The 72089-nt window shown below is 37.4% G+C and overlaps 4 protein-coding genes across 4 annotated transcripts; 2 read left to right on the top strand and 2 right to left on the bottom strand.

Annotated features, from left to right (window-relative positions):
• The first annotated feature begins 27930 nt into the window (after positions 1-27930).
• LOC113356635 (chitinase-like protein 1) lies at positions 27931-30017 on the top strand. The gene is made up of 3 exons (XM_026599825.1): positions 27931-28089; positions 28179-28692; positions 29279-30017. The coding sequence occupies exons 2-3, from the start codon at positions 28193-28195 to the stop codon at positions 29697-29699; spliced, it is 921 nt and encodes a 306-aa protein (XP_026455610.1). The 5' UTR covers positions 27931-28089; positions 28179-28192; the 3' UTR covers positions 29700-30017.
• A 1695-nt stretch (positions 30018-31712) lies between these two features.
• On the bottom strand, positions 31713-32873 carry LOC113359677 (UPF0496 protein At4g34320-like). Its single transcript, XM_026603270.1, has one exon. The coding sequence runs from the start codon at positions 32871-32873 to the stop codon at positions 31713-31715; it is 1161 nt and encodes a 386-aa protein (XP_026459055.1).
• Positions 32874-34346: 1473 nt separating this feature from the next.
• On the top strand, positions 34347-36501 carry LOC113356632 (UPF0496 protein At3g19330-like). Its single transcript, XM_026599823.1, has 2 exons — positions 34347-35468; positions 36304-36501. Exon 1 carries the CDS (start codon positions 34380-34382, stop codon positions 35460-35462), a length of 1083 nt encoding a protein of 360 aa, XP_026455608.1. The 5' UTR covers positions 34347-34379; the 3' UTR covers positions 35463-35468; positions 36304-36501.
• LOC113356633 (UPF0746 protein DDB_G0281095-like) lies at positions 35777-37881 on the bottom strand. The gene is made up of 4 exons (XM_026599824.1): positions 37553-37881; positions 36620-37193; positions 36387-36496; positions 35777-36246 (listed from the first exon to the last, which is right to left on the bottom strand). Exons 1-4 carry the CDS (start codon positions 37652-37654, stop codon positions 36229-36231), a joined length of 804 nt encoding a protein of 267 aa, XP_026455609.1. The 5' UTR covers positions 37655-37881; the 3' UTR covers positions 35777-36228.
• Between the last annotated feature and the right edge of the window lie 34208 nt (positions 37882-72089).

Genomic DNA, 72089 nt, shown 5'->3' with positions numbered 1-72089 from the left:
AAATAGTTCTTATGCAATTTTATCTTTAAAATCAATTATAATATTTGCCTCAAATAAGTTTTTGAAGTAATAACTGTAATTAAAAAGTATAAAACATCAAAAGTTATTAAAACCCAGCATGCTTCATCAAGTCAATTCACAATTACTCAATAAAAACTATTAATTCAATTTTAATTCGTGCAAATAATCAAATAATAATATTGCAAATAAATATAAAAATTAATATTATACCAATAAATTTTGTACCAATGGCTTCCTCCGTCGTCTCGGCTAATGGGTTTAGCTCCTCATCCCAAAAACACACTCACAAGATAAATTCATGGCTAAAATAGGTGTTTTTATTGATGATTATACGATGAAATAGGAATTAGCAACGCTGTAAAAGTGTTACAGCGTCACTGTTACAAAGGGGTAAGTGCTGAAAATTAAACGATACTTTTCTGTTGCTGTAAAACAACGACACTCGTTTCTGGTTTTAAGACTGATGAAGAACGACTGCCTTAGCAGGTCTGTTCTTCCTCTTCTTCTTCCTCCTCGAACAGCAGCAGCAGCAACAACAATAACTCTTTGTATTCGCTTCTCCTCGGCTCTCCTGGACTCTAAACTCTCTCATAAGGGTTTCTAACCCTTTTTATGACTTGAAACCACTCTTATATATCCCACAGACCCCAAATATCTCGTATAAATTCAAGATTTCTTCTCCGTGCAGTTAAGAGAATATCTCTTTTCAATCCTCCTTGTACGCGTATTATGACCTCTTCTGAGTTATCTAAACTCTCCAAACTCCAACTAATACTTGAACAAGACCAGGTACATCCATATCCTGGCGTCAAAGTCCTCCATAAATCTCTCAAAAATCTTCTAAACTTGAAACAGAACACGTCTCTCTGTTGAGACTTTGAAACCCTCTCTCGGCCATTCCAGCCCAATTGGTTGGGTCCAATCGATTGTAACAGACCTGTTGAGTCTTGTAGAGTCCATACGTACCAAATACAGCCATTGAATCTCCTAAAATCACGTAGAAATTCGATCTCCAAATCTGCTCCTCGCTGCATGCATTTTCCCGCCAAAAATGCATTTTTGAAAACGTGAAGAAATGTGACCTTCCCCTATCCAGTCCCGGTCTCCCTTTAGCAGATGCCTGGAAATGGGTCACCCCTTAGTAATTAGGTTACCCCTTATCCAAAGTGAGAGTCCATATAGTAAAATTATCCCACGAGCGCAAAAACCACTTTTTTAGCCAATTTCGCCGCAAAAGCTTATTTCTCCAGAAATACCTACAGGGACATAAAAAGCCATAATAAGTACAAAAATGGGTACCAACACAATATACAATTGGGCTATATTAGACACATAAATGCGTCTATCAAATACCCCCAAACTTATTATTTGCTAGTCCCGAGCAAATCAAAACTACAAAATAAAATCCTAACTCACTGTCGCAGGCATCGTCGATTGCATTTAGCGTATGCAATAAGCCTTTAAACCCCTAGATGGCCCTAGTGGACGAGTTATAGTCTCGGGAGGGCTTACCAGAGATATACCCACAAAACCTGTACTCCAGACCTTAGCTATCTACGCAGAACCTTGGAAGGCACTAAAGAATCTCCTTGGTTGGCATACTTATTGACTACAGGAAGAAGTACCCTGATGCGAAATTCCAATTGTTGTACACGAGTTTGCACTCAAGCATACTAAAATTCATATAAAGTGACAGAGCTCTACTCATATAGTTGCACTATGGACATCATATTCGGAGTCAAAACTAATCACATGGATAGATCAAGAAGATGGATATAGAAAAACATGTATGGTTTTGATGTTTACTAAGTGAACGGCGTTTCCCATATCTGTCTGAAGGCCTCCGCCAAAATGAACCTATCTTAATGGATTGAGATACTAGTCTGACTAATATCAACACACTGGCATATACAAGGGTACCAGTGGTCGATAACCTAACTCTAGGTCAACACAACTGGCATATACAAGGGTACCAGTGGTCGACTTTATTGAATTTATTCCTTTTGGTCAAATGGTCTGGTCTCAATTTCTTTTTTTTTTTTTTTTTTTTTTTTTTTTTTTTTTTTTTTTTTTTTTTTTTTTTTTTTTTTTTTTTTTTTTTTTTTTTTTTTTTTTTTTTTTTTTTTTTTTTTTTTTTTTTTTTTTTTTTTTTTTTTTTCATGGTATCTCAATCACTCTAATTCACCCTAGCATTGGTAACAACTTGAATCGTGGGCCCCACCTATCACTTAGAGAAACATAGTTTAAAAACAAAATAAAATAAAAATAGAAGTGAAAAGGACTCAACGAGATATGGTGAAACTATCATGTTATTTCTAACACCTGAGCTCTGTGCTTTTATGAATAGACTCTTTAGATGTTTCCATCTAATCAGATTGGTTCCTCAAACTCCTACAATCAAAATGCTTCCATCCACTTAGATTAGTTAGTGCAATCCTCAATAGGCATAAATTTCTAGGCTCTGGAGTTTATTTATTGCAACTAAAAAGTTTCTCCCATACCCCCAAACTTAAACCTAACATTGTCCTCAATGTTCTAAAGATAAAATTAAAAACATGAACAAGGAGAAACTATTACCATTCGAAGAAAAAGAGTTAATGAAAGATATTACCTGGTTGCATGAGTTTGGGTTACCTCCCAAGAAGTGCTAAGTTTAAAGTCTTCAGCCAGACATAGAAAAGGTTTAGTCAACTCGAACCGTATAACAATAGCCGGAATAACTGTGGGTCTTTAAAACCAAAAAGAGCTGACAAAAGGAAACTGCAGTGAACCAAGAAAATGTACAAGACTAGCATGCCCTTACCTAGTTTCTGGATAACTATCGCTAATTGCGGTTCAGGTTCAGGTTCTATGAAGGGGTCTAAATAGACTATTTTCCTCGGATGCATTTCCTCATAGGTAGGATTCAAATTATTAGGTCCTAGAGTCTGGAAAAACTCAGATAAGAATCTGGAATCACAAAATAACCTAAATAATTTAGGATCCTCTAAGTCAATTAGGTATGAATTACATAGTTGACCACAGTCAGAGTAGTGGTCATTCTGAAGCAAATGTGTCGATTCTAATTTCCTAAAGTACTTAGGCTTAGTCTTAGAACTTAATAAGTGACACATTTGAAATCTAAACGTTCCCACAGTTGGAAGAAAACTATTTGGTGGGAAAACAAAGTCAATCTGGGGATCATAGCCTGGGCAAACCACATCAACCAGAGGATGGGTTTCTAACGACTGAACTTTTTTCATGACATCATTAGGTTCGGGAAACCTAGTATGAAGATAATCTTGTAAGATGGTTGAGGCATGGATATCAAGTCCTATGTGAGGCGACTTTCTGAGAGTTAAAGGTAAAGCACTAGGAAAGTGATAATCACCCCCAAACTTAGAGTTTTCAGTGTTTCTAGTTAGACTAGCCACAATCTCCCTAATTTCTAGGTCATCAGATTCCTGAAAATGGGCAATTGATTCTTCTAAGTTGTAATATTGCAGTGTATCCTCATTAATCTCTACGAGTTCATCTAAGACTATTGTTTCTAAATCGTACGACTCTGAAACAGTATTCTCAGGGTAAAACCGTTCCTCGAAACCATCATCGATTACAGTTTCTAAATCGTTCGACTCGAAAACAGTAGTCTCAAGATAAACCGGTTCCTCTAAACCTTTATCGGATTCGTAAACAGGAAAAACTACATCGTCTAAAACAGTGGAATCCCTAATCAAATCCTCGTCCTTTTGAATAGGTGAATAATCATAATAATTATTTGGATTTGAACTAGAAATAATATAATCATTATAAAGCTCAATTGGATTACTAGATTCCTGATTACTATGCCTACATATTTCAGATTCTTCATCACTACTATCCTCATCATCATAATAGTACGAAGATGATTGAACCTTATCTAAATAAGTAGTGTTACCAATTATAACCTCGTTATCTTGATACCTTAGTGCTGCTGTTGATAAGCGACGCTGGTATTCTGCTGTTGAAGAACGACGCAGGTGTACTGCTGCTAGCACTGTTGAAGAACGACGGTCCTGGAGGGTCCGTTCTTCGTCTTCTTCTTCCTTCTCGAGCAGCAGCAGGAAGCTTTCCTGCAGCTTCCTGTTCTTCGTCTTCCAGCCTCTCTGCTGCGTCTCTGTGGTCTCTAAACTTCCCCAAACTTCTTGATAAAACTTTCTCTCACTTCCCACCAGCCTTTATATACCAATAGGGTCCAAATAACTCGATTAAATCCGAGTTTATCTCCCTTTTTTCTTCACGTGCAGTTGAGAGAGAAATCTCTTTTCTGTTGCTTTGTACGCGTCTTCTGGCAATTTCTTACGCTCCAAAATTCTCCTAATCCTTAAACAAGACTAAATACACTTTACTTCAACGTAAAACTCTCCCAGAATCTCTAAATATATTTGAAAACTTCACAGAGAACACATATTCTGTTTGGACTTTGATCGCTTCTCACGGCCATTCCAGCCCAATTCGATCAGCCCAATCACTTGCATAGGGTCTGTTTAGGTCTAACAGGATTATCCCAACTGATTTCCGGTGTTTAATCGCATTAAAACTCCTCCAATAATCGAACCAAAATCTGCCAGACGATGCATGCATTTTCCCGCCAAAATTTGCTTTTAAATTTGAGAAGTTGACCTCCCCTTATCTGTGGCTGGTCTCCCTTTAGCAGCTGCCTGTAAATGGGTCACCCCTTAGTAATTAGGTTACCCCTTATCCAAAATCAAGGATCCGTATAGCAAGTGTCCTCTGGGGCATTTTCCGCACTTTTTCCGGGGTTCCTCCGGGGTATTTCTGGGGTACTTCCGGTACACTTCTGGGGCGCTTCCGGTACTCTATCAACGGAGGTCCAAACGCCGCATTTTCAGCCAATTTCGCTGCAAATCCTTATTCTTCTAAAAACACCTACAAATAAATAAAATAACCAAATAAGTACAAAATTGAGCACTAACAATATATACAAATGAGCTATATTAGACACATAAATGCGTCTATCAAATACCCCCAAACTTATTATTTGCTAGTCCCGAGCAAATCAAAACTACAAAATAAAATCCTAACTCACTGTCGCAGGCATCGTCGATTGCATTTAGCGTATGCAATAAGCCTTTAAACCCCTAGGTGGCCCTAGTGGCCGGGTTATAGTCTCGGGAGGGCTTACCAGAGATATACCCACAAAACCTGTACTCCAGACCTTAGCTATCTACGCAGAACCTTGGAAGGCACTAAAGAATCTCCTTGGTTGGCATACTTATTGACTACAGGAAGAAGTACCCTGATGCGAAATTCCAATTGGTGTACACGAGTTTGCACTCAAGCATACTAAAATTCATATAAAGTGACAGAGCTCTACTCAGATAGTTGCACTATGGACATCATATTCGGAGTCAAAACTAATCACATGGATAGATCAAGAAGATGGATATAGAAAAACATGTATGGTTTTGATGTTTACTAAGTGAACGGCGTTTCCCATATCTGTCTGAAGGCCTCCGCCAAAATGAACCTATCCTAATGGATTGAGATACTAGTCTGACTAATATCAACACACTGGCATATACAAGGGTACCAGTGGTCGATAACCTAACTCTAGGTCAACACAACTGGCATATACAAGGGTACCAGTGGTCGACTTTATTGAATTTATTCCTTTTGGTCAAATGGTCTGGTCTCAAATTTTTTTTTTTTTTGGTAACTACCATTTTTTTTTATCTCTTTTTCTTTTTCAACTTTTTTTTTTCATGGTATCTCAATCACTCTAATTCACCCTAGCATTGGTAACAACTTGAATCGTGGGCCCCACCTATCACTTAGAGAAACATAGTTTAAAAACAAAATAAAATAAAAATAGAAGTGAAAAGGACTCAACGAGATATGGTGAAACTATCATGTTATTTCTAACACCTGAGCTCTGTGCTTTTATGAATAGACTCTTCTAGATGTTGTCATCTAATCAGATTGGTTCCTCAACTCCTACAATCAAAATGCTTCCATCCACTTAGATTAGTTAGTGCAATCCTAAATAGGCATAAATTTCTAAGCTCTGGAGTTTATTTATTCATACGGCGACTAAAAAGTTTCTCCCATACCCCCAAACTTAAATCTAACATTGTCCTCAATGTTTCGCATGAAAGAACAGTACCAAAAATATAAGTAACATGAGGAAATAGTAAAGAGAGAGTTCGGAAAGATAGTACCTGAGTGAAGTGAAACCAAAAAATGAATACAAAAATTATACAACATACAAATCGCCTCGATGGTCAATCAAGGGTAAACAGGGTCCTCCAGAGGGACCTCCTCAACATCATCTGTAGGAAAAGGCGCTAAAAAGGGCTTCAATCACTGACCATTAACCTTCGAAGAACTACTACCATCCAGTGTCTCGATCTCAACAGCTCCATGAGGAAAAAAAGTACGGACCACAAAAGGACCGGTCCACCGAGAGCGCAGTTTCCCGGGGAATAGATGCAAACGAGTGTCATACATAAGAACTTTTTGACCTGGAGAAAATGACTTCCGTAATATGTTTTCATCATGCACAAGTTTCATTTTGTTCTTATACTCCTTCGCACTATCGTAAGCATCTATTCGAATCTCGTCCAACTCATTGAGCTGGAGTTTCCTATGGGCTCCTGCCTTGTCAAGTGAAAAATTTAGCTGCTTAACAGCCCAATAAGCTCTGTGTTCTAACTCAACAGGTAAGTGACATGCCTTGCCATAAACAAGCCGATAAGGCGACATTCCAATGGGTGTCTTAAACGCAGTACGGTAAGCCCATAAGGCATCAGTAAGCCTAGACGACCAGTCTTTCCGATTAGGATTAACTGTTTTCTCTAATATACGTTTTATCTCCCTATTGGAAACCTCTACCTGACCACTAGTCTGTGGATGATACAGGGTAGCTACCTTATGTGTAATACCATATTTCTTCATTAGAAGCCTAAAAGTCCCATTACAAAAGTGCGACCCTCCATCACTAATTATAGATCGCGGTGTACCAAAACGTGTAAGTATATTATTTTTCAAGAACTCAATCACAACCCTATGGTCATTGATTTTACACGCAACCGCCTCAATCCACTTAGAGACATAGTCTACGGCGACAAGGATGTATAGGTTACCAAAATAATTAGGAAATGGACCCATAAAGTCAATACCCCACACATCAAAGACCTCAACAATTAAAATAGGGTTCAAGGGCATCATGTTCCTACGGGAAATGGTTCCTAATTTCTGGCATCGTTCACAAGTAACGCAGTAACTGTGGGAGTCTTTAAACAACGAAGGCCAATAGAATCCACACTGCAATATCTTAGCAGCAGTTTTCTTAGCACTAAAGTGACCTCCACAAGCATGATCATGACAAAAGGAAATAATACTGGACTGGTCACTCTCAGGTATACATCTCCTAATAATCTGGTCGGGACAATACTTAAACAAATAAGGATCATCCCAAAAGAAGTGCTTAACCTCAGCTAAAAATCTAGAACGATCTTGTTTACCCCAATGTTGGGGCATTCGACCAGTAACAAGACAGTTCACTATATTCGCATACCAAGGTAATTGGGTAACAAAGAATAATTGTTCATCAGGAAAGCTATCCCTTATAGGAAGGGAATCATCTGGATAACTAACAACTAGCCTAGACAAGTGATCTGCTATAACATTTTCGGCACCCTTTTTGTCTCTAATGTCTGGAGAAAACTCTTGTAATAACAGAATCCACCTAATCAATCTAGGTTTAGTATCCTTCTTAGACAAAAGATATTTTAAAGCAACATGATCAGTATATATGATGATCTTAGAACCTAAGATATAGGGTCTAAACTTGTCTAAGGCAAACACAATGGCTAATAGTTCCTTCTCGGTAGTGGTGTAGTTCAACTGGGCATCATTCAGAGTTTTGCTAGCATAGTAAATCACATGAAGTAACTTATTTTCTCGCTGACCTAGCACAACACCAATAGCATAATCTGAAGCATCACACATGATCTCAAAGGGTAGGTTCCAGTTGGGTGCCTGGACTATGGGGGCGGTCGTGAGTAATGACTTAAGCTTCTCAAAAGCCTCTAAACAAGAATCATCAAAGACAAACTTAACATCTTTTGCAAGAAAATTGCAAAGAGGTCTAGACATCAAGCTAAAATCCTTAATGAAACGACGATAAAAACCAGCATGCCCTAAGAATGACCTAATATCTCTTACGGTTTTTGGGACTGGTAAAGTTTTAATAAGGTCAACTTTGGCTCTATCTACCTTTATACCCTTGAAACAATATGCCCTAGAACAATTCCTGAACGAACCATAAAGTGACATTTCTCCCAATTAAGCACTAAATTCTTTTCCTTACACCTAGTCAAAACTAATGACAAATGATGCAAGCACTCATCGAAAGACGAACCAAACACTGAAAATCATCCATAAAGACCTCTAAGAACCGTTCTACCATGTCAGAAAATATGCTCATCATGCAACGCTGAAAAGTCGCAGGGGCATTACATAGCCCGAAAGGCATGCGTCTATACGTAAAGGTACCAAAGGGACAGGTAAAAGTGGTTTTCTCCTGGTCTTCTGGGGCAATAACGATCTGATTATATCCAGAGTAGCCATCTAAAAAGCAGTAGTGACTATGTCCAGCTAATCTCTCTAGCATCTGGTCGATGAAGGGAAGGGGAAAGTGGTCCTTCCTAGTGACCTTGTTCAATTTCCTATAGTCAATACAAACACGCCAACCCGTGGTCACTCGAGTCGGGATTAACTCATTGTTATCATTCTGGACTACAGTAATACCAGATTTCTTGGGAACAACCTGAACGGGGCTGACCCACTTACTGTCTGAAATAGGGTAGATGATGCCTGCATCTAATAGCTTAAGAACCTCAATTCGAACTACTTCTTTCATATTAGGGTTTAGTCGACGTTGCATCTCCCTAGAAGGTTTGGTATCTTCCTCTAAATAGATCTGATGCATACAAACAGTAGGACTTATACCCTTAATGTCTGCTATGGTCCACCCTAAAGCTTCCTTGTTGTTTTGAAGGACGGTTATTAGCCTACTTTCCTGATCTCTATCCAAGTCGGAAGAAACAATCACAGGTAAAGTCTCAGACGAGCCTAAAAACACATACTTCAGGGTATCTGGCAATGGTTTTAGGTCCAACTTAGGAGGCTCTTCTAAAGAAGGAACTAGGGTAGACTTAGAAACTGGTAGTGGTTCGAACTTAGGTTTCCATCCATTACTAGTATCTAACAAAGGGGTTGAATCTAACAAAGCATTCACCTCATTAATTACATTATCATCATCAAAATCAATCCCAAAGTGAGCTAGGCATTTTTCTAATGGATCTTCTAACAAAGTGTTTGGTAATGACTCCTCGACTAATGTTCCTATCATGTTCACCTCTTCTATATTCGAGTCATCTAGTTCAGAGGGTAGCTTACTAATATTAAAAATGTTCAGCTCAATAGTCATATTACCAAAAGACAAATTCATAATACCATTTCGACAGTTAATGATCGCATTGGATGTAGCTAAAAACGGGCGACCTAAAATCACTGGTATTTGGTTCTCTGGTTCAGGGACAGGTTGGGTATCTAGGATAACAAAATCCACTGGATAAATAAACTTGTCAACCTCTATGAGAACATCCTCGATCACACCACGAGGAATTTTAACGGACCTATCAGCTAACTGAAGTGTCATCTGGGTAGGTTTCATCTCACCAAGTCCTAGCTTAAGGTACACATGATATGGAAGTAAATTCACACTGGCTCCTAAGTCAAGCAAAGCTTTCTCAACACGGTACTTACCTATTGTAAAAGCAATGGTAGGGGACCCTGGGTCTTTATACTTAGGAGTAGTGGTATTCTGAATAATAGAACTCACATGACTAGCTATGAAGGCTTTCTTCTGGACACTGAGCTTACGCTTTCGCGTACACAAGTCCTTAAGGAACTTGGCATAAGAGGGAATCTGCCTAATTGCATCTAATAATGGAAGGTTGATATTAACCTGCTTAAAAACCTGCAATATATCATTAAAGTTGGACTCCCTCTTAGTCGGAACTAGCAGCTGGGGAAACGGGGCTCTGGGAACAAAGCCGGGCTTAATAGGACCCTCATTGGTCTCTTTGGAGACTCTATCAGTCTCCTCATTTTCTGGCTCAGCAGGGTGAACTACATCATGTTCACTATCAGGCATGACAACCTTGTTGTCAACTTTCTTTCCACTCCTAAGGGTCGTGACAGCATTCACATGATTGTACGATTTCTCTCCTTTTGGGTTGGGATCAGTACGACTAGGGAACCTTCCATCTTCTCTATCACTTATGAACTTAGCTATTTGTCCTACTTGAAGTTCTAATTTGGAAAGACTCTGGGAATTATTCTTCAATTCTTGCCTAGATTCTTGTTGAAAGCTCATGTGGTTCTTTGTTAGCATTTCATGGTTATTTGCTAACATAGTGAGAGTATCCTCTAAGGTAGAGATCTTTTTCTCGGAAGTGTTCTGAAACTGGGTTTGACCTGAAGAGTTCTTAAAACCAAAACCTGGGGGAGGCTGAGAATTGCTAGACTGGCCTTGACTCTGGCCCTTAGACCAAGAGAAATTAGGATGGTTTCTCCAACCAGGGTTGTAGGTTTCTGAGTATGGGTCAAACTTCTGACGGTTCTCAAACCTAGCATTGTTATAGACAGCATGGGCTTGCTCTTCACTAACCTGACCTTCCCAAAATGAATTATCGGGCTCTATTCCACAACTAGAGACTTGAGAGGCTCTATTAGGTTCAACAAGGGACCTATTTTTAGACTGGCCCATTTCCAAAGCTTCTAACCTTCTAGATAAAGCAGCAAACTTAGCATCTGAACCAAAACTTGTATCTACCACATTGGTGCTACTTCTATTGACTAAGAGTCTTTTAGGGGGTTCAATACAAGATTCCCACTGTTGGGATTTTTCAGCGATAGCTCCTAAGAAGGTAAAAGCATCATCAACATTTTTACTAGTGAACTCACCAGCACACATAGACTCAACCATGGCTTTGGTCGAATAGTCTAAACCATCATAAATAATTTCTACGAGTTTCATATTATCAAATCCATGGTGAGGACACTGAGATAGGAGATCATTGAATCGCTCTAAAAACCTATAAAGAGACTCTCCCTCTTATTGCATACTAGCACTAATTTTCTGCCTAACAGCTGCAGTTTTATGCTTAGGGTAGAATTTCATATAGAAAGCAGCAATAAGTTCCTGCCATGTTTCAATGGATTCAGATGGTAGGTTGTTCAGCCAGGTCTTGGCTTTATCTCTCAAGGAAAAAGGAAACATTTTAAGTTTCAAGACTTCATCAGTAAGGTCTTTTATTCTAATTGTCCCACAAATTTCCTCAAAGTCCCTAATATGAAAATAAGGGTTCTCATCATCCTTTCCTAAGAATATAGGGATCATCTGAAGAATACTAGGTTTTATCTCGAAATTAGCCGTAGTGGCTGGCAATTTAATGCATGAATCTCGGTTGGTCCTAGTTGGGAACATGTAATCTTTCAAAGTTGCCATCGCTGGCACAACAGAAGTACTAGGGGTACTTTCCTCACGAAGAGACAGATTCTCAAAACTGAAGTTTCCAAAAACAGGGCTCTCCAAAGAAGAGTCTTCGAGCTCCCTGCTTAAATCAGAAGAACTACTAGGTTTTTCGCTAATCAATCGACCTAGAGTATCTCTTTTGCAAGCCCTATTAACAAAATCGGGCATACACTAAAAAGAATTCAAAAATAAAAAAAAAAAAATCCTAACAGGAAGGTTCTAGCAATCACACAGCAGGGTGACTCGACTTTACCACAGCAAACCTAAAGATTTCTAGCAAACAACAATCATGATGGCTCCACTTAGATTGTTTCTAGACCAGCTTCTAATCCTTCGAAAGGGAATTCGTTACAATTTGAGCAAACCCCTCTGGAATCAATCCGAGTTAAAGCAAGTTGAATCGAGGCGAGGGAAGCTCAGTGGAGCTTTGATACCCAAAACCTCACCGATCCAATGTGGCGCAGTCACGCATTCAACTCGCAGAAATCGTCAAGAACTTCGAGGTGTGCTTAAAAGAGTAACCAATATTTTTCGAATGATTGTCCTATTAAGCTCGATACCCTATAGGTCTCTTTCTAGTCCAAATTTTAGGCTTAGGTTCGCTTTAGGTTTCGTTTTCCTAAGGCGGGCAAGAAGGGAGCGGTGATGAAATCCGAACCCTTATCTTGTTTAGGCCAGGCCTTGCCCTTTACTAGGAAAATAAAGACAGTCTGGTTCGTCCTCTAACAATTAGCACCTTAAGGAGTACAGTAACTCGCTTGCAGGGGATTCGCGAGTGTTTCGATTGGACTTACCTCCCGTACCAGACGGGGGATTAACCGTTGTTGTCGACTCGGGCCACGATTCCTATGTCGTGTGCGAACCCGAGGGGCCGAGACGATATCGTAATCGTCGTCCTTCCCTACACACAGTTTATATTTAAGGATACCCTTCCGTAGGGTATAAAAAATAAAAATAAAATGTCCAAAGTTCACAGTCCAAAAATAAAGTGCAAAAACAAAAATTAAAGCCTAAAAAAAAAAAAAAAATCTCTCTTTTTTTTCTCTCTTTTACAAAATAAAGAAAATCTTCTTCTTTCGCTCCTTTAGTTTTGCTTTTCGCTCCCAAACTTTAAGTAAATCACCACAAGCTTTGGCAAAATTGTCTTTCGCTCCAATCTTAAAAAATCTGCAAGGAAACAAAAAAAAAACCCAAAAACGTAAAGAAGAACAAAAATAATAATAAAAATAAAAATAAAATAAATCTAAAGAAAAATGCTACCTAAACACAAATCCGCGTCGGCGGCGCCAAAAATTTGATGGTTTATCAAATAGTGATTGTAGTAGTGGTAAAAACTGGGTCTTTTCAGACTTGTGAAGAAAGCAATTTTTAGATTTAAATTAAACTAGACAATTAAATAAAGTTGTTCAAAGTTATAGAGAAAAACACCAAGACTAGGATTCCACCAATGACCATTTTAATAGTAAACTCTAAATAGTTCTTATGCAATTTTATCTTTAAAATCAATTATAATATTTGCCTCAAATAAGTTTTTGAAGTAATAATTGTAATTAAAAAGTATAAAACATCAAAAGTTATTAAAACACAGCATGCTTCATCAAGTCAATTCACAATTACTCAATAAAAACTATTAATTCAATTTTAATTCGTGCAAATAATCAAATAATAATATTGCAAATAAATATAAAAATTAGAATTATACCAATAAATTTTGTACCAATGGCTTCCTCCGTCGTCTCGGCTAATGGGTTTAGCTCCTCATCCCAAAAACACACTCACAAGATAAATTCATGGCTAAAATAGGTGTTTTTATTGATGATTATATGATGAAATAGGAATTAGCAACGCTGTAAAAGTGTTACAGCGTCACTGTTACAAAGGGGTAAGTACTGAAAATTAAGCGATACTTTTCTGTTGCTGTAAAACAACGACACTCGTTTCTAGTTTTAAGACTGATGAAGAACGACTGCCTTAGCAGGTCTGTTCTTCCTCTTCTTCTTCCTCCTCGACAGCAGCAGCAGCAGCAACAATAACTCTCTGTAATCGCTTCTCCTCGGCTCTCTTGGACTCTAAACTCTCTCATAAGGGTTTCTAACCCTTTTTATGACTTGAAACCACTCTTATATATCCCACAGACCCCAAATATCTCGTATAAATTCAAGATTTCTTCTCCGTGCAGTTAAGAGAATATCTCTCTTCAATCCTCCATGTACGCGTCTTCTGACCTCTTCTGAGTTATCTAAACTCTCCAAACTCCAACTAATACTTGAACAAGACCAGGTACATCCATATCCTGGCGTCAAAGTCCTCCAGAAATCTCTCAAAAATCTTCTAAACTTGAAACAAAACACGTCTCTCTGTTGAGACTTTGAAACCCTCTCTCGGCCATTCCAGTCCAATTGGTTGGGTCCAATCGATTGTAACAGACCTGTTGAGTCTTGTAGAGTCCATACGTACCAAATACAGCCATTGAATCTCCTAAAATCACGTAGAAATTCGATCTCCAAATCTGCTCCTCGCTGCATGCATTTTCCCGCCAAAAATGCATTTTTGAAAACGTGAAGAAATGTGACCTTCCCCTATCCAGTCCCGGTCTCCCTTTAGCAGATGCCTGGAAATGGTTCACCCCTTAGTAATTAGGTTACCCCTTATCCAAAGTGAGAGTCCGTATAGTAAAATTCTCCCACGAGCGCAAAAACCACTTTTTTAGCCAATTTCGCCGCAAAAGCTTATTTCTCCAGAAATACCTACAGGGACATAAAAAGCCATAATAAGTACAAAAATGGGTACTAACACAATATAAAATTGGGCTATATTAGACACATAAATGCGCCTATCACTCATCGACAACATAAGATCATCAACTCACCAATTGAGCAACTACTCTCAATTGAGCAATTTCAATCATTCAGAGCTTATCATATTCAGAATTCACACACCCACAATCTTTGGTTACCATTGATTCCACACATTTCCCAGCTTCCCTCCTACAGATCAACCCATCCTCTCTTGTGACCGAATTTACTCTGGAACGGTCATTGTCTTGATTTAGGCCGGAGTACTACAGATTTATCTCTCGAATCTAAAGCACCCCCTTTGCAGCGGTGCATCTGTGTGAGGTTTAACATTGCGCTCGGTTCGAGGAGTCTCCTCCGTACGGTCGTCTCATCAATTCCTTAAAAACCAACAAATCGTTTTTCCCCATCCACAACAGCAGACAACTCAAACCCGGAAAGCTTCAACTAAGACGTCTGCACAACAACATGAAACTAGAAAGTTCGCTCTAGTATTCCCATGTCCAATTGAAGAGGTAATCGAACTCCTAGAAGCGTGGATTCAATATGGCGTCATCAAGCTACCTCCTACCATACGTCCTCCAACCGAAGAAGAAATAGCAAATCCAATATATTGTCGTTACCATAGGTTCGTCAATCACCCCACCAGCGATTGCAACAAATTGAAGTGCATTCTCAAAGAGAAGGTGGATGCAGGAGAACTTCAACTAAGCACTGAGGGAGTCCACAAAGATTCTCTTCCCGTCACGAGCTGTATGATTTCTGGGGACTCCTTCACAAAACTGTACAGTCCACGATGGAGTATTTATGTGAGATTATGTATTTCTCCAAAACACAGCGTCAAGACATATTTGCAGCACTCAACCATGTCGTATCAGGCAAGCAACAATAGCAAGCTTCCGCCTAGGAATCAGAGAGGAGCTGCTTCACCAAAATAAAAGAGAAGAAATAAAACTCACGTATGTAAGGAAGAAGCTCATCTCTTGGGCCATAACGGCCGATCAAAGCCTTTTAGTGTTCGTGGTCGTAGCTAGCATCACCGCCTATGATCTCGCCTAAAGCTCGTGGACGTAGCTACCACTACTTATGCTTCTTCACTCATCTAAGATTCATGGTCGTGGTTGTCAAAGACCGTGACCACCATCACGCCTCTTCCTGCCGTGCCTGTAGCCACCACTTCCCCCTGCCAAGGTTTGAGCCCGTAGTCGCCACTCCTCCCTGTCAAGGATCGTGACTGTAGCCATCCAAGCTCAAACCGACCTGTTTTGTTCCCACAAAAAACACAGTCTCTTATGATCACGGTTGCTGCCAAGAACCACCGTTGTTCGTTTGTTGATACCAGCCAGAGCTTCACCATAACAACGACAACTACGTACAAAGGTAATCCAAACTTCTGCATATTTTATCACCCATGGAGAAGTAATATGATCACCAGTACGGAGGCTAGATGGCGATACCTTTATTATGGTAAACCCATTGAACATACAGGATAGAACCACGCAAACCACACTTGGGAACTGAGGCTCAACATGAAATTCCTTCGCCGTCAGTCAAGGACCTCCTCAACACAAGGGAGACGGTCAATCAAGAAGCATGTAATTTGCAAAGGAAAATCAAACTAAAGAATAATGGGAAGAACTCATTTTTCGAGATCAAGGGTTAATGGCACCCTCACTGGAGTTCTCTCTAGAAGCCGCTTCAACGCTCTCTCCGGAAGCCGTTTCAACGCTCTCTCCGGAAGCCGCTTGAACGCTCTCTCCAGAAGAAGCCGCTTCAACGCTCTCTCCAGAAGAAGCCGCTTCAACGCTCTCTCCTGAAGAAGCCGCTTCCACGCTCTCTCCTGAAGCTGCTTCAACGCACGCTCCAGAAGAAGCTGCTTCAACGCACGCTCCAAAAGCCGCTTCAACGCACGCTCTCTCCTGAAGCCACTTCAACGCTCTCTCCCATGAAGCCTCTTCAACACTCTCCCCGAAGACGCTTCAGCACTCTCTTCAGAGGCCGAAGAAGCTCCAACACCTTACCAACAAATGCAATGGAAGTACGTCTTTCAAGAGAAAATAAGCTCGGGATAATTACACCTGAGGACTGCCAGCACAGGATGCCTTCACATCCCTCAACCGGTTTATTTCTAATATCAGCATCATCACTGTTGAAGCCTTACGAGCCGCAGGAAATTCTCAACATGAAGACGTACATGTGCATCAAATACTCCAAAAGTACAAATCGAGGATGTTTTCACGTATCCAGCTACGCCATCGAATCTGAAGTGTAACTGGGGACTTCTCATCGCATCCCATTCCATACAACCATCCAAGATTCAGAACACGGTTCAAAATATGTCGCATGGAACGAAGTCCTTAAAGATTCTCGGCACAGCGTCCATCCTTCTGCCTACCTAGACGGCACGCCACAAATCTTCAAGAAGCGTGTAGTCTGCAAGGGGAATATCAAACAAAAGAATGGGAGAGCTTAGATTGCAAAATCATCTACACATGCTCTACTCCAACCTTACCGAGGAGCGGCACGTCTAAAGTATCAAGGTATTGCGATATCTTTCTAAGAATTTGTATTTCTTAGTCGAGAGATTTCATTCATTCATCCAGCTGGAAACATAAAATCATAAAAGCATCATGAATGAGGGATTATTATTCGATCAAGCCCTGGCTCCATCCACATGAAACAAAGACTACTAAACATCAAAGAAGTGTCATCAACGCCAGGGCCAATGGCACCTTCACTAGAGTCCTCTCCGTAGATGCTTCAACATCTTCTCCGGAAGCCGTTTCAACATCCTCTTGAGCTGCTTCAACATCTTTTTCAGAAATTGCTTCAGCAGCCTTTTAAGGATATTCCTCATGATAGGGATCGTCCACATCAGAGTCGAGGATTATGACGTCGTCATGAAAAAGGTATTCATGTTTATCCAGGAGTTCATGTTATGCTACACCCTCCTTCACTTTAGCCGGGCAGCAAACCTTTCAACCCTAGCACTTGTTAGCTGAGATGCTTCATCGCGCCTCCACTTTTCCTCCATGCTAACCGAAGCCAAGAAAGCTAGGACGCACTCTCGAACGAAACTCAGATGTACAAGGGACTTGGAATGCAGTTTGAGATCCCAACCAATAATATGCCTAATCTACCTGGGGCCAACCGATATCATGCTAGGGGAACGCTTACCTGGACGACTCTTGAACGTGACATGTTCCAAGGATAGGACGACCCATCTCTCCTGGTAACATCTATCTTTGTCTCATAAGTTTTACCTTTATTTGTCACCATCTAGTGCTTACCCCGCAACAATGTCATTGTTACGTACTAAGCAGGGGACTTAATGTTGATGGTGGTTTTTAGTTCAAGGGATAAAATCGTAAAATCTGTATTTAATGTGATGTCATTCTGCAAAGGAACATAAGCCATTTAAAAGCAATGAGTGCTTAAGCCTCTTCGCTCACATATGTATTGAGCAATTCAATATATCTGTATATATGAAATTTACTCAGAATGGTGCGTTCAACAACAATCCCAAAATATTCCGTGAATTTTATCTTTCACCAGCATTATTCACTAATGCATGACTTGCCTAGTATTTTCCTATGTTATGTTCCCAGCCGAACACTCAATATTGACATGACATGACGATTAAATGTTCACTCTCAGCAGAGTAGCATGAGTCTCCCGAAGTGTCAGTATTGATATCTGCATGAAAACACTCACGTAGGCTGCATCATCCTCTGACAAAGAGATTAGCGTGTTTATACACCTTTTAATTAAAAGTTAGCGCGATCGAACGCGTTTAAATTCCTTAAGGGAAATACAGACTGTCCATACCAGTCTTAAGAAACGATCACAACCACATGATTTGGCCACACAATTTAATAGGTCTAGCCTACTCCTAACAGGACTAGGCGATCATCACGATAAACACCGGCGGGCCCACTAGCATCCCTACCGGTCAAAAGTCCTAGATCATCCGTTGTGCAATCAAACGATGGCCTGAACATGGACGTTCACGCTATTAAAAAGAAGGCTCAAACGAGCTAGACCGACCATGACGGTCTTAGAAGCATCACATCTGTCCAACTTAGCCAGCCAAGTTGGACGGCGTAGATCATGTTTTGGGCGATCAAAAAGGCGCCGTTGTGTTCACCGGAAACTCACTTTCATCTTTAGCCGATCGAACCTCACCCAGCAATCCGTAGGCTCATCAAAAAGATTGCCTAAAGTAGGATGATCACGCTGTTGAAAAATAGCTCAAACGAGCTAATACCGACCAAAATGGTCCCAACACATCACGACCTCCCAACTTAGATAGCCTATTTGGACGGCTTAGATTTTCCTTTGAATAATTAAAGAAGTGCTAACGTGTTCACCATCGACCCAACTCCACACTAGGTCGATCGACTTGCTCATAGCAAGACCAGAGCACATCAAATCGCGGGCCCAAAGTAGGGAGAACGCGTCATTTGAAAACCCTAAAAAATGCTTTGAGGCAACACACTACTGCGCAAATCAGTCGTGTCCGTCCAACTTAGCCATCCTAGTTGGACAGTTTAGATTGCGTTTCAGACGATCAAGAATTGGACATGAGTTCACCGCCGGTCCAACTTCATTACCATTCAATCGACTTGCCTGTGAGAAGTCAATAGCGCATCGAATCGCTCAATTGAACTAGAGTAGTCGCGGTTGTTCTAAATCCTAATTCATGTTTGCGGCAGTATGCTACTATCGCAAATCGATCGTGACCACTCATCTTCGCCAGCCGAATCGAGTGGCTTAGATCCGATCTTATATGACCCAGGAGATGTCAACGCACTCACTAGTGGCTCGTCTTCACACATGGCTAAACGGCCTGTTCGAATCAATGCCCAGTGCTTTGATTCGACTAGCCAAAATAGGGAGGGCCACACGTCCCTTAAACCCTAAATTATATCAACGGCAATGTACAACTGCCGCAAATCAATCACGACCGTCCAACTTCGCCAGCCTAGTCGGACGGTGTAGATTTATTTTCAGAAAACTAACAAAGCATCATTGTGATCGCTGGCCGCTCTTCCTTCACAGGAAGTGATCGACCAAGTCATAGCACGCCCATAGGGTCCTCAAACGATCACCCAAAGATGTCCGGTCGTGCTACTTTTAAGACGCTCAATCCGTGACTGATTCGATCGAGCTCAAAAATCAGCGATGCTTCTAACACATCGATTATTTTCAGCTGCTTATTCGAAAGCGATGCTTTACATACATAGATTATAAGCAATTCTTTATAAATATTGGTTTCACAAATAATTTATTATTTGACCAAAAGCACTTTGTGCTGCTTTCAGCAACGAGTCCCAAGACTCGACCCACTTACTCGAGACATCAAACATGCCACAAACTGGGGGATGCTCACTGGGGTATTGGTCTGGCGGTTTATAGCGTGCGGCGTGCAACGCGCCCATTACGAGAAAGTGTCAGGAAAGAACGAACGGTTAACAACAATGAGATAGTGGGTGAACGTGTGATTAATCTTCCCTCATAACGGAAACACAATGATCACCACCTTCTGCACAAACCCACTTCTCCACTACTTAACTTCCTCCACTTCCTAAGAGATCAGGGTGCGCTCAATGACTTATATAAATAGGTTTTCAACCTATTCAAACAGAAAGAGAACACAAGTGTTATCAACACAAGTAGCCAGGAACCATTTTCTGATACACAAGTCATAACCAGCCACACCTTCATAATTCAACACTCTGATCTCAAACACCTTCTTCGCTTCCCTCCCTAAGATCAACCCTTCTCCTTCACCTTGTGACCGAATTGAATCTGGAACGACCATTTCTTGGTTTAGGCCAGATCTTACATATTGATCTCTCGAATCTAAATTACTCCCGTGCAGTGCATTTGTTTAGGGTTTTAATTCGTTTCTCATCAACACACCCAAATTTACCAAAAACAACAGTTTTTACCCTCAAACAGTATGATTCTCATACTCATGAACTAAAACATTTATGAATTAAGGAATTCAAAGTTTGCAAACTGTGGCTTAATGTTCATGAATTGATTCTTGTATAAGTACTCTGTACGATTACGAATCAAACCGGTTTCGATTCAATTTGTTCATGGATATTTCTATGAGATAGTAAACAATTGAAAAACTCTATTTGAAACACAATTAGATTCATTTGATTATCTTTCATGATTGATTGATCATCATATTTGATCTAGAAGTGTTAGATTAATATGGTTAAGAATAAAGTATTCATGCGGATAACTTCGGTTAATTATTATTGAGCCAACCCAATATACACGTTTAGGTACAGTTACTCATGTCTAATTGAAAGTATATTTCATTTATGTGTAACAATCTAAGACCATATAACGGTGGAGAATGATTGCTTAATTTCTAAGCAGACTTAGCTTGTATCTTAAATCAGGAGTTCATCTAACAGTGAATATTGAATGCTTTGTTACTAAGCTATATTAGCTTTGACTATAAGCAACCCTGATTTGAAAGACTATATAAAGGAGAACTCTAGCAACTGGAAAACCTAACCCCGACATTTTCTTGTTTCCTAGTTGCAAACTAGAGTCGATTCTCCTTTAACCTAGATTTTTTTTCCGAAACCCTTATAGGTTAACGACTTGAAGACTTCATTTGGGATTCGTGAAGCCAGATCCAACTATTTTCTCTGTAGTTGGTATTCTGATCTTACTTGTTCAATTGTATTGAGTACTATCTTCTGAATCTCCGATAGGTAAGATATAAAAAGTAATCACAACAGTTCTTCGTCTCAGACTCTTGTGATTCCGCAATAACTTCTTCTACCACAACATAGTTAAGTTATTGCTAGGTGACTTATTTTTTAGGCTACTCTTCAGGATTATAAGACCGGATTATCAATTGGTTCATGTTCACCTTGATCTTGTATTAAAACACGGAACAAAAACCATAAAAGAATAGACTTATCTGTGGGAGACATATTTGTTTATAAGTCTTCGACTTTGGGTCGCAGCAACTCTTAGTTGTGGGTGAGATCGGCTAAGAGAATCAAGTCCGCAGAATCCAGCGTAGTTCAAGAGGCGTAAGGGAACGCGAATGTACCTTAATTGGTGTGAGACTTGGTTAGGGCTCAACTACATTCCAGTCTTAAGTTAACTTGTAGTAGGCTAGAGTCTGTAGCGGCTTAGTACAATGTGATGTTCAATATGGACTAGGTCTCAGGGTTTTTCTGAATTTGCGGTTTCCTCGTTAACAAAATTTCTGGTATCTGTGTTATTTCTTTTCCGCATTATATTTTTATATAATTGAAATATCACAGGTTGTGTGTAGTTCAATCAATAAATCCGACCTTGTTTGTTGGATATAAATTGATTGGCACTTGGACATTGATCTTTGGAACCGTCCAGGTTATTTCTCATATCAATCAGGCTCACAGATTCCTATCTGTTCAATCGCAGATTGTATTGAGAAAGAGAGATAAAGCTCTTAGATATTATTCCAGGTTGAGCTCGCTTTTAAGCTGGTGCTCTCGAAATTATATTGGAGTTTAGTCCATACAGATTGCTGAATGAATTATTGTGTGTGGTTGTTATACCCCTGCTTTTTCAATTTGTCCCATCAAATCTTGGTAGTACGTTAACTAAATCTCTCATAGAGTAAAATCTTATAGGTTGGATAACACCAAATACATATTGTTATGTCTTTTCGTGTTTGCCTGCTCTGATACCAATTGAAAAGATGAGGGTACTCAAAGACACCACAATCTTTTAAATATCAACTTATAAGTCGTATACCAAGTGTGATCGTCTATGGACAAAGTCGAGACAATACGAAGACTATAGTTTTCACTTTGTGTGATCGTCCATGGATATGAAATCGAGATAATACAACAACAAAATGTTCACTTGAAAATAGGTATGGTATTAAACCTAAACACTATATGATCAATATCAAGTGATTAGGATTAACGCACAGGTGTATTTACTTTATTATAATATAAAATAATTATAATGCAAGAGTAAAGTAGATAACATAACACAAGATTTTTTTAACGAGGAAATCACAAATGCTGAAAAACCCCGGGACCTTGTACAGTTTTAAATACTCTAAGAATTAAGCCGTTATAAAAAATCTAATACCAACTTCGTATAGTTGACACCAAGTAGACTACCCCTAGATACTTAGTTTCCTCAGTATCTATGCGCCTTCGAATTCTACGCACGTGAATATCTACTCCTTTGGATCGTATTCCAAACAGCAAAGAAATAAATCTGTTTGGTAACCACTCTAATCAATCTTTGGTAAAAGATATGTTTGAGTTGTTGACAAAGACTCTTCCATTTAAACTAATAAACTCCTTTGTTGGGTTAGTTCATTCTATCAGTAACTTAAATTCAAATGTACAACTATCAAATTCGGATACTGAAGAGTACCACCAAATGATAGTTTCCGATCAAAGCGATATTTTGACTAGAAAAATCTAATCTAAGTCGGATCCCAGCCGATCAAGGTTTGTGCACAAATTCACAAGAGACAATAACTAATAAGAAAATCTTCTTCGTCTTTAAATCTTCAATTTCCTTCAATAACCTGCACAATACAACTTGAATCCTCTTGTGATAAATTATACACAAAACGGAGTCTGTTAACAATTATCACAAGATGTATTTAGATTCGCAAATGGTTCTAAAGGCTCTCAAGAATAATAAAATTAGGTGCAATCAAAGTTTCAATAACCGTTAGCAATCACATCAATAATCGAAAACTAAAATAACAATGCAATTTTCTAGTTTCCCACCAACGGTACTCGTAGAGCTTCTTGATCCCACAAAAGTCTTTAAAAGAACGGTTGTAAGAAATTTCGCCTAATTAGGGTAGTTTCCTCTCCCAAAAGACGGCTCCACCAGAAACAACAAGAATGAAGTTTTCCTGGCTCTTAGGACAGTTTGCGAGAAATGCAAACTCAAGTATTTATAGATCAAGGTTGTTTGGAAAACAAGGAAATTCCAAAACCAAAAATATCCTTAAGATATTTCATTAAAGTACCTAATTTCGGTTTTCCTATTTCCTATTAAATGTCAAAATATATTTCCGAAATCTCTCTTAGAAAAACTTATGTTATTAGCTTTGCACATTAACTAATAACTTTTTTTTCCAGAGGATATGCTTTACCATATATACTTAAAAATCATAATTAAATGCTTTTCAATATTTTGGTTTGGGATCACCTTGAATATTAAGGAGTATCTTTGATAATTAATGATAAGAGTTATATACATGTTCAAATGATGTCGATATCTAGAAGTTTCTCTAAGTAAACCCTAATTCCAAGATCACACAAAACATAAAGAGATATGTGAATATTGAAACTCGGTTTTGCTCATTGGGATCGGTTATACCATGACTCACAATTTAAGTTGTGACAGGTTATACCATGCTTCCCAAATTAGGTAGTGACCGGTTACACCATGCTTCCCAAATTAGGTTGTGACCGGTTACACCATGCTTCCCAATGTAAATTGTGATCAAACCTTACTCCCAAAATTAGCTTGTGATCGGTTACACCTTGCTTCCCAAAAGCATCTTGTGACCGATTACAACTAACTTCCCAATGTAGCTTGTGACCGGTTATACCTTGCTTCACAAAGTAACTTGTGACATATTACAACAGGATACCACAATTATCAACATAAGTTAAGATGGGTTGTACGTAGTCATCTTGTATTAGTCATCCAAAATATATTCAATAAAGAACTAGACCAATCATGATTTCCATTCCTGTTATGAAACAAGTTCATACATCTACTTCCTTAAACTAATGTAACGATACATAGTTTTATAGGATGAAATCATACCTATATCTTACACATTATCAAGTAAATAAATACATAGATTATGTTGATGTTGTATTTACGAAGTTCCAAAGATAAGCGTTATACTTCGTAATTCAATAAGTTCCTTGACACTTTGATCATAATGATATGACCAAGTCTAATCACTAGAGTATTATATATATACAGCTTCGCATGTTATGTTTTCAATATAATACGACTTCAAAGATATGTTAAGAATGGAAACAAGCCAAGACAATATTACTAACCTCAAGTGGAAGGATGATGTCATTGTTGCAGTCGTTAATTCTTCTCATTCTTTAGGTATTCAAAGTAATACTTATATGTCTCAACATTCCTAGACTTTCTAATCTAACCTAAACGAAGTTGATTCTAGTAGTTAATCAAGCGACTCTAGATGAGTTTTGATACTAAAATATGACAACCAAACTTGACATACCAATGCTTGGTGAGTTCAACCGAACTATGCTCTAACAAGAGTAAAATTCTACTTGTTCTTCCGAGAAAAATTGACTGTTTCAGTCAAGATCAAGCTCTTCTGAAAAATACAAAAATAATGCTCGAAGGGCCACCAAAAATACCAAAATTCTCAGGAATTTTCAGCCGTCAACATGGTGGCCGGTGCACCACCATGGAAGGTTCATCATATATGTTGATTAATCATCCAATTTATCCTCTGCAATCCATTTTGGCCGATCCTCTTTACACCAATTGGACAATACATACACCACCACCAATGGCCGCTACTCATACACATTGGTCGGTTGCCCCCTTTCCCCATTAATAGGTCTTCCATCAATCATTTCTTGATCCATCACTTTCCAAATTAGGGTTTCATACTTGATGCTCTGCAAAACATAATTTTATTTAGGTTTAACCATCAATAATTTTTATACTGATCTAACTATCAATATTTAAATTAAATATTTAATATTCGTTCTTGCTATCAACATTTTAGTTACTCGACGAAGTAATATTTTATTAATCCTGCTATCAATATCTCGTAGACCAATCAACCAGTATTTTAACATCATAATCTCTACTTCTCATTCAAATTACTCTTGACATGATGGGTTGAGGATGAATATTTCATAGCTATTCAACATTAGTCATCTTCATATGATTTCCTTTCAAAAACTTTATACATCATAATACATATTTGTCCATTATCGATCCATCAATCTCATCATACCTATGCTCATCAATCCAAACCATTCAAGTATCATTGCTGCCTCGGCTGACTCGATGATATGTCACAATCATCAATAATCCATCAGATTCCACGTATATGGCCTATAAAGCATCATTGTTGTCTCAGCCGACACCTTATGCTTCATCCATTATAATGATGAGTCATAGAGCATGTCATGTTCAGTATCGAGAATCATGCTTGACTCATCAAGCTAAGACTGATGGTCTATCTAAGTCAACGAATTGACTAAATAAATACTCATCTGCAAAGCAGACTTCACATGAGACATCAATCACCTCACATGGGAGGATATTCACTAAGGTTTTGGTCCGGCGATCTACAACATGCGCGATATAGCATTACATCCACGATAAGAAAGCGAGTAAGTCATGATGACAGTTGAATGAGTAAATAGAATGGTAGTCTGACAATCAACCAAGTCTCTCTCGCAATACGAAACTGGTTCAACCATGATTTTCCACTTCCCTACTCTTCCACACCTCTTTAACTGTCACCACTTACTGGAGATTAATGTGTTAACTGCTTCTGCTAGAAACAGGTTATCGAACTATGATATGGGAAACTTTACTAAAATTAAGAAGAACTGAATTCATCTTATCAGACATCAGTCATCCAACAGCCGTATCAATTGCGCACATAATATTTCTCTCGGTCCAATACATAAAATCATCTTCAAAACAGTTTAACACATCATCCATAATCAATTACCATTGATCTCAACACTTTCTCGGTTTTCCTTCATACAGACCGACCCTTCTCTTTCCTTTGTGACCGAATTGAATCAGGAACGACCATTTCTTGGTTTAGGCCAAAGTCTTATAGATTGATCTCTCGAAGTCAAAACACTCCCATGTAATGCATCTGTTAAAGGTTTTAGAAAATTTGCTTCGTCGAGCATCTGCCTAGTCCACCACATTACACTTTAACCCGTAAATTTTTTTTACCTATCAACGTGTACTTATCCTTATTAGGATGTTGATGTCACCGTAAATGAATTGATGATTCAACGTAAAAGCTACTGATGATTAAACCAACTAATTACAGTTATGCACTTAGAGGCAACTAACAACTGGAGGAAAGAATGTATGATTTTTGGATTGGGGTCGTCAACTTTTAATACTTATATTGGTGCACCTTTTTGTTGCGGTAGTCATGGTGGGTCATGGCACTAGACTGTACAAGAAACACAAAAACATGAAATTGAAGTACGAACACAACATCATGTGTTATAATTCGAGACGAGACCATTGGAAACATGGGTTCAGCTTTGGAACAGAGTGAAATTTATCATCCTAGACCGCCACAACTTCCGCTTATACTTTACAACCTTCCTCTTTTACTTTTTAAAGTTCTTCTGCTACTTTTCAATCTTATGGAGGAGAAAATATGGCGACTTTCTCAAATTTGTTAGCCGATGAAAATATTTCGGGTCTTGGCCTCTGAAACTATAATAATGAACAACGGTATAAGAACTGTAATTTTTATTTCTTATATTTATGTAATTTTATTTTTAATTAATGAAACTGCTAATTTATTTGAAATCAATTTAGCCATTACATTAAGTTTAAGATTAACCTCCAAATTCAGAATAATCATTACATTTGGTTAAGAAAGATAACTACTTAAAGTGCATCTTCATTAAGATGTACTTAGTGAACCAGAAACCAATAAAAAATGGGTTGAATTCGATCAACACCTCAAGGATTCGAAATAACAATGGGAAATGTTTGCTTTTCAATCTTTGCCACTCTTCTAATGATCTTCTTACCAAATGTTTCACTCCTCATTCTTAATTGATTAACTTGCATTATTAAAGCTACAAATTTGTTTGCTTTCTTTTTTTTGCTAATTGTCTCAAAGTGTTCGTAAGCGAGCTGCATTACGCGCTTTCGGGTTTCTGATGTCATCGTAGAACTGCAAATAAACGCTCTGGCAAAAAATCATTCTGTTATTGTGCTGCAAGCTTGTAATAGATAGTTTATGCAAATAAATAAATCATCGCCTGGAGTATTATTAAGACCATGAACTTGGGGTTTACGAAAATTTCAATTAAATTAAAAGATATTAGTGTTAAATTTGAAGTGCCGAGAAGTTGTAACTTCAAATTGGTGAAATAATAAGTTGGGACTAGTTAGAGCAAATTGGCAGTGAGTGACACTACCTATAGGATTTGCTCCAAAGAAGGTTGAGATTTGAGAGAAGAGTTCGACCATGATCCCCTATCATAGAAGAGGCTTTAATTATCCAAAATCTTCATCACAATTATTCCCAAGAAAACATTTTCCGCTGCAAACTTTAACACGCGAAAATAAATTTCCAGAAGGAGAAAGACTAAACAGAGTGTCGGTGAGGAAGGTAGTGGGTTATTGTCCAGCCTGTAGTTGCTTAGACACCGACCATCTTTCAATATCATAAATACACCAACCACAATATCAACCGTTGATTCTGCAAAAAAAAATTAATTAGGAAAATTGCTTCACTCAAGTAGGTCCCAGTGAGTAGCACTTGGACAGACCTCTCTGATCTGCTCACCAGCTCCTTTTCTTCTTCTTCACCTCCGCATTCTCCCTCTTTCTTTCATCCAAAGCAAAATCTCCAGTACAAGCAAACTCAAATCCAGATATCCCTTCACTGTAAGTCACCATATTATCTTTTAATTACACTTGTATCTCCTCCCATTTATCAATCTCTTATTTTTCTGTTTTTTTTTTTTTTGTTTTAGGGGATTTTGAAGAAATGGGTATCAAATGGGTTTTCATGATAATGGTGGTAATTTCACTAGTCTCTGTAAATGTGGAAGCAAAGGAGAAACTTTGTACCAGTACTAATAAATGGGAATGCAAGAATTCAATTTACTGTTGTAATCAAACAATTTCAGATTTCTTCCAATCTTATCAATTTGAGAACTTATTCTCAAAGAGAAACGCACCCACAGCTCAAGCTGTTGGCTTTTATGATTATCAGTCATTTATTACCGCTTCTATTGATTTCCAAAGACTTGGATTTGGTACTACTGGTGGGAAAAAGATGCAAATGAAAGAAGTTGCAGCATTTTTAGGTCATGTTGGTGCTAAAAGTTCTTGTGGTTATGGTGTTGCTACTGGTGGTCCTTTAGCTTGGGGACTTTGTTATAAACGGGAGATGAGTCCTAGCCAGTCTTACTGTAGAGATGGTTATCTCTATCCTTGTGCTCCTGGTGCTGAATACTATGGTCGTGGTGCTCTTCCTGTTTACTGGTAACTCCCTCTCTCCCTAGTTTATGTTTTTAGGATTTTAGATCTTTGTGCATTTTGATTGGTGGAATTGCTTTTATTGATTTTTGTTCACAATTGGGTTAATTGGTCGCTGTTCAGTTTAATGTTAGCTATTTATCCCCATGAAAGTGTCAGTGCTGTGTTTTTATATCTAAGGTCATTTAGGGTTCGCTATCCCCATGAAAGTATTGGTGCTATGTTTTTATATCTTAAGGTCATTTAGGTTTTGCTATCCCACCACTCGCCAGCTTGGTTATTTGAATTTGCGGAATTACATATCTCTTGTGAGGAAATAGAACAAAGAATTGTCTTTTGTGGTCGGACTACTAATTTTGTGGCAATTGTTTTTTGAAAATGTTTTCTACATAGTTCAACACTCATCTCCATCACAAGGATACAGTTGATTTATCATTCCCTCGAATAATCAACCTTTTGTTCTTGATTTTGTTGAAAATTATGTTCAGAAGATGTTGTTTTCTCTCAATTTATAGTTGTTCTATCTGATTTCGAAATTTCGCATAAACTCTTACAATTTACTAAAGGAGAGCTTGTTAATATGAATAATTAGGAACTTCAACTACGGAGCTATCGGTGATGGAATAAAGGTGGATCTGTTGAACCATCCTGAATACCTAGAACAAAACGCTACTATTGCCTTCCAAGCTGCTATGTGGAAATGGATGACACCAATCAAGAAAAACCAACCTTCACCCCACCAAGCTTTTGTTGGAGACTGGAAGCCTACCAAGAACGACACTTTGGCCAAGAGGCTTCCTGGTTTCGGAACCACAATGAACATTCTCTATGGTGATCAAATTTGTGGTCAAGGTGATATCGATGACATGAACGTCATTGTTTCCCACTACCGCTATTACCTTGATCTGATGGGAGTTGGTGCAGCAGATGCAGCTACAGATAATGATAACCTTAGCTGCGCGGAACAGCAAGCGTTCAACCCAACAAAGACAGAAAAAGATGCATCCTCTTAAGCTATGGTATCTGTACTCATAGTGTTTGTTATAGCACCCCAACCCAATTCTAAATAGATCCTCTTCGGCGGAAAACATAAATAAGGAGGGTGAAGATATTGGTTTTTGTCAGACTAGTTGATTGAAATAGAAGGTGAAGGCCTCTTTTGTTATTGCCAAAGATTGATTGTTGTTTTACCATTTGCTTTGTTTCTAGACAATTGTGTGTATGTCCTTCCAGTTATTTTCTTGTCATGTACTATTATATGTGGTTACTCTGTTGATTGTGTACTTAAAAATACAATATTCTTCTTGTTAATATATTTTGTTGTTCTGTCATTCATCGAGGAAAAAAACTGGACTTGTTCTTGTATAAGCTTGAAATATAGCAAAACATCTGGTCTAGTGAATGTTTTGATTAGTAGAACTCCTGCAGAAAGCAAATGGGTCTCTCAGAGCTTTGTCAACTCCATTGCTTCCTCTGCAGTAAGGTTAAATCTTGGCGTTAGTCATGTACTGGTTAGGGCTTAGGACTCACCAGCAGAATGGATGGTTGCAAAGACGAGAAGATTTTTTAGTTCAGAAAATGGACAGTAGACTAACTTGAACCTTTCGTCATTTGGAGTCAACGGAACTCATTTGGTAAGCTATATGCACATACCATGTGCTTGCCGACAACCAGAAAATCAACTACATAGATCCTTGTCGACATAAATTTCAAAAAAACTCAATTATGATCAGCTACTATTTATTATACACAATTTACTTCCCTTATTTTATTTTTTTTGATTTCGGGAAAATTATTGTGGTATCTCTCCTGCAGAGAGAGCTAACTCCTTCGAATCCAAGGAGACGGAGTGTTGAAAATACTCCTCACATAGGAGTTGCTCTTACCTGGAGTGTGATCGTTAGAAGAGTGTGATCGTTAAAGGAAGTTTTACTGGATTTTGTTGAAGAGAAGAAGAAAAATGAAATTTGGCGGGAGGCAACCAACTGGAACACCATCACTTGCATTGTCGACTGTTGTGATTGTTGCATCGCTTCTTGCTGGTGCATCTGTAGTTCACAACATTTACAAGCCTGATCTTGTAAGTCATTTAGTTGTCTATTAAGTATTCGGGAAAATGCCTCAATTAGTTTTTTTTTTCAAGAAAATGTGGTCGATCTATATGATTGTCGATTAATGGTGTTTTAATAGTCTTTTGTTTTATTAAATTTTGACTTGTACAACAGACATTGCCTCCGGTGGAGAAGGATGATGATGACAAGACGAAGATTAAGAATACTAATACTCCAGGTCAACCCAAGAAAGATTAGGAGGATGAAAATCTGTTTCCGGGGAATGCATATTGAAGAACTCATATTTTGAGTACTCTTTAAAACCTCAGCTTGTTTTCTTTATGGTCTAGATGTTATGAGTATTTAGGGAGTTCTTTTACATTTGGAAATCGTGTTTCGGATCTTTTAATTGAGTTTCTGTTAATCCGACATTATACAAATCTGTTAGTTAGATCCATTTCATTTTTTATTAGCTGATTGATGCATATGTTAGTAGGGAAACTCTTGCCATGGTTACCCAGCCTAATTGTGAGCTCATATGTATTTGGAGTCAACACGATTTGGATAAGCTATATGTGCATGCCGACAACCAGAAAATCAACTGCATGTTTCCTTGTCGGCATAAATTCTACTACTCAACTTGTGTTCTTCCATATAGAATCAATATCTGGCTCAACAAGTGTCAACCAGAACAACTAAAACCATGATGGAGTTTCAGCTGGTAAACTGTAAAATGGACTGTTTTCTGGTGAAATAATAGGTTTTCTTCAAAATGTAGAGAACAATAGCTCTTGAGAAACAATACAGATGAAAGTACAAAACTACATCTTGAAAAGGTAATACAATAAATATCATAGCAGTTTACAAAAGGCAAGGGATGCTTGAAACTGCATTCGAGAATATCAGTTGTCACTAATTTACCTCTTAACAATCAAAAGCTAATCAAGTTACAGAGAGTGTAAGCATCTTGTTCTTTTATGTAGGTGGTCTCATAATTCTCTGCAACACAACTGATCTTGCTTTGTGAACTCTACTACTGCAAGAACTCACATATTCACCCAATTCATCCAAGTTCCTACTAAATATCAGTACCTTATTCTCTATTTCTTGGACAGCCAGCTGAATCTCATACCTGTGCTCAAGAAACACACTCCCATTAACCTTCTCTTCAATAAACATATTTCCGTTGATCTCCATGAATGAATTCGTACTTTCCCTTTCTAATCGCTCAACCAAGAACCGAATATTATCCAAATCCCGAATGGCCACTATAGTCCCTGCCTGGATTGAACTTATGACTTCCTTTTGATCTCTAATTGCATCTTCATAACCCCTCCATAATTTCTTAAACCATCTTTCTGACGGTGCCCAAGCTGCAGCTGCTGCAGCAGCAGCCACCATAGCCGTAACAATTGGTGGCGCAGCTACCGCTGCTGCTACAACTGAACAAATCAAAACAGTAACAAATGTAGCTGCAAAGATAATATTAGCTGTTTTTCTCCAAGACTTGACTTTCTTAAGTTTCTTATCTAATTGAATTCTCTGCATTTGCAAATTCCGCAACATTTGAAGATGTTCACAGTAGACTGTCCCAAACAAATCTAACATCTCATTTGTAAAATGAGTTTGAACTGACTTATACCTGTCTAAATCTTCCATTGCAGTCTTATACCCATCACCTCCCGGTGCCGAATTCGCTAACCTCTGAAGCGATGCTTTAAGAATCGTTTGCTTATCTCTAGCATTAGTTAAGCATTTTTCAAGAGCAATACAGAAATCCAAAGTATGAAGACTAGTTCTAAAATAATCATCAATAAGAGTAGATAACTCCTTGTTGTTCCATATATCTTTTTTACCTTCTAGAATAACTTCAACAACTTTTTGATCGGTTTCAAGAACACAACTAGTTACCTCTTTGAGCAATTCAAATGAGAAAGAAAGTGGTTGCTGAACTCCCAATGCTAGAGCATTAATAGCATGATTTGTTCTGGTTTGTAAATCGATGTCGAATTTTCGAACACTGGGGTCGTTTTGAACTGCTTCATCATATGAGAGTAGATCTTCAGATGAGAGTCTGATTGGAGTGAGTTGTTCTCTGGGTGTGACCATACTACTCCCACTAAATTGGTTTCCCATCTCTTTTCAAGCAGTACAGGTACAATTGAACTTAAAAAATCAGAAAAAAAATTGAGGTAATTATGGATTCTGGTGGTGTTGAGAAAAGATGGGAACTTGGGTTTGTTTATGAAGTAGAGGGAGATTTGATCAGATGATCCATTTGGGTTTTTTTTGTTGGTGCCTTGGTGGTGTTTGAGAATTTTCTGAAGAATTGATAGTTTTAGATGAAGGCTGCGATCTTGAGAGAGAGAGAGAGAGAGAGTTGAGACGAGGGTCAATGGGAGAGCTTCTAGGAAATGGAGAAAGGCAGTGGGGGTGGGGCTGTGGAAAATGAGATATTGGTTAGCGAGTGGTGGGTTTGATTTTTTCTTTTCCAGATTCCAGACACCAACTATGGTTTTATTTGATTATCTTTCTTTTTCGAGCATTTAAGTAGGATTTAATAACTTTATTAGTATATTAAGCAGTATAATTACCATAACAGCAAGGGGCCGGGTTTGGCTGTGAAGTATGAGCAAACAAACGACGATGAAAGCTTGAGTTCAAACAAGGACCTTTCTACAAATACCAGACCCTGAGTGAGATTTATGAAAGCTTCAAAAGCAAGGAAGTAAACAAACTAATGCAAAGGGGTTTAGCTCGAAAAATCAATGAAATTCAGAATATTCTTGGCTAATTCTTTTTGAATTACACTAGTCGTCTCTTATCTTTTTGGCATATTTTTGGTGGTAATTTCAGTTTGAGCGCATGACCTGTTCCTCTCTATGCATCATCATTATCGATTATAAATAGAAAAAATAGAACTAAAAACTATGCAATGAGATACACGAATCCGAAAAAATACATTAAAAAAGTAAGACAAGATCTCGTCATGTTTGAAAAAGATGGATTGGGCAGTAATTCTCTCAAGAGGCATGGTGTTGACCAAACAAGTTGTCATATTTCTTACCGTAAATTATCGGTTCTCCAATCCGTCACGCATATCAGTTAATCAGTTGTTGCATAACTTCAATTTTTCTCGGAAGGAAAGGATTTGTATTTTCTCATCTGACAAATAAAGGATTATCACCTCCGGCACTCTAATAAAACATATGAGCAACTAACTAATGACATGGCTTCTACATTGCCAAATGTAAAATTTTATCAGATACAACTTAACAAAGCTTATCCCTAATCCCCCGTTATTTACGAGGACCCGATACCTTCCCAGACAAGCATTGATTGATCCCTCCTCCAAGTGATGATGATAGTGTAAAGCAATGGAATTTCGAAAGCAAAATTCTGTTTCTTCCTCCTACAAACAAGTTCCTGTAACTAACATATTTTACCCTTCATCTTACCTGAAAAAAGCTGTACTTGAAATTAAATTACTAGAACATTTAAGGGTTCTTTACACAATTTTATATACTTCTCAGCTGACTTTTGCCGTAGCGTATGACCAATCACAACTCTCAATAAGTACCCAAAATTTGACCAATCTAAAAACCTCTTCTCCACTTTTCTCTTTCTCTGCAATGCAATACAATGCTCCGTTGCTTCCCTATCAAAGCAACGCAGAGTCCTAACACCTCTCCATCTGCATCTGTAAACCCTAGCTCCCATTTACCTTCATCTTCTACAAATCCAAATTCTCCTACACAAACCCAGTCTTCATCAAATCCACAGATTTCATTAACTGTTAAGTATAAAGATTCAGTCACCACAGAATCATTTAAAGAAATCTGGTCTACAATCCATCAACACCAGCACCCTCACCAATCCGAAAATGATAACTCAGATGAAGATGAGAGGGAAGGAAAATCCCTATTTGTTACTAATTCAACTACGGAATTAGTTGCCCAAGTTCTTCAACCTAATAGAGATTCAGTTAATCAAGCTATTCTAAGAGCTAAACCTTCGAATCTTAGAAATTTGGTCTCGTCTTACTTTAATCAAAGTGAACGGACATCTCGTCTGGTTTTCGAGCTTCACCATAATGTTGATCAAGCTCGTTCTCTATATTCACCTCTACTTTCATTACTTGAAATTCTTCCTTTAGATTCACTCATGTCTCAACCTCAATGTGATTTCGCTTTCGATGTTTTCAACCAATTCGATAGTAAAGTGAACCCATTTCCTGAACCTAATTCAGAAAACTTTGATGAAATGCGTCGTTGTTTCTGTCAACTGAAATTGCAGCTAGATCGACGTCTAATTAAAGCTCGAAAACAACTTCGTTTGCGCCGTAGTCTTTCATTTTCTGTATTGTCGTTCTTGAATAACTCTCGTTTTTGTTTATCAGCGAATTTCGCTGAGAAACAACTTCATCATATAGCTCAAATTGATGCTGCTTCCAAAGGTACCTATGTGTTGAACAATGATCTGGACACAATAGATCGTCTTGTTACAAGACTATATGGTGTGGTCGAAAGTGATAAGCGGTTGATTCGGATGGGATTAGAAAGAGGAAAAGATCGATATCTTATTCAAGAAGTTGTCAAGCAACTTCATAAAAATAATCCCAATTTCAGCAATCAATTGGAGGATCTTGAAGAACATCTATGTCTGTGTTTTGCTACGGTTAATAGGGCAAGGGGTCTTCTTTTACAGGAGATTGATGTTTCCTGATTTCATGTAAGTTACAATTTCCAAATTTATCTGTTTGCAAGTGTTGTAGCTGTTTCTGTCTATATTGAGTTCGTATACTCTTCCATAAATATACATTCTTTGTAGCAAACTTCATTACTTTGAACTTTGAATGAGAAGATGATTTTACATTATGATCAAGAGTATTTGCGAAATGGAACTCATTTGAACCCCTATGTTTAGGATATGAAATCCATGCTATTTGTATATACAGTGAACTGTTCAGGTTAGCAAACATTTGGGTGAATTAGTGAATAAAGCCTTGTTCTAATAATTGGTCTCCCAAGTTTGCAATTATAGTACTTTGACATCAGAAAAATGCAAAGTTAGATTGATAAAGAAATATTTGATAACAGCTCTCAGAACAGGCTGCACTTTACATTACACTACGGAAAATTGATAGAGAAAAACGATGTAGGACAGATGCAGAAAGCAAAAACTAGAGGCAGTATGACCAAACAAAACTGCACCTTGCTTTTGTTTGCCGCCTGCTTTACATTGTTCAATAAAATTTACACAGTCCAAAAATGTATGAAACTTTCATTCTTATGTGGAAGTCGTGTGAATTTTATTACTATTTCTTCTGCACTGTTTTGAGTTTCTACCAGGATGATAGGTGTTTGGAGGTTGATAATTACCCTTTCCAAAAAAATTAGAGAAATACTTCTGAACTTCGTAAAGGCTTAGTATTGTTTTGACCCACTTCTGAACTTGATTAGTTGTAACTTGTAACCATGTAGATGCTCGACTACAGAATGATCATTACCTGATAAAATGATACCAAAAAACTTCGAGTTAGATTTAATCACATTTTCTTCATTAGGTACTTCTAATACTGATGCGAGAAACATAAATAAGAAATGAGAAGGAAAAAAAACATGATTGTGAGGAGTGGTAGGGGGATACCTGGCCGCATACAGGGCATGTTGGGCTCCTCTCCATCCATTCGAGGATGCAGGAAAGGTGATAGTGATGGTGGCACTGGGTGGGAATCTTTGGGTTATTCGATTCATAACCTGCAATTTGACAGATTTGAGTTCATGCATAATTAAACATTACAAGTAGATTGATACTGAAGGATGCAGCAGATATTAAGATATTGGTGGTGGTGGTGGTGGTGGTGGTGGTAGTGCACTTACCATAGAAACAAGTAGGGCAATAATTGTCATCGTCAATTAGTGAGTCACATCTCTTGATTGCCTTGGGTGAATCAACTTGGGTTTCTTTATGGCAGTCAGTTGCAGGGACTTTATCTGTGGTACTTTTAAGGTTATCAGATAGCTCGAATGTTTGATTCAGACTACCAGCATCAGTTACTGGTAGAAATTGTTGTTCTGGTGGTTGTTGCTGTTGGAGCTGCTGCTGCTCCTGTTGTTGTCGTTCTTGTTCTAGCTGCTGTTGTTGCTGTTGAAGCTGCAGCTGCTCCTGCTGTTCTCGTTGTTGTTCTTCTCGCTCCTGTTGTTGTCGTTCTTGTTCTAGCAGCTGTTGTTGCTGTTGAAGCTGCAGCTGCTCCTGCTGTTCTCGTTGTTGTTCTTCTCGCTGTTGCTGTTCTCGTTGTTGTTCTTCTCGCTGTTGCTGTTCTCGTTGTTGTTCTTCTCGCTGCTGCTGTTCTCGTTTTTGTTGCTGTTGTTCTCGTTGTTGTTGCTGTTGCTTAAGTTGTTGCTCTAGTTGAGTCAGTGACAAATTCTGGTTCCCTGATCCACTGTTCAGAGGCTGTTCACAAGTTAAAACAAAGAGTTAGTACTTTATACGAAATCAACCAGGAATTAACCAAAATCTTAATTCTAGTTACTGTGGAATTAACCAAAGAATCCCCGAAAACAGTCTAATCCCATTCTCAGTTACCGTGGAAGGGCGTCTTAATTAGAATTTAGAAAAAAAACCAAACTAGGAAAACTAGAATCTGGTCATGAAAATTGCAGCTTTACGGAATTTGTTTGGCAATAATAACAAAAACAGCCACAAAAACTCCGACGTCTTGATATGATCGTCGAATCTGATCATCAAAACAACAAACTGGAAGGAAAAAAAATGATTCAAAAAAGATAATAAACTGAGTTTCGGATTCTTACTGTTCTTTGATTCCTCAGAGGTTGAACTTGATATGCATTCTGATGACCAATAAAGGGTTTGGTTTGATCATGTTGAATCGGTCGAACACAAGCCGCACCCATTGCATTGAGATCACAAAACAGATACAGAAACGATCTCTTCTTCTCTTCTTATTTTTTCTCACTCCGGAAAAGAATTTTTGTTCATTAGTTATAATATTTATAGAAAACGAAATATCTTTAAACTGTGTTCGTAAAGGAAAAGGAATTCAATACGAAAACCACTTAGGGCTAAAAGAACGAATACAACCGAGTTGCAGAGATGAGAAAAGGTTAAAATATGAAAACGCTTTTTAAGAGAATTTCGGTGGTAGTTTTGAAAAAATCTCCACTATCATGTCAAAATATAACCCTTTATACGCTCCTCTTTGTCTTTTATTATACAGTTTTCCCTTGTGCTTAGATTAAAGAAAACTAACCAAACTGGGAAACAAATAAAAAAAAAACAGAAAAGGAAAGGAAACGGACAGTAAATATGGAGTAGAATGTTATTTACTAACAGAAATGATCTAATCCTTGTTTTAGTAGGATTAATTTTTTCTCGGAATCTTCGTTTTTATTTTATTTTCCTTAATTTTTTCTATGTTTATCTTGTTTGGAATTTATGAATTTCCTTTTTTTAGGTATCTAATTCTAGGACCTGTTTGATGTGTACATACTACCTTAACGTAGAGATGTGACTGGCCAAGAAAGTTCCGAGTGAGCAAAGATGGCGCTGTCGCCGATGTCAGTGTGCAGATGGCTAGGAATCTCAAATTCAGTTTTCGGAAATTTTTAGGTAATTTGAGGGTATTCCTTGTAAAGTCTAGTATCAGTGTACGCGGCGTGAGGCTATATAAAAATAATAATAATAAAATAATAACCTTGTATTTTTTAGGGTCGAACTCAAAAGATTAGAGGCTACTTTTTTATATCCATCTAAGGACATGGATTATGGAGTATCCTACAAAATTGAAGTTATCTATATATTTTTCCACTAATAAAACCAAATAAAACCTAATCTAATTTCATTTCAACTCTTCTTTTCCCTCTTCACCTCTAATTATAGAGAGGGAAAAAATTTTCCCTCGTTCTTCTTTAATTCATCGTCGAATCAAAAACATCGTCGATTTCTATAAAACAATGACTAAAACTAATGAACTCAAAAAGGTTCAAACGAAAAACGTATATTGTGGTGACGATCCAAAAGTTGGAGAAAAATCAAAGAACAAAGTGATTGTAACTGCAAATGACGAAGAACATGAAGAAGATTAAGTCGCTCATGTAGTTGCTGGTGGTGATTCTGATACTTGTACTTTCAAGCAACTTCAAATGGCCCCAATTAGGTAAGATTCTATACTTTTTTGGGTTTATGTTGCTTTAATTTGACGAATCAACGAAAAAAATTCTAGGGTTTTCGGTTTTTTACCCAGAATCGGGAGTTAGATCTGTTTTTAGACTCTCGATTTTGCTCGTGTTCTTCATACCTCGAGAACATCGATCTTAATTGGGTGATATATTTTTAAGTTTACTTCTGATTATAGGACGTTAGTTGTTATTGAACCCTAAAATGGGCTTAATCAGTAGTAAAGTTTTCTTTTTGTCTTCCGATTATAACAGATGATTAGAAGATGTAGAGACACATAGATTTGATGGAATCAGAAGATAGAGTAGTATTTTTCTTCCGATTATACTCATTTAAAACTGGAATTTTAGGGGACAACTTTCGTTATTCGGTAGATATGTATGAATATTTCCTTTCGATTATATTTGCCTCATAAATTTAGAATATATTGTCTCTAAAATGCAGCATAATCGGCAGATATATATATATATATATATATATATATATATATATATTGTTTTCTGATTTAGTTGTAATCGGTTGTTAGGTTGCTTAGTAACCTTCCGATTATGTGGGTCTTCATGACTTTAAAAATCTTCCTCTGAAAATTAATCTATAATCGGTAGCTAATACTGAACCTGTACTACCGATTATGTATAATCGTTTGTTATGAGTTTAGTTTTGACTTCTATTGTATACATTTAGGTTTTGTTTGTGTTCTTTTACTTTTGATTATGTAGTTAGTAAACGTATTCTTATGAACCGATTGGTTCTTAATTTTGTTGTTTAGGGATAAGCGAGGTAAGAAAGCCACTCAAGATACAATTGTCTTAGGGCCTCGTCGCGAAGGGGGTAACAAAGTAACTGCTAGTGCACGGAGATAAAGGAGTGGTCAAGGAAATTCAAGCAATGATGGAAGTCAAGAAGGAGTAGAACCAAGTGATCCACAAGTTAGAGTCCAAGATGAAATTCGACCAAGTGTTCCAGAAATTGGAGTACAAGAAGAAGGACAACCAAGTAGTAGACAAGGAGAAGGAGGAGTTACAAGGAAGCCAATCGCGAAGAAAACATCACACGTTGTCCCCATTTCCTTGAAGAAGACGGATTTTGAAGAAAAAATCACGGGGCTACCGAGAGATTGATGAAAATTGTTGTTTGCATACAAAGACTCATGGGCCAAAGAAATCTACGAAACCGAGGTAACAATCATATTCTTTTAATTAACGTACTGTCATTTTATTCGTAATAATATTAGGGACTAATCTATTTATTTTGTAATGTGTTGAGTGTTTAATAGTATTATTATGATGCGGCTCGTCCACTTAAACCCACAGCCGCACCAACGAAAATGAAAGATTGGCCTATAGACAAAGAATGTGAAAGGCTCAAGATAATTATTAGCAACTCAGTGTTATCTACTGCTGCTAAGAATTCAATGTTAGAACATGATCGGGTCGCGATATTGAATTTTGTGGAGAGATTGTATGCCAAGACTGACACCTTTCATATGTCGTTGGGGGAGATGGCGATTACTCTGGATAATGTGAAGCTGATTCTTAGTCTCAATGACCATGGTGTAGTTGTCAAGTTTATCTACACAAAGCAGTTAAGTTGGGTACAACTTTATGATTTGTGTCAGAAGTGTTTTGGTAGGGATAAAGAGACATCATACACTAATTTCAACAGGTGCTTTAGTTACAAAACTAGACAGTTCTGAAAAAAGCGGGTGTCTAACAACCCCATCCAATATTTTGCTTAGCAATCTGTATGATCTAACTCCAATATACTTACAAGAGAATCAACTAGACAGTTAGACTCAATCTTATTAAAAGTATATCAAAGAGTTATATCTCAATCTCTCAATTCAATCCGCAATCAAACAAATAATAATTTGCGAGCCCGATTGAATATAAGAGAGATAACTTGAACGGTATCAAAGACCAATGTTCAAGGATCAATCAATTTCAATCAACAACCAAAGGTTGGATTTACCAATTGACCGATTCAACGCACAACCTGTGATATTTCAATTATATAACAAAATATAATGCGGAAAAGAAATAACACAGACACCAGAAGTTTTGTTAAAGAGGAAACCGCAAATGCAAAAAAACCCCGGGACCTAGCCCAGATTTAAACGCCACACTATAATAAGCCACTACAGACTCTAACCTACTACAAGGCTAACTTCGAAATGGAATGTAGTTGAACCCTAACCAATCTCACACTGATTAAAGTACAGTCGCGTTCCTTACGCCTCTAAATCCCATCAGTACTCTACGCACTTGATTCCCTTAGATGATCTCACCCACAACTAAGAGTTTCTACGACCCAAAGTCAACAACTTGATAAACAAAGGGTACATTATTTATATGTCCCTACTTTTGACACCCAATAAATATATCCGTATACAACAATAAATATGTCCCTACTTTTTAATAACCTTATCCATTTAAAATTAGATTACATTAATACCCTCACCACCAACATTCAACTACCATTCCATCACCAACCTTCAAAGACCACCACCTACCAACCGCCACCACCATTGCACCACCACCACCACCACCTGTCTGCCACCACCACTGACGCAACCACCGCCGGTCCACCGCCGCCACCACCACTATTGCATCACCAACGCAAGTTTGTCACCACCACTGACGCCACCACCACCGCCGCCACCACCACTACTCCACCGCCGCCGCCATCACCAAATTAGGGGATCAACAACAGTAGTTGATAAAAAAAAAAGGTTCAACAGTAGAAGTTGATCCTTGTAAATGGAGTGAACTTGGCGTGAGTCGAACACGCATCATCTGACATGGAGTCAGTCATGCTACCATTGCACCACAAGTTCAACATCGGAAGAAATTTACATGATTTAAAATACAAAGCATGATTTAAATTACAAGCATGATTATACTTATCCAAGGAAATATTGTCAACAATAGGAGTTGAAAAGATCAACAACAGTATTTGATCCCATAAAAAATTGGGTCAACAACAGGAGTTGATCCAATAGATGGATCAACAACAGTAGTTGATCCCATAAAAAATTGGGTCAACAGCAGGAGTTTATTCCATAAAATGGATCAACAACAACAATTGATCCCTTAAAAACATATAAACAACAACAATTGATCATTACATGTAGCTTCATAAACACCACCGTCATCGCTTCCACCACCGCCACCACCACCAAAAACAACCAGTACCAAATCCAACGCCAATTTCATCATTCCAACCAAAACCACCTCCATATACATCATCAATTTCATCATTCCAACCAAAACCCCTAAACTATTCTCATCTACGTCACAATCATTTACAATACCACCAGTACCGAAAGAAACTTAAATTCAAATACATACCTCATCCCCCGTCGCTGCTACACCACCACCATAAATCGTAACCTAAACCAGATCTCGATCTATAATTGCAACCTAAAAATCAGATCTTCATCGATTAAAGGAGATATCATACTTATCTTTTGATTCATTTTTCGTTGATTAATCTTCGTTTTTCAGTTGTTGTTGATGATTTTCATCGACTTTTCTCAATCGATTGAATTTTTTTTGACGAATTGATGTCGTCGATTGGATTTGGTTGAAGAATAAGGGCAAGCAAAACATGATAAAACACAAAATCAAACACAGGAAGTGACGAAGTGGTGGTGTAGATTTTGGTGGTGCTGATTCTGGTAACGGTGGAAGCGATATAGATGATGGTGGAGCGATTTCATTGATTTGAGTTTTTTTTTCTATCGTTAGAAGTGATGAAGAAGAGGATAAATACGGAATCATTAAAATTATGTTTTTAATGAAAAATTTCAATTATGCCACTAGGGACATTTGTAAAGTTTGTTAGGGATATTTTTGAAGGCTTATCAAAAGGAGGGACAATAATTCAATTACCACATAAACAAATCTGTATCACACAGAAAAGTCTATAGGAATAGACAAATCTGTCTCCCACGGAAATACCTACGAGTTTTTGTTCCGTCTTTTGATAAATCAAGGTGAACAGGAACCAATTGATATACCAGACTTATATTCTCAAATAACAACCTAGAAATATCAATCACCTCACAATAATCTTAATCGATTAACGAAACAAGATATTGTGGAATCAAAAGCGATGAGACGAAGGTGTTTGTGACTACTTTTTTATCTTGCCTATCGGAGATATAAATCTCAATCCAATCTTACGATTGTACTAAATTACGATAGAAAATAGCAAGATCAGATCACGCAACTACAAAGAAAATAGTTGGGTCTGGCTTCACAATCCCAATGAGGTCCTTAAGTCATTAACCTACAAGGTTTCGTGAAAAACCTAAGGTTAAAGGAGAATCGACTCTAGCTTATACAACTAGTATCACACAGGAGATGTGGGGATTAGGTTTCCCAATTGTTAGAGTTATCCTTTATATGGTCTTCAAATCAGGGTTTGAAATCTAAGTTACTTTGGTAACAGATCATTCAATATTCATCGTTAGATGAAAACCTGATTAGATTCAAGATAATATCTTTCAACCGTTAGATCGAACTTAGCTTGTTATACATAAATGAAATGTAACTTCATTTAGGTTTGTGTAACCGTACATAAACGTGTACACTTAGTTGGTTCAACAATAGTTAACCAATGGTTATCCATATGAGCACTTTCATATCAACCTTATTCATCTTCACCATAACTAGTTCAAATGAATCAAATGAACTAGTTAAAGAGTTGTTCAATTGCTTAGATCTCATAGAAGTGTACAAGACACAATCAAAACAAAATAAGTTTTGAGTCACTCGAATCGATTCATGAACATTATAGCCACGATTTGCAAAGATTGCATTCCTTATTATATAAATGTTTTAGTTCATGAACAAACCGATTTTAGAAAGTAACCTACCTAAGTATGCAAATGGGTACGCATACTTAAGTAACCAGATTGAGTTTTTTTTTCACTTTCAAACTCCAGCAGAAATTCACGGACGTGAACTTTCCGCCAGTATGCGTACGGGTACGCATACTCGCCCGGATTTCCAACAACCGCCGGTATACGTACGGGTACGCATACTTTGGGTTCCCGATTTTGGACTTTTACACAAATGTGAGAACACCCTATGTTTATATCCAAAGATGGTTACATGTTCTAAACTCTCATGTCAATCATTGAAACTTTCTTAGAGGATGTTATATAGTTATTATTCACAAATTATTTTTCATCAAAGCGATTTTCAAGTTATTGAAATAATCAACATGACTTTCGTCACGAGTAAAGATGAACTTGGACAAAGCAAAAGCTTACCAACACATATTTTGAGAAATAGATAAGCGAGATAAACTCGGCTCGAAATATCAAATGTATATAATCGAAGTCTATTTAGCAATACGACTTTTGTCTCAAAATAGGAGATATAATAGATATAATTTTGAGTGATAGATAAGTTCAAGTCTTCACATAACTTTTGTTGATGAAGTTCCACAAGTTCCTTGAGTAGTTCTTCGTCTTCACATGATGAACGCATGGAGTCTAAGGCTCAACTACACTTACTATCCTAATCCGAGACTTAGCTATAAGTAGACTATAAATCAAGACTTATAGTTTTGGAAACTAAACTTGACAAACAAGCTTGAGATAGCAACGCTTGCGAGTTCGACCGAGCAGTGCTCTAACAATCTCCCCTTTTGTCAATTTTAGTGAAAAAACTATCAATCCATATGGAATACAAAATAAATAAACTTTGTAACTTCTCATCCAAATGCTTGATCTCCTTGGTTCTTCTACATTACTCGAAATCTTCGTCACTTCCAAGTACTCCAATGATTCTAAAGGTATTCAATTCAACATCATCGTTGTTGAATATCCGTAGCTATAACAATGAGAAAACAATAACTCTCAATCATTGTTATACTGTGTCATAGTATTATTACACAGTATCAAAGTTCAATTGTATCACAACTTTGACAACAATACTATGGTGATATATATCACTCCCCCTTAGTCAATACTTCATCTCACATGAAAACCACTCCCCCTTACATAATGATCCGAAAACCATATGTATTTGTAGTGTGAACTACACATTAATTTTCTCCCTTTTTGTAAATAAAATTGGCAAAGGTACGAAAGTTAGTGGGATCCTAATGAAATTTCCATAGAGATACTTCATGACCAAAAGAAAAGTACATATCAACTTTTTTAGATGCAATCATATAGCCGAAACTAAATGCATTCATCAAGGAGTTTATAAAGATACAAGATAACCCCTATAATGTTCCACAGTCGTACTCCCCACAAAGATTTGGCAATTAAGCACAAGTTCAATTAAGAACCATGTAGATGCTCGACTACAGAATGATCATTACCTGATAATATAACCGAGTTGCAGAGATGAGAAAAGGTTAAAATATGAAAACGCTTTTTTAAGAGAATTTCGGTGGTAGTTTTGAAAAAAATCTCCACTATCATGTCAAAATATAACCCTTTATACGCTCCTCTTTGTCTATTATTATACAATTTTCCCTTGCTTAACTAAACTGGGAAAAAAAAAAAAGAAGAAACAGAAAAGGAAACGGAGAGTAAATATGGAGTAGAATTTTATTTACCAACAGAAACGATCCTTGTTTTAGTAGGATTAAGTTTTTCTCGGAATCTTTGTTTTTATTTTATTTTCCTTAATTTTTTCTATGTTTATCTTGTTTGGAATTTATGAATTTCCTTTTTTTAGGTATCTAATTCTAGGACCTGTTTGATGTATACATACTACTTTACGTAGAGATGTGACTAGCCAAGAAAGTTCCGAGTGAGCAAAGATGGCGTCATCGCCACTGTCAGTGTGCAGACGGCTAGGAATATCAAATTCAGATTTCAGAATTTTTTAGGTAGTTTGAGGGTATTCCTTGTAAAGCCTAGTACTAGTGTAAGCCGCTTGAGGCTATAAACGATTATGTAGTTAGTAAACGTATTCTTACGAACCGATTGTTTCTTTATTTTGTTGTTTAGGGATTAGTAAGGTAAGAAAGTCGCTCAAGATACAGTTATTTTAGGGCCTCGTTGCGAAGGGGGTAACGAAATAACTGCTGGTGCACAGAGATAAAGGAGTGGCCAAGGAAATTCAAGCACTGATGGAACTCAAAAAGGAATAGAATCAAGCGATCCACAAGTTAGAGTCCAAGATGAAATTCGACCAAGTGTTTCAGAAATTAAAGTACAAGAAGAAGGACAACCAAATAGTACACAAGGAGAAGGTTGAGTTACAAGGAAGCCAATCGCGAAGAAAGCATCACACCTTGTACTCATTTCCTTGAAGAAGACGGAATTTGAAGAAGAAATCACGGGGCTACCGAGAGATGGAGGAGAATTGTTGTTGTTTTTATACAAAGACTCGTGGCCAAAGAAATCTACGAAACCGAGGTAATAATCATATTTTTTTATTAACATGTTGTCGTTTTATTTGAATACTATTAAGGACTACTCTATTTATTTTATAATGTGTTGAGTGTTTAATAGTATAATTTCGATGCGACTAGTCTACTCAAACCCACAGCCGTGCCAACGAAAATGAAAGATTGGCATGTATATAAAGAATGTGAAAGGCTCAAGAAAATTATTAACAACTCGGGGTTATCTATTGGTGCCGAGAATTCAATGTTGGGACATGATCGGGTCGCGATATTGGCTTTTGTGGAGAGATTGTATCCCGAGACTGACACCTTTCATATGCCGTTTGGGGAGATGATGATTACTCCGGATGATGTGAAGCATTTCTTAGTCTCAATGACCATGGTGTAGTTGTCGAGTTTAACTACACAAAGCAGTTAAGTTGGGTACAACTTTATGATTTGTGTCAGAAGTGTTTTGGTAAGGATAAAGAGACATCATACACTAAGTTCAACAGGTGATTTAGTTACAAAACTAGACAGTTCAACAGGGGTCATTTAATGAAAATGTTCAGAGGCACATCCGAGAAAGAAAAGCAGGACCGTTAACTGATGCCGAAGTGGATGTCGTGGCCACCACATATCTCTATGTGTATTGTGATGTGTTATTTTCCCCAATGCTAGTGGAAACCGAGTAGATGCCAACCTTCTACAACTATTGCATCCTCTAGATAAGGTCGTCGATTACTCTTGGGGCACGACATGCCAAGCATTCTTGATGAAAGAGTTGAGAAAGGTGTCAAGCTTTAGAACTAGCCAAATTGCCGGGAACGTGAGTCTATTACAGGTATTTTCTCAACTCTATTCATCCATTGATCGTTATGTTTTTTTCCTCTAATTTAAGAATCAATTTCTAATAATTGGTTTAATATTTATGTAAACATGGATCTATGACCGCTACCCTATCCTGGAATTGGGAGAAGAGAACCCGGAGTGGCAGAAAGGTACGGCGAGAGGAACAAAGTACAAGTTCACTAATAACCATTCAAGGACCGTTAACAAAAATTGATGGGATCCGGAGATATCTATTTATATAAACCGTAATCGCACGGTGTCTAACTAGTAGACAGGGGAAAGTACGGGTCGTTCCCACGAGAAGCGGCGGAAATACTGTAACCAATATCTCTAATAAATTAACCGACAATGATGTTTTTGGATTTTTAGAATGAGAATGAAAATATAAAACTTAACTAAACCAAAATGAAAACGATAAGCGAGAGCGCTATAACCAGGGTCAACGGATTCCAATACTATTTCTAATTGAGTACCGAAAAGAATTCGAATTCCAAATATGAGTCTATATCTTTGTTCAATTGCAACACTTATTATTGGTATAACTTTCTCTAATATGACTTGCATCTCCTAAGTATAAGCCATCAAAGTATTCCAAGTATGGCCTATCAAACTACAATGACAAGAAAATTATTGAAAAGATAATTCGTAGGTTCACAATTGTTATTTGCCTCGTCTAAGCATAACCCATTAAATGATTTAACTTAAGCATGGATTATCAAATACTATAACAAAAAAAAATTGTAAAACTACATAGGTTTATGCATTTAGGCTTTTGTATCATACAAAGCCGGTGAGGCAACAACACAAATTTTTTATAAAATCAATAAACCATGATTATTGGATCTCGAAATTCAATTCACATAGCCTAATACCAAATTAATTCAAATTTATTTCATAATGGTCTATGCTTAAAAGTAGTTTTCTCCATAAAACCCTAATTATAAAACAATCTAGTAATACATAACTATGGATTTCTTAAAACCCATGAAAATGATAACAAAAGAGGAATGATCAAACCCAAGTTGTCTCCGTCGTCTCTTGTTTTTATGCGCGCCTCAGCGGCTGCCAAGCTTCTCTCCGTCTCTGTCTGTCACTAACAGAGAACCCTCCAAATTCTTCCGTCCGCTGGCCTCCCTTTGAAAGTTGTTCTCTTTTTGTTTGACCATAATATTGGACATACCAAAATCTTTCAAGGCATACTGAATGAAGACAAAAAAGGTTGTTGAATAGCAAAATCAGATAACCCCTTAACCCAAATTTTTTTTAATGGCAAATCTTCCCTTTACGTATTAGTGTTAATAATCTTGATTAGTGATTAAATATTTTGTTTAGATATTAAGATAATTTTCAGAATTATAAGAGTTGTTTAGATGAAAAATATGAGGAAAAAAATCAAATTTTTGGTTTGGTTAAGAAGGAGAGAAAGAGAAGGAGAAAGTGAGAAAATTATAATTCTTGATTCAATGGAGGATGAAGAGGGTCATATATCATCTAAAAAACCTAGGAAAATACACATCAACTACACCAATGATTCCCAAATGGCTGATTTCTTAGATTATGAATCATGGTTCGGCGAAACAGGTTGAGGTTCGGCTCACATCTATGAGCCGAATCTACCAATTGATGAACGGTTCGGCTTACTGAATCTGTTTACTGCATGCGCCGAACCTATAATTTCCAATTCCCACCCTTTTGCTAGACACTAGTTCGGCTTATATGAAAGTTTCATAGAAAGCCGAACAACATCCTGAATAGCCAGGAATAGAATCATTACTAATTCGGCTTACATATCCAAATTCGTATGTGCCGAACATAATTTTTTAATTTCTGGGTTGAAATATTGTTACTGGTTCGGCACATATGGAGAATATCGTATCAGCCGAAACCTCTTATGTTCAAGGTTCGGCACATAATATGATTATCGTCTGAGCCGAACATGAATTTGTTAATTTTTGGGTTAAAATATTGTTCGCGGTTCGGCACATATTGAGGATATCGTATAAGCCGAAACCTGTAAGTGTTCATAGTTCGGCACATAATGTGATTATCGAATGCGCCGAACTTGAAGGACAAATGATTCGGCGTGTAACTAACATTAGAGGATAAGCCGAACTCTGTAAACTCGGCACATAACTGTTAAGCTATTCATTAAAACATGAAATTGACGGTGTCCATAACCCAATCCCAGCACCATTAAAAATAAAGTTCAGCACCTTAAAGCAAAGGTGTTTGCAACACCATAAAAGTATACTTAAAACTTAAGAAAAAGTGTACCATAAAAGTGTACATAAAAGGGAATTTAACCACGACCCCTCTTCTTAGTTCCACGACCACCTCTTCTTCCACCTTGGTCTTCATCTTCCGACGCATCATTACCGGGTTGGACGGTAGCACCAACTTGGCTTGTACCTTCACCAACTTGTCGAGACCTCTTAGTGGTAGGCCTTTGTTCGGGTTCCTAGGGTCCTTGTCCTTTGTTGATGATTGCATCCCACTTGTCGATGAGGTATTTTTGTTCTTCCACGGTCATTGTTGTTTTGCAACCAAGTTTGGCCTTCATTTTCTTCAACATCTCCCTACCCGCGGCAACCTATTTTTCATTTGAGAACAACTTATAACCATGAGGTTGAAGACATTTTTACCATAACTAATATATGAAAACAGTATAAAGTGAAGTCATTCTTACCATAACCTTGAAAGCCTTGACTACATCTTCGGAAGTAGACTTTTTGGTGATCTTGATTGGCCTCGCCTTCCCCTTATCAGATATCTTTTGCCTTTTCTTATTGATAATGAAGGGATGAGAAATTTGGTTATACCAATCCATATAGCCCGGATCCTCTTCACATGGATCATCAAGTAAAGGTGTTAACTTGGACGCATCTAATGTGTGATTGTCTAAATTATTCCAAAACTCAACGGTGGGATCATGATCATACTTTGGTTCCCAAGATGAAGTGGTGCTTTTAGTTCCCTTACCACTCTTTGGTAAAAACCTGAATTTCTCGTCAAACAAAGGAACCTTTTGGACACATCCTAATTGACAGAGTAATCGCCTAGGATCGTATATAACATAACCACCGGGATACCACAATGGCCCGTGATACATACCTACCGGCATATCCTCATCTTCAACAACTTCATCTTCTTCATCTTAATTCTCATATGGTTGAAAAGAGACATCATCAACACCAAGACAGTCTAACGTCTCTCTCAAACTTGCCACCAACTTATTTTTGTTCCTTTTCTTGGAGTCCTCGTACGCGTACCGTGCTGCAGTTGGCTCAGTATCAACATAATCGACATCTTTCTCAAATACTTTGGCCAAGTTCAAAATTGGGAAATGGTCATATATCCACACCTGCATCCAAAAAACCACATTAAAAAATCAAATGAATTGAATTGATAGAAACAAGTTTTACTTGGAAACATCAAAGTAAGACTAAAGTTTGCAAACTCAGAGAACTTTTCGGCTTATATGGATCAAGTATTATAAGCCGAACCAAGTAAGAAAAAACTTCGGCTTAAAAGGTTTTATGGTTATAAGACGAACCATACTATGAACTCCCAAGAGTTACCTGGAGCAAAGTGAAGTTCCCTACGATGTTTGTACTTGTCAACCTAGACGCGGTGGCAAGTTGGTCCAGCAGGTAAACGAGCGTAGACGTTCCCCAAGCAAACTTGTTACAAGTTTCAAGATTCTTTACCAATTGGAGATAATTAGCATTTACCTTGTTTCTGGTAGTGTCGGGAAAGATGTCTCTACCAAGAGTATAAAGCAAGTAGGCAGTTCCGGTTTGCTTCACTTTGACGGGATCCATTATCAACAAACCTTGTGTGACTCTTTCCTTTGTGTTCTCAAACTCCCTTTTCAAGTTAGTCAACTTGATCTTCTTATTCTTCTTATTTCTGCCACCTGGTATGAAAACGGTATCGACATCTTTAACTGATCGACAAAACTCCAACTCAGTTTTCATTGAACCCCAACCAAGGCATTCCAGGTACAAATTGTATAGCTCATCCCAACTCATGTCATAAAAACCAGCATCCACACTTACACCCCTTGCTTTAAGACCTGTAATCTTACTAGCATCATCAGGAGTGATTGACATCTCTCCAATAGGTAATTGAAATGTGTAAGTTTCTGGACAAAAGCGCTCGGTAAATGCAGAGGCCGACACACTATCATATTCCTTATGTCCATAATTGATAGCAGGCCATAAAACACTGGCTTGTACGTAAGCAATCACCTCAGGAACCTCTTCATCAAGACTCCATTCCGCTGCCCTCTGGTGTCTCAATACTCGGACTGCACGGTTGTGATCAGGAGTCTCATAAATTCTCTTCGCCCAAGAATCGGCATAACCAATCAACAGATTTCCTCCATCTTCCGGAAGACCATGAGGCAAACCATCTGATCGAGGTGTAATTACGTCATCTTCATCAGGAATGTGTAAACCAGTGATCCGTCGATCATCATCGTTCTTCTCTTTCTCGGGTTCTGCCACCTTCTTACCTTTCTTGTCTTTCTTGGGTTTTCCTTGGGGTTGTGTTTCTTGATGAACTTCTTGATTATCATAAACTTCTTCATCTTCAGCTATTCATTCTTCTTGTCTTTCAATTCTTACTTGTCTTTCAATTCTTACTTCTTCTAAAGTTCCTCCTCTACCTCCCGCTCCCAATTTTTTCTTACCTCCTCCTCTAGGATCGGGAGTTTTAGAAGTAGAAGGTGTTATCTCCATCTTCTTCCTCTTTGTAGCTGCATTGGTCCTGACACAAGTATGAAAGTTATAAGACTAATTCGAACAACAAAGAGATTTGGAAAGCCAAAAACTTGTAAGAAAATAAGAAGGCTCGGCTTACCCGAAATAACACATATGAGCTGAATCATGTCTTGAAATTTTTATTAGCTTACACAGAGAGTGGATCGGCTCATACCACAAAACAATTATAAGCCGATCCCATATATTCGGCTCACAACCGATACCGTCGAATAAGCCGAATCTATGATTATGAACTCAAACATGTATTCAGCGCAACATGATATAATATAAATAAGCCGATCCTACACACTTGTAAAATTTATGAAATTTTAACAATAATATTCGGCGCAACACTAATACTATCGAATAAGCTGAATCTAGACTTATGAATCGAAACCTTTATTCGGCGCAAAACTAATACAACCATACAAGCCGATCCTAAGCACATGCAAAAATTCTGAAATTCAAACAACAATTATTCGGCACAAAATTAATACTACCATACAAGCCGATCCTACGCACATGCAAAATTATTATCCGATCCTATATATTCGGCTCACAACCGATACCGTCGAATAAGCCGAATCTATGATTATGAACTCAAACATGTATTCGGCGCAACATGATATCATATAAATAAGCCGATCCTACACACTAGTAAAATTTATGAAATTTTAACAATGATATTCGGCGCAACCCTAATACTATCGAATAAGCCGAATCTAGACTTATGAATTCAAACATTTATTCGGCACAAAACTAGTACTACCATATGAGCCGATCCTATACACATGCGAAAATTCAGAAAATTCAAACAACAATTATTCGTCACAAAACTAATACTACCATACAAGCCGATCCTACGCACATGCAAAATTTCTGAAATTCACAAAACATATTCGGCACAAAACTAACACCATCGAATAAGCCGATCCTAAGTATAAGTCTATGTGTCACCAAGTTCGGCTCAAAACGGATTTCAGATATACGCCGAGCCGTTCAAATGCACTTTCAGGGTTCAGTTTCAAGAACAGCTCGGCGCACATCTAAGATTTCTTTTGCGCCGAACCATACCCTGTAACCGCCGCAGAAACATGATTTTGACGAATTAAATCAATCAAACCAATCAAAAACATCAAATACGAGATGGGTTTGTAAAACTAACCTTCTTATTCTCATTTGTGGAGTTGGTTCTTCTTCAATCTCTTCTTCCGGTTGATTTTGTGGTTGACTTTGAGTTTCTTCTTCACTCTCTAAATCTTCTTCTTCTTCTTCAATGGGTTGTTCAATCCCTCGATTAGAACGAGATACTGGCTTACGGCGAACCATTATATAGATGAGTTTAATCTCGACTAAATTTTCACGAATGGACGATTAAATTTCCGCGATGATACGATGAAAAAAAAAGGAAGAAGAAGGGTTCGGCTGTTGTGGAGGAGGAAGAAGAAGGGGTTAGGGATATGAAATTGATTTTGGTTTATTGATTATAGGTTTTTGTATTAGGGATAGGGATAGATTAGTAGTAATTTAGAGAATTTAAGAGCATATAGGTAATTGAACCACCCCACCCCTTATAAGGTCACCCAAGTTAGGACTAGTCCTTTGTATGCCTTGAAAGTTTTAGGCATGCCCAAAATTAGTGTTCTTTTGTTTATATGCAAGTGTTGCCAGAAATCAAATTAAGACCTAGCAATTACACTGCCCAATGGGCCCAAACCATCCGGTCCATCTAGCCTCCATTCTATTCCGTGACTTCACTGACCAAAGCTTCACTTCTTGCGAACAGCTCCAGTTGACCTGATTGCAGTTTTACTTCCCATATACTGTCCTTCTAGCCACCAGTAGCAACAGCTCGTGCACTGGCTCTAATATAAAAATTCAGCAACATACAGAACCCTGACTTCGTCCGTCGTTTTATATCCTTCTTCCATACTGGATCAGACTCGCTCCATTTTTTATCTTCTTTGTGTCCGAGCTCTCTATAAGAATGAGTACACAATCATTAGCCAACACTCGTTCTTCTTCTCCAAGCTCCTTCATCTTCTTGCTCCGTTTACTGCCTTTGGCACACACAACACATTCTGCCATCGATTGCGGCAGCTAAGCAATTCAATATTCATTGGCCGGACAATCACCAGCTCACTTCCTAAATATCAATGGCAGCGGCTCCTCTTCATTCCCTTTCTGGGTGAGAATAATTTTCTCTCGATCAGCACCTATGCAACTCCATTTTTGATTCAACGCACTAAGAAGTACATCACTCCGACACTGATTTCACTTTCTAGATGAACCTTGTTTCAGTCCATGTATGAACTCCCAAACTCCATAAGCTGCTGCATCTCCATTGAGCCAACAGCATCAGCACCCAAGTCCATCTTGCCATTCGAGGTCGACAGCAAAACCCCATTCTGTTTACAACGCCGTCTAAACACAACATGAGAATTCATCTTTTCTCCCATCTCCACTATCGTACCATGAAGTTTCCATCTCCACCAGTTCCTTCTCGGCAACAACACATGCGACTAAAGAAAGCAGCAGCTGCTTGACTAACAAAACAAGATTTCTTCTCTTGATAAGTAATGAGAAATGTGGCTCATAGTTTGCCACGCCACACTGCCTAGCACTTAGTGGACTTTCATGTGTTTGGCATCTAACAAAGAGAACCTCTGTTTCCTTGTATCACTCTCGGATTGTGAATGCTGCTGATGTATGCAAATATCAGGCCAACTATCCATTTTGTCATTTTCGTCCCAAACGTTATTTAGTTCGTGCTTTAGGTTGTTGATGCCCCGGATAATCAGAATTACTTGTACTTTCTGTAAAAGCACTAAAATAGTGTTGTTAGCCAAAATATTAAGTCCTAGCTCATATGAATATGGGCATAAAATGTAGCACTTACGTACTTATCAAGCAACAGTTGATTCGTTTGAGGGAGAAATTAGACTCGATGAAGGCCTCTGAGGTATGCTTTGATCCTTACAAGAAAGACCAAGCCAGTGGACGTTTAGCAGGGTCGGTCTGAGTTGTCCATTTATTTTGGACCGTTGTTGCACCCCACTGGTTATGTGATGTACAATGCCTCATGGATCATGCAACAACACGGTTTTATACAAGGAGAACCATTGGCATCACTTACGGGACAATTTTAAATTGGACGTGGAGCATTGCGAGTCTAATACTGACAACATCACAGTATTTTAGTCTGGTAAACCATCTGTCAAAACTTTCAGTTTGGGGATTTTTCATAATTGGTAGTATTATACGTCCGCAAAACTATCGATTGTAGATATTTGATATCTCAGTAACTTATAATCGTACTCCATTATCTACCGATTCTGGGAAGTTCATGGCATTCAACGCATGCAATTTTTTTTTTGTTATTTAGAAACACACACAAAATGGGTATTAGAGTTTATTAACACAATACTTGTATGTTTGATCCATTATTAACTTCGATCTCGTGTGATTCTTTGTTTTCTTCCATGAAATTGTCGTCTAGGGCTTCCTCTCCACAAAAATTTAGATCATTCAACAAATACCCAAATCGTCTTCTCTAAACGGTAGTGAACCTTCAACATTATGTTCTTCACCTTCTTCTTCATACCCATCCATGATTGTTGTTGATTTAAGAAAAATAGTTTTCTTCCACTTCTTCTTCTCTCTCCCACTAAAAACTCTAAAACTAAATAACTCAAAAAAAAATCCTAACACCAACTATATATGCCTTATCTTCCGATTGACAAATTAACTACGAATTATTATACCCCTTAACTACCGATTAAAATTTTATAACACTAACTTAATTAAATAAAATTTAACTACAGATTGTAGTATTATTTATCGAATACGGAGGGCATATTATCCATTTTTAAAAATTTGAGATAAGGGGTGACTTCATTTTAGGTTTGGATGACACATTTTTGTCTTATTAGTCTCCCTTAATTCTTTCAGGATCGTCCCTAAAAATGCAAGGTAAAATAAAGTACGTGACTTGAATTCTATTTAATGAAAATTTTGAACCACCATAGTTAATAAAAGAAATCTGAGTGTGAGGTACTCTTATCTAAGAAAAATTACCAACCAAGCGTTTTTAATATAATCAACAGCAAGAAATGCAAACCTTTAATAATAAGAAAACATGCAGCAAAATCCAAAACAATATAGTAAGAAACATTTACTATATTGTAAATAAGTAATTGACATGGTGATTTAAAATAAAAAATTTCATGTTCTGTACCCTATAAATATGAGAAATAAGTGATGTTGTGTAGAAAAACTGTACAAAAAAACGACCTTACATCTCTTCCTTCACAACTCTTCTTTCCTTGCTAATGACCTTCATATGGCTTAAGCTTACAGTGGATGATAGGCTAAAAAGGTTTTAGGCTTTACTAACCGATCAAAACCAAGTGAGTCAGTTACCCAAGATATTGTGCAGACAAATATGAACAATTTTTCTTTTAATTAATGTTCGAATTCTTACCACTTACTATAAAAATATAAATCTCTACGCAAAAGTTTTCACAACTTTTACCGTCGTTCCAATCATTTATAACCAACAAACTGCACAGAGTGCCACAAGTATCGACATGAAGAAGTAACCCTCGTTTCTGATTTCTCCTACCCGCTAAGTCTTCTATCCTTACATATAATGGCTTAACACACATGAATAAAGTTCATTCTTCTTCTTTTCATTTACTTTCGTCTATTTTGTATTTCATACCACCTTATCAGCAAGAAATTTATTTTTTACGATCGATTTATCTGATTCTTTTGTTATTTTAGAATATAACCAATCGTTTTCTTTATTTTTGTAAAACAAAATCCTTATTTTATTTTATTTTATTTTTTAATTAGGTTCAACTTTTTTTCTTTACATCTAAACTTATATGAGATAACTTTTAACGTTGTCTCGTAAATCATATGATATAATGTATATGAAAACAAAATACTTTTAATTTTTTCTATCGTACATTGATTCGTTGTAATCACACCGTATCGTTTTCTTATTTGTTAATCATTTGTACACCTTGCATCAGTTTTTGTAATCAAACAGTTCGTAAATTTTTTAAAAAGCATCATGTTCATCGTATTAATATTAGATTATCCTTAACTAAAGAAGGTTCTTGCTCATATTGTAGCAAGACTTGTCATATTTAAAATTATATATGATTGGTTAATAATATGAAGTTTTTCTTGCTCATTTGAATATCATATATATATAGTAAAAAGTTTTTGTTGAATACATCAAATATTAACTATTATTTCATTCAAATATTGTAGTTTAACTTAACATTCTGCTTTATTGTCTCATTAAAAACCTTGTCGAGTAAGAAACCTTGTAGGAAAAAGTAACCTCGATAAAGGGAAAAAGAGTTCAACATACCATTACTGTAATGTCTTTTATACAGTAACACTCTGAATATCCATTATTATGGCTTTTAAGACCGAAACTGTTCAATAAGATCCTTTTTTTTGCATAGTTTCCATGAATATCTATCAAATGGTGGGATCTTATTCCAATCACCATCCTCTTTTCGATCTAATCGGATCTCTACATGCATTTGAAACTTTTTTCGATATCCCAACTCTCTTCTCAAAGGAATATTCGAATGTAGTTTTTATTACTTGTAATCTCGTTCTTGATGTTCTTAACAAGATCATGTTATAGTTAGGAATAAACATCGAAAGCTTACATTTGGAAGGAATGATGTTGTTGAAGTTTACCTGATAAGTTAACTCAAAGGACCAAGGCGCCTATTGGAATTGTATGATAGGAAGGTTGAATTGACGACTGCATTGGTTGCATTGGCGATGCAACTGGCGGTGGAATTGCCTCTGTGAGCTTCTACAAGCGATTAGTACGTAAGATAAAGTAAATCTGCTATACAAGAAAAAGAAAGAAATAAAAGAATAAAAGAGGAAAAGAGGGAAAGCCTACAGAATTCAGTAGGCGAGATGATCAGCTGAACTGGCACCAAAACCTGGAATACAATTGAACATACCAGTATCAAACAGGTATTAAAGGAGATACCTCTCACCAGTCGGAGCACAAATGGTTCTTTAAAGAAATGTTTGCTTTTGAAGAAAATCCCATTTCCAGTTGGCACTTCTTCAGGCTTACAGTTTGTACAAGTACACTTAACTTCTTCCATCTTTGAAGAAAAAAGTCCTCCCATTTCAGTGAGATCGAGAGTTGGAACTTTCTTCTTCTCAAAGTCGTCCCAGTACACATATCACCGTGCTTCCAAAGACTTTAGTAATAGTAGTCCTTGGTGAATCCTCCACAAGTCTACCGCGGAACCCCATGCCGTGTTAACGTTACTACCAACATGAATGATACGAATACTATATCATCATCCAATATATTTCTGGGGATATATAAGTCATAGTGATGTTTATCAGCAGTCCTACAAGAAACCCAAAAAAGTTGAGCTTGGTCTTAATGTTGTCTGTGGCTGTCTCCCCTTGCTTCATAAGATCGTCTCTTCCCCTCTTTATGCTAGCAAAGCGTGATCCGAAATCGACAACCAACAACTTAGCATCATCTCGTTCCTTTTGGAAGCTTCAGTCTCATTCAGTTTGGCAATCTTTTTATCAAATCTGATAAGTTCATAACGAAAATACATGTAACTCGGATACAACCAACTGCAAGTATAAATTATCACAAGGACTTATTATTTGACATAAAAACTTACGCTGTTGTGATGTTTTGCTCGACTTCTTTTACTTTGTGTCCCAGTGTAGTCATGAATCTATCTTTCAGTGCCTGGTAAACAAATAAATAATCAAAAACCAATAGTATTGCGTATTGGTTAAACCGATTGCAAAATGAATTGTTTAGAAATAATAGAAGGTTTTAGGCTTAAGCTTACAGTATATGATAGGCTAGAAAGGTTTTAGGCTTTACTAACTGATCAAAACCAAGTGAGTCAGTTACCCAAGATATTGTGCAGACAAGTATGAACAAAAAAGATTTTTCTTTTAATTAGTGTTCGAATTCTCACCACTTACTATGAAGATATAAATATCCATGCAAAAGTTTTCACAACTTTTACCGTCATTCCAATCATTTATAACCAACAAACTTCACAGAGTGCCACAAGTATCGACATGAAGAAGTAACCCCCGTTTCTGATTTCTCCTACATACTAAGTCTTCTATCCTTAAATATAATGGCTTAACACACATGAATAAAGTTCATTCTTCTTATTTTCATTTACTTTCCTCTATTTTGTATTTCATACCACCTTATCAGCAAGAAATTTATTTCTTACAATCGATTTATCTAATTCTTTTGTTATTTTAGAATATAACCCGTAATTTTCTTTATTTTCGTAAAACAAAATTCTTATTTTATTTTATTTCTTAATTAGGTTCAACTTTTTTTCTTTACATCTAAGCTTATATGAGCTAACTTTTAACGTTGTCTCATAAATCATATGATATAATGTATATGAAAACAAAATACTTTTAATTTTTTCTATCGTATATTGATTCGCTGTAATCACACCATATAGTTCTCTTATTTGTTAATCATTGTACACTTTACATCAGTTTTGTAATCAAACAGTTCGTAACAAAAAAAGAAAGAAATGTATCATGTTCATCGTATTAATATTAGATTATCCTTATTAACTAAAGAAGGTTCTTGTTCATATTGTAGCAATACTTGTCATATTTAAAATTATATATGATTGATTAATAATATGAATTTTTTGTTTCTCATTTGAATATCATGTATATAGTAAAAAGTTTTTGTTGAATACATCAAATATTAACTATTATTTCATTCAAATATTATAGTTAAACTTAACATTCTGCTTTATTTTATACAAAACTTAACAATAAAATATATCATTGTTGAGATGTACAACGAAGGCACAAGCATGTGTTTTACTCACTTTTAGTAATAGTTTTTTTTTGTCTTAAACGATGTGATTGATTTTTTTGATTTGCTATTACATGCAGTGCATAATCAAATTTTACGATAAGTTTGATTCTCTTTTTTTTTTTCTCTTATTTCTTTTATAAAAAGAAAAGAATAAAATCGTTTAAGGATGATGGTTTACGGTTTCTGTATCACTACTCTAGTCACCAAAATTTGGTGTCATACCATGCTTGATTACCGTTTGCGGTAAGTAATCATATGCACAGTTCATAAACCTAAGGCCAATTAAGTTAGACATCTTTGTCCATTAGACAAGCATCATGTGAATTATATATATATATATATATATATATATATTTTTGTTTAGAGTGGTAGACAAAATAAGAGACAAAACATAAATGAGACAAAGTATGAAAGAGAGGAAGAGAAATCAGGTGTGTTTTCTCACTAACATTTATTCTTTAAATACATGAGATGAAGACAAGGTAGGAGTACATGTGTACAGTAACATAAAAGAAGTATTACATGTGTCTATCATAAGAAGAAAGTTTCCCATGCATAGAGACACATGGGGGTGGTCAACCATACCACCAATAACATTCCTACAACACTCCCTCTTGGATGACCACCATTGTAAACTAACTGCTTTGTCAAAACCTTTCCAGAAAATATCTTTTGATGAAAAACTGGTCAAAGGAGAAAGACATTTGAGCTTCTGAAATGGCATCGCTTGTCAGGATTCTTCTCCTATGTAGAATAGTGTCAGGAAAAATACTTCGTACTAAAACCCGAATACTTGTAAGGAGAAGAATAAACTCAACCGAAGTTGTATCTTTAGTGTTTTTGTTGTCTCATTAAAAACCTTATTGATCGCTGTCGTAGGCGTCAAAAATAAATTACACTTTCTCACTACTCAAAATATATAATATAGCAAGGGTAAGAAAGGATCGTTCCCACAGAGAGATCTAGGTTGTCGTTTGTTTCGATTTCTTATATAAACAAAGGGGGGAATTTCTGATTTTTATGTAAAGGAAATTAAACTAAAAGCAAACAAAGCAAAGCAACACGCAAATATGTGAAGATATTGGTTAAGGATTTCGTCTTCAATCACAAACATGTTTTCGACACTATAACTAGAATTGATATTTTAATCTCAACTTTTATCAAAGGCCCTAGGATACCTTGATCGCAAGAATATCCCGAAAATCTCCTCTTGTCATCAACAAACACATTAAAAGATGCGAATATGAATTCTACCTAAGAGAACAACCTAACGTGTAAAAGCATTAATCAAGTTTAATTCCCTAGATGCATTAAGTTCTGTGAAATCAGGCCAATCAAAGCAATCGAACGTGTAAAAGCACTAATCCGATTTAGCAAAGGTTATGACTCACATGTGACTACTAGGATGTATCGCTACAAGCAATAATCACAATTATGCTACTTGTAATCAGGAATCTATCACTTTTGCGTATAATAAATCCTAATCTAGCAATAGAGATGAACACAAACTAAACCGAATCGCGACTCGATCAAACAAGTATTCAAATCATAAGACAATATCAATAGTGAATCATAAACGATAATATGGAGACAAAACTAATTTATCATATCAAAAAGCATATTATGTTAAATCCAATTATTCCATATACCAAAGATAAAATTAACTACTCATATTAATGGGGTTCATAACAAGAAGAAAAATAAGAGTTTCCATGTCTAAAACCCTAGAACAAAAGTAGAAGATGCCTCCCTTATGGAGATATCTAAGTTTAGAGAAAGACTTTTCTATTTATATGCTTCTCCCATTCCAAAAGGATACTCTTTCCAATATTAGGTCTTCTCAAAACCCATCTCCAAGTGGTCCACCAAGCCCATGTGTGGATAATACCCGTGTGAAAATCTGTCAAAAAAATGTTCTCCGGGATTACTGACTTCATCGTCGGAATCTTACCGGAATGCTGCCGTCCGTTACCAGAAAAGTACACTATCGGTCGACGGTCAAACTTGGTCATCGGTCAAAGTTGACTGGTCAAGCCAGTGAGTTAAGCCAACCAGGTCAGGTTGAGTCAGAGAGCTAGTCAGCTAAGTTAGGCCAAGGCCTAAGCCATTTGCAAGGCCTAACCAGTGCTGCACCTGTATCAACATATCCTCCATTACTTTCATTACTCCAATTGCAACATCAAAACCATCATTTCACAAACACCAACTGCAACTCAGCCAACGACCCTGAATCACAAGCCATCCTTCCATCGTCTCTGCCAGATTCAACCCCTCAGCTCAGCTGCACAAACAATACTGGAACTCCCATGTGCGGCACAATTGCAACACAAATTCAACCTGCAACTGCACATAACCAGCTCCTGCTCATCAGGTCAGCTTCATAATCTCTGCAATATTTCTTCCATGTATCTCACAGCCAGCAACAACCCATTTATCACCTGCCACCAGCATAACCCATTCTCTGTAATATTTACCACCTCTTCTGTAGCTTCCTCTCACTAGAAAACACTTCACAACACTTCAATATCCTTCCTAAGATCAACAACAGCACTGGTTTCTTCCCTGCACATCCTCCTCCCTTCCATTCGAGAATCTCCACCAACATTCCTGCGATACCATCTTCTCATGACAATCATCAACAACTGCATATGACATTCACCCTAGCTAGCTGACTGCAATATACACAACTCAACAGCATCACGGCACAAACTCTTGTTTTGCAGTTCAAAAAAACACCAACCCACAGCTGTAACTCCTCCTGAATCACCACTAATTCGACTTGTTCAAACCTCAGACCACCACCATTCTTCTCCAAAGTAATTCAATTCCAGAAACCCCATTGATTTCTTCCATTCGACATCGATCTGTAACAGGGTTGAACCCTAAATCATCACAAACCCATCAATTCCCTTCTCTGGTCTCAGTTCTTCTTCAATCATCTCATTTGTTTATGTCTTCATCGCCATTTCTCAAAACCCAATCTTCTCATTCGAACTCAGAGAACAGACACAACCCATCTGTTCTTCTCGATCCAATCTCATGTTCTAATTCATGGCAACACTTCCATTTCTGAGATCAACAACAACTTCACATCTTCAATCATCTGAAACCCATATGAATATTAGCTTCAGATCCCCTTTTCGATCTCTCTTCCCGACTTAATTGAAGAACCAGCAGCAACAGAAGCAATTCTTCTCTCTATCTCAACAATTCATTACTTGAATCATCTCCAGCAAACCCATCTTCCATTTCTCACTGTAATCTCGTCCTCAAATCCAACAGATCCAGTTTCTTCTTCTCTCAATTCAAATTCCACCTAACCCTTGAAAATCAACATCAACGCGAACCCAGACTCCATTTCTTCGACCACCACATATTCATCTCAATCTTCCATGTCTGTTCTTGGTTTCAATTTCTCGAATTTATTACAGCAGCTGCGCTGCTTTTCTTCTAAATTTCAGATGTGGAATGATTGAGAAAGAAATGATTCTTCTCAGATATAGGGTTAACAAAATAGGGTTGGATAATGACACCCCACTGCATAAGATAAGGGATACCCCAGTGGGTGCCCTATAACATGTGTTCACTCCTTGACATCAGCTGGTTGTTTCCAATGCTCCTGTGAGAGAGTTGCCCCTTAACATGGACTCGTCTTCCAATATTGTTGGTGTATGAAATAATCTTTTTGTCCCTTTCTGCTCAAATCGGGTGATTTCTCCCTCTTTTCCTCCGTGCGACTCCAGAGTACCTAATAACTCAAAAACACACGTAAAATATATAATATACAAGAAAAATAGCAAAGAAAGCATAAACTCTAGATAGTAAATACGGTGTATTCTACACCTATCAAACTCCCCCACACTTAGACTTTGCTAGTCCTCGAGCAAATCAAACAAAACAAATTCTAAAACATACATACAACTCCGTGTCATCGAGGCTACGGTCACACTTAGCATGTATAACAAGCTTTTAAACCCCTAGGTGTCCCTAGTGGACGAGTTATAGTCTCGTGAGAGTTTATTAGAGATATACCCACAAAACCTATTTTTCCAACTTACTAGTTCTCCGAAATGATAGCATACAACGCGCTAAGAAGACATAGAGATTCTGCACACTAGTCATAAGAAGTTAGACACATAAATAAACACAATTGTAGGATCAGAATCTCGCAACAATAATTCCTCAGCGAAATTATCAACAACACAACACAACAACGTCGCAGAACAATTTCAGAAATGACATAATAAACGACGTCAGCTAAAATCATGAGAAAAATATGATGGTCCTGCGAAAATAAGAGAGTTTGCTAGATTAACATTTGTAAGGTTGCTTTCATCCACTATGTAACATTCGCAAGTCATATCCGAAAATAAAGGACAGATTAGCTGTCATCCACTATATAATTCCCTATAAATAGCCGTTCAATGGTAAAGGAAAAGAGAGAGATCTTTTTTGAGTGAAAAGCAAGTAAATAGGAGAGAGATAATCTAGAGCAGTGGTTATTCTTGATTCCTTTATCTTTTCTTGTAAGATTGTTCAAAGATTGATCAATAAAATTAAAATTGTTAATCCAAAAATGAGTTGAATGTTAATGAAATCTTGTGAGCGGTGTAGTATAGGATTTCCTGCAACTACATAATGGCGCTAGAAACAGGGAACATTGAAGATTATTCTAGAAAAAATTGAAGATTAATATTGAGATTTGTGAAGATTTGGAGTGATTGATTAAGAATTTTACATAATCTCTTGCAATTCGTTAACATTGAAGAAATGGCTAGAAGAAGAAGAAATACATCAGAACAACCAACTACTGTTAGAAGAAGCAAGAGAATTGCTGGAAGAGAAAGAAGTGAAATGGGAGAATCTACTAGAATGAGAAATAATGGAGAAAATCAAATTCAACCACCAGTTCAACAAACACTAGTACAAGGAAGGAATATAGATTATGATAGGGTGAGTATACACACTTGGCAATCAAATTCCGCAGAAGAAGTAGAAGAAGAGCAGCAAACCAAAAACCATAGACAGGTAGAGAGAAATCAAGAAGCAGATGAAGTAATAATTCATGGAGATGAGGAAATTGGAGCGTTAGAAACATTGAGACGAAGAATACATGAAGAAAGAAGAGCTGAGGCGGAAGAACGTGCAAATCTAACAAGGAAAAATCACGAATTGAGGATGGAAAATATGAGACTACAGAGTAGAAGATCGAGAAGTATTACAAAATCAAATTCAAGATCGACTAGAAGAGAGATGAGACGAAACTCACCCACAATTAATGCTGGAACAATATTCAAGAAGAAATATCAAATCCTAATGAAGAATATCGCGAAAATAGAAAAAGAACTGATGATCGTTACGTTCCACAAAATGAAACTTTTGATGATAGGCAAAATGATAGAAATCAAGAGAATGGACAACGTCAGGGACGAAATGATCAAGATGGCGAAAGGAATCGAGAGGAAGGAAGGAGAATTTTACATGAGAGAGAAGCTCAAAGAAATCAACAAACTATTGAAGAAGAAATTGAAAGGCATTATGCTGAACAAGCACGTTTAATTTGCGAACGTGAAAGATTGAGAGCGGAAATGGAAGAACAAGAGCTTCAGGAGACAATTCGCCAGAACAATCACGACAATCGAGAAAGAAGGCGTACACAAAACCGGAATAACGGTAATATCAATGAAGAGTATGATAGAGTACAGAGGATGGCTGAAATACAGCGAATGGAATTAATAAGAAATTAACAAAATCATGAAGGGGAAAATGAGAGACATCATCATATGCGAATTCAAGATAGAGATGAAGAAGAGAATCGCAGAAGAAGACGAGATGAGGATAATGAAGAAGAAATGCAAAACTTCGCGAGAGAAGAAAGACATGAACGCAGAAGAAGGGAGGCGAAATTAAAAAGACCAATGGATCAAAATTCAGGTGTAAATAAACAAATCTTGAAAGAATTAGAAGAAATGAGAGGAATGCTAAATAATAGAGGAGAGGTAGGCAGAAGACAATTAGATGAAGCTATAGAAGAAGCTGCGAAAACTCCATTTACAAGGGAAGTACAACTAGGAGGAATACTTCTGAAATGCAATTTTCCCGCATTAACCAGCATTTTTGATGGAACAACTTGTGCAATTCAACACATTAAAGCCTACGTGAGGTGTATGTTGCAATGGGAAAATCATGATGTCGTATTATGCAAGTATTTTGCATCCATCTTAACAGGGGAGGCGTTAAAATGGTTCGAAGGTCTACTAAAGAATACAATAACATCCTTCAATCATTTGCAGACTACATTCCTGGGGGCATATATAGGTAATAATTCTTCGCGACCTGGTATTGAAGACGTGTTTGGATTAAAACAAAGGATTGGCGAAAGTTTGAAGCACCTAACTAAAAGATGGAGGACTATGTGTAGCGAAATGGATGGTCGTGTGGATGAGAGATATCTTATCTTATCATTTATCAATGCTATGTTTGCAACCAACCTATTGTATATCCAAATTTTCAGAGTCAAGAATACGATCACAATGACTGAATTGCGAGAACTTTAGGAAGAATATATTGCTCTAGAGGAAAGGAAAAATGAAATGGAATCATACCCAGTTGCGAACACCAGTTCACAAGCAGCGAATGCAAGCTTATTACCCAAACTAATAAACACAGTTGCGTGCACTTCGCAAATACAACAAGAGAAGGTGACGGACAAAAATCAACAGAAACTGGTGGCTATGGGAAGCCGAAATCAAGAGGAGTATAAAAGAGAAAGAAATTTCTACAATCATCGTGGAAATAACAAGATTCAAAGACTCGATCAACTGCAAGAAACTTATGGAGGTCAAAGACAAAAATATAATAGAGGACAAGGATGTCACAAGGTAGTATGGGAAGAAATCAAGATGCCACCTCTAAATGCAAGTGTGGAGAAAATATGGGAAGCTATAATTTTGATGGAGAATATACCAACACCATGGAACATGGGAACGGAACCACCTCCAAACCACAGAAGTCATGAGTTCTGTTCTTATCATCATTTTCATGGACACACTACAAATGATTGCCGAAATGAAAAAAGAATTATTCTGAGAATGATAGATCAAGGAAAGCTAAACCACTTTTTGATAGGGCACCCACAATCGCAGCCATTGCTACCACCACCAGAGCATCACAAAGTAAACAAGATGAAAAAGAAGGAAACATTCTTTATAGAAGTTGGTGCAAAAGCAAAGAATCTATTTTGTCACTCTATCGTACATCCATACAAGACAATTGAAGATTTTCATGACAATGCTTTGAGTAGAGTGTTCGCAAGAGATAATGATGAAAGAGAAATTATGAATATTGCGAAAATCTCGCCGCTAGATGAATGGCAGAAACAAATTATTTCTTTTACCGTAGAAGAAATCCCCGAAGGTGAAGAGGTACATGATAATCCATTGGTAGTAAAATTAGAAATTAATCCAAAACTGAAAGAAGATGAGGATGATGAAGCTGAAGATTCATGGGCAATTAATAGGATTCTAATCGATACTGGAAGCTTCGTGAACATCTTATTTTATCATACTTACAAAACTATGGGAGGAAGAGATGATGATCTTATACCATCAACATATAAGATATATGGTTTTAATGGTACTGCCAACAAGCCTAAAGTGGAGGTTACTATGTGAATTCCATTGAAGGGAATATCTTCTGAAATCCTATTCTGTGTCGTTGACCTTGGATACATGGGATACTAAGTGTAGCTTCAACTTTCCATCAGTGCATAAAATTCCCTCACCCCAATGGTGTAGGAATCATAAAGGGAGATTGGGCTGAAGGAAAGAAGTGTTACGAAACTGAGGTAGAATCCTGCGAAGGAAGAGCAAACAAGAAGGAAAGTTGGCGACACAAAATCAAAGAGACACAAAGAAGTGAGAAATTGATGGTGGATGCAATCGAACAAAAAAAAAAAAAGAGATGTTGTGAAACTAATGCTAGCTCAGAATAAAAAAAAATGGTGAACATACCACTACCAAGGAAGTAGTAGCAGAAAATAACAAAGAAGCAGGGGATGGCAAAGGTAATAAAAATAAGAAATGTATGAATGATTAATTTGTTGCGACACTCTCGCAATAAATAAAATTCTCAAAAATACATTTTATTGAATGACAAAATTGAGATTTCGAAATACAAATACGATATGATGATGTGCGAGAATCTCGCAGAAATAATGAATTCTACAGAAGACAATCAGAGAACAATGACAAAAGAGAAAGGGGCGAACCTTTTTGGCGTACACCCTAGTTCGCGAATACAATTTCGCAAGAGGCAAATGTAAGACCTAAAGTACGTCATATAAGGGGGTACCTGTTGCATGGCTTAGGGAAAGGCTATACCGCCACCGGAACCTGAGTTATGAAGATTTGGGGTCAATAAAGCCCATCCAGGAGAGGCACCTTGGATTCTCAGCTTAAGCATATGACTTAGGTTGGGCGACTAAGGTAATAAGGACTCTCCCAAGGAGTGCAGAATATGAGCAAGGCGCTGAGGTACACGGTTGAGTCAAGAGTGCCAGGGGCGTCTGGAGTGTACCTTGCCATTCTTGACAAGTCTTGGCTTATACTGCACTCGGCCTGAAGAAAACCCCACTTAGGGTGCAGTCTTGTAACCATAAACCCTTTAGGTAAAAGGGATAAGAGGCTGCGAAAACAACTGGTTGTTTTTAAGACTGGATGGGAGGAGATAACCTTGTATGGTAGAAGTACGCCTCCTTGAAGGGGCAACCAGGGGGAGATAAGGGCGGCACCCTCCATTAGGGAGCTGATAAGTGTCTTAATACGCAAATGTCATGAGGCTTTTACTCGCAAGGGTATTAAGGCTTGTCATATTTGTACGACAATCCTGGAGAGGCAATAATACAAAAGAAAAAGATAAGAAGGGATCAATGGGTTTTCGCATGAAAGTGCGAAGACATCCTGCGATTTCGTAGCAAGACGGTAATGTCATGGGGCTTTATTTTCGCAAGAATATTTAGGCATGTCATATTGTCGCAACATTCCTGAAGACGCCATAATACAAAAGAAAAAGTTAAGGCAAGATCAAGGGGTTTTTGCATGAAAGTGCAAGAACGTCATGCGATTTTGTCGCAATGACAGGAGGTGGCATAATAAGACCTTTAACTAGGAAGGAAAAATAATACCACACAGGAATGAGATTTTGAAAAGAATCAAAATTCACTTCGCATATAATTGCGAAAAATCTCTCATTTGGATACAAATAACAGAGGCAAGTATGGGAATGAATGAAATTAGAAAATGTTATTTGTCTCCATATGATAGATTTACGCAAAAATTCAAAAATTAATGATTATGTTAATTAACTGTATTGCAAGGAAGAATTGTTTTAATGAATGCAGGTCAAAATGAAAGAAACTCATATATTAAGGAATATGGGGAATCAAAAGAATTCGCAAATATACAGAAAGAAGGAATAAATGTACAAATATTACAGAAGATCAAAGAAAGAAACAAAGACTACTTCTTAGTTGATCCTTCATCATCTTCATCAGAATTGTTCCCTTCTTCATCTGCATCAGAACTTTCATCACCATCAGAACCTTCATCACCATCAGATTCTTCATCATCAGCTTCACTATCATAGATAGTTAGACTAGGAATGTTCTCTGGGATCCCCTCCAAGAGACAAGGATAATCAGAGTGAGGAATACTATGGTCATCACAAACCATTTGAATAGTTTGATTGCGAAAATGCAGAGCGTCGTTCTTAAAGTTCGCAACAGTGATCTTGATTTGATTCTTTAATTTAGAATACTTGTCGTTGCGAGAAGAAAGATTCTTTGCGAGTTCCTCTTTTTCATCTTCAAGTTCCTCAATTCTTTCGCGATATCTATTTTCAGAATCTGCGAGCAAAAGGCAATCAATTAATAACTTGATGAAAATTCATAAGAAACAAAAGATTAGTGAAGAAGAACAGTTAATAACCTTCTCTGTCAGAAATCATATCTCTAATCAAGGCTGTATGCTCAACTTGGAGACTAACATTTACACCTAAATCTCTTCTGGCATCGTCTAAGATTTTCGTAGCCCAAGCGAATTCATCCTCATTATTTATAAAAAGACGAGAACGAATTTGGTTTTCTCTTTCGCAGAGCTCGATGTTCTTGCGGTTAGCTTCATCTCGTTCAAGTTGAACTTCAAGAAGGGTCTCTTGGAATTTCGCCAAAGCCTTAGCACCTTGATCAGAGATGCGATCCTTATCATCTATGAGACCGCTAATTTTGGTTCTTAACTCATTGATTTTCTCTTTAGAATTAAGAAGGAGACGCCTAAATCGGTTGGCTAAGCCTAAACTAGATCTATGGTCAATTTCTAAGAGGCGAAATTTGGATCTTAGTTCATTCAGAGAAAGAGATGAAATTTTATCATTTGAGAAACTATTTAAAGATTTATTAAGACGCTCAAGAAGGGTATCATTATCCAAGGCATTAGGAAATGAACGAAGAATGGTAGCTTCATCAGAAAGACCATAAATTTCTGCAAAAAGGATCAATTAAAAATAAGATAAAACAACAGGATGAATGAATGAAGGGAAAGGAGAAAAGTAACATACCATAGAGTTGATTATTAGCTTGCTGAAGACTAGAGATTTTGTTCTTATACGAAGAAGAATCAATTTCTAGTTGTTTGTTCTTCTCGCAAAGACATTTGACTTCAGCTTCCAGTTCCTCATTCTTTGTATGAAATTAAAGATTCTTCTTTTCAAGAATTTTGTGTCTCCTCTCTAGATCTGAGGCAACAGCGAAAGAAACTTTTCCAGCCTGCGAGAAAATATAAAAAGTATTAAAATAGAAACAGATTTGGAGTTACAATAATGAAGAAGTAAAAGGATGAAAGCATACCAGACTATTAAGAGAATGCAGGAAATTGGGAGTCACTGATCTAGAAACTCCACGAAGAGAATTATCACCATCCAATAAAGGAAAATCGCAAATTGTAGCGAGAGCTTTGCAGGTATTAGCGAATTGACTATCTCCCATTCCTTGCAAAGAATCAGAAAAGAGGCCAGAGAGCTTAGCCATAGAAGATTCAGATGGAGAATCTTCATTTGCAGCAAGGTCATCATTATCCTCATCATCCTCGTCACTCTCGGAGTTTTCATGAGAAGGAATATTTGAAGGAGAGGAAGAACGGATTTTTCTCTTCTTTGAAGGAGAAGCAGTTGGTTTTTCCCTGCGAAGAGCACCTTTGCCTTTATCTCCAATCTTCGCAACATTGGAAATCTCTTCTATTTCAGCAATAATCTTCACACACAGATAGAAATAAGAAATAGAGGCAACAGTATACTGTTTAACATCATAAGAGAATATTTCTTACCTCATATGTTTATGAGCGAAGAGCTAACAAGGTACTAGCCTTCCCAGTCCTGTGATAGCTATCTTTTAGTTTCTGGATATGTAGAATTTCGCAAGAATCAGCGAACAAAAGAATAAAGATAAATAAAGAAATGTAAAGTGCGCAAAACTGGAAGAAACATACCTATTTCTCCTTCTCGGGCCAAGAGAATACCCAAGGTTGATAGGTAGCGAGATTCTTAGGAAGAACATTTGACCCAGCAATGTAAGGTCCTTTCAGCATCAAGGGAAAAACACATCATTTATCATCTTTGGATTGGCGAGGAGTTGTGTTCTTACCAGAATGCCAATCAATGTCTTGCATGAGAATTTTAACTTCATCAATATTATATTTCCTTTTCAGGCGAATACCCCAACGAGTATTCTCTTTCTTCATGGAGATCAATTCATAATTCTCAAAGAAACTCGCTACTGTGTATTTTTCAGCGATTATCTCCAAATCTTCGAATTTAGGATCCCTAAGTTATTTAGAGTATAGAGATCCTTTACCAGCACCACGGTTAGCGAACTCCAGCATCAGACGGATGCAATCCCCACTCAGTTGGAAGATAGCTCGCGAAAATCCCGAGTGAGCGAGAATTTCATAGAACAGAGGAATATCTGGGTCATAAAGAAGAATGGGAAGACCTGCGAGAATTTGACCTAGCGAAACTATGATTGATTGATCATCACAATGTTGATCAGAGAAAAGTTTGATAGAAATAATTGATTTGGCACTTTTACCAGGAATGGTAGAAAGTGTGAAACCTTTCTCGGCAAGATCTTTTTGGGTTTCTTTAAAAGTTTTCTCATGCTTTTGACCGCTTGGAGGCATATCTGAATATAGAGTATGGGAATGGATGAAAAGTAAAAAAATTAAAGAAGGAAGA

This window comes from Papaver somniferum, chromosome 3 (genome assembly GCF_003573695.1).
Source record: "Papaver somniferum cultivar HN1 chromosome 3, ASM357369v1, whole genome shotgun sequence".
NCBI classification, from domain to species: domain Eukaryota; kingdom Viridiplantae; phylum Streptophyta; class Magnoliopsida; order Ranunculales; family Papaveraceae; genus Papaver; species Papaver somniferum.
Note: the sequence above shows the minus strand (reverse complement) of the source record. Positions and strands in the feature narration are given on the sequence as shown.

Excerpts from the sequence above, each read along its gene's own strand:
- LOC113356635 (XM_026599825.1), top strand. The coding sequence starts at position 28,193 with ATGGGTATCAAATGGGTTTTCATGATAATGGTGGTAATTTCACTAGTC. Across the intron at positions 28,693-29,278 it reads GGTGCTCTTCCTGTTTACTG|GAACTTCAACTACGGAGCTA; the intron begins GTAACTCCCTCT and ends ATGAATAATTAG.
- LOC113359677 (XM_026603270.1), bottom strand. The coding sequence starts at position 32,873 with ATGGGAAACCAATTTAGTGGGAGTAGTATGGTCACACCCAGAGAACAA.
- LOC113356632 (XM_026599823.1), top strand. The coding sequence starts at position 34,380 with ATGCTCCGTTGCTTCCCTATCAAAGCAACGCAGAGTCCTAACACCTCT.
- LOC113356633 (XM_026599824.1), bottom strand. The coding sequence starts at position 37,654 with ATGGGTGCGGCTTGTGTTCGACCGATTCAACATGATCAAACCAAACCC. Across the intron at positions 37,194-37,552 it reads CTCTGAGGAATCAAAGAACA|CCTCTGAACAGTGGATCAGG; the intron begins GTAAGAATCCGA and ends ACTTGTGAACAG. Across the intron at positions 36,497-36,619 it reads TTGCCCTACTTGTTTCTATG|GTTATGAATCGAATAACCCA; the intron begins GTAAGTGCACTA and ends GTCAAATTGCAG.